The following is a 72,089-nucleotide window of genomic DNA, read 5'->3' as shown; positions in this document are numbered from 1 at the left end:
GAGGAGAGTGAGAAAGTTGGCTTAAAGCTCAACATTCTGGAAACTAAGATCATGGCATCTGGTCCCATTACCTCATGGGAAATAGATGGGCAAACAGTGGAAATAGTGTCAGACTTTATTTTTGGGGGCTGCAAAATCATTGCAGATGGTGACTGCAGCCATGAAATTAAAAGACGCTTACTCCTTGGAAGGAAAGTTATGACCAACCTAGATGGTGTATTCAAAAGCAGAGACATTACTTTGACAACAAAGGTCCATCTAGTTTCCAGTGGCCATGTATGGATATGAAAGTTGGACTGTGAAAATAGCTGAGTGCTGAAGAATTGATGCTTTTGAACTGTGGTGTTGGAGAAGACTCTGGAGAGTCCCTTGGACTGCAAGGAGATCCAACCAGTCCATTCTAAAGGATATTAGTCCTGGGTGTTCTTTGCAAGGACTGATGCTAAAGCTGAAACTCCAATACTTTGGCCACCTCATGTGAAGAGTTGTCTCATTGGAAAAGACTCTGATGCTGGGAGGGATTGGGGGCAGGAGGAGAAGGTAACGACAGAGGATGAGATGGCTGGATGGAATCACTGACTCGATGGACATGAGTTTAAGTGAACTGTGGGAGTTGGTGATAGACAGAGAGGCCTGGCATGCTGCAGTTCATGGGGTCCCAAAGAGTCAGACACGACTGAGTGACTGAACTGAACTGAACTGAACACAGCATCAAGAAGTAATTTCAACTTTCAAGTCTCATTATTTAAGAAGTACCTTTGTGAGACAATAGTTGCCAATAGACAGTGATTTCTCGGATGAACTGGGAAAAGTAAAATAAAAACATTCTGGAAAGGATTCACCATTATAGATGTCATTACGAACATTTATGATTCATGGGAAGAAGTCAAAATAGCAAGATTTACAAGAATCTGGAAAAACTTGTTTCCAGCTCTCATGGATTTCAGAGAAAGAAGTAATTGCAGATATGGTGAAAATAGCAAGAGAACTAGAATTAGAAGTGCAGATTGAAGATGTGACAATTGCTGCAACTTTATGATCAAACTTAAATAGATGAGGAGTTTTATAAATAACCAAAAAGGTGTATGGTTTGTTTTTTTTTTTTTAAGATGGAACTAAAATTCCTGGTGAAGATGCTGTGAAAATTGTTGACATGACAAGAAAAAATTTTAGACTATAACTTAAGCTTGGGTTTCTGTGGTGGCTCAGATGCAAAGAGTCCACCTGCAATGCAGTAGACCTAGGTTTAATCCCTGGGTCAGGAAGATCCCCTGGAGAAGGGCAAGGCAACCCACTCCAGTATTCTTGCCTGGAGAATCCCAAGGACAGAGGAGCCTGGCAGGCTACAGTCCATAGGGTCTCAAAGAGTTGGACATGACTGAGCGACTAACATTCGGAGAAGGCAATGGCAACCCACTCCAGTACTCTTGCCTGGAAAATCCCATGGGCGGAGGAGCCTGGTAGGCTGCAGTCCATGGGGTCGCTGAGAGTTGGACATGACTGAGAGACTTCACTTTCACTTTTCACTTTCATGAATTGGAAAAGGAAATGGCAACCCACTCCAGTGTTCTTGCCTATAGAATCCCAGGGACAGGGGGGCCTGGTGGGTTGCTGTCTATGGGGTCGCACAGAGTCGGACACGACTGAAGCAACTTAGCGGCAGCAGCAGCAGCAGAGCGACTAACATTAGTTGATAAAGTAGTAGCACTTTGAGAGGACTGACTCTAGTTTTGAAAGAAGCTCATTGGTGGGTGAATATCATTTATTTGATGTGGCAAATATCATTGTTGTCTTATTTTGAGAAATAACAATAAGCTATCTCAGCCTTCAGCAGCTACCACCCTAATCAGTTAGCAGCCTTCAGCAAGGAAGCAGGACTCTCCACTATTAAAGACTGATACTTGCTGATATTTTAGATGATGGTTAACATTTTTTTTAGCAATAATGTATTTTAATTGAGGTATGTATATAAATATATTTAACATAATAGTACTGCACACAATAGGCTAAGTATAGTATAAATATAACTTTTATATGCCCTGACAAACCAAAAACTTTGTGTGACTCACCTTATTCTAATATTTCCTTTATTGTGCTGGTCTGGAACTGAATTCCCAAAATCTCCAAGGTAGGCCTATACTACATTTATTTCCCCGTCAACTCCAAGTTGATTTCTACTCCCCTCACTTCACTAACGGGCTTCCCAGGTGGCGTTAGTGGTAAAGAGCCCACCTGCCAAAGCAGTACATGCAAGAGACATGGTTTCAATCCCTGAATCAGGAAGAGTCCCTGGAGGAGGAAATGGTAACTGACTCCAGTATTCTTGCCTGGAGAATCCCATGGACAGAGAAGCCTGGCGGCATCCAGTCCATGGGGTCGCCAAGAGTCAGACAAGACAGAAGTGATTTAGCACACGTGCACACTCCACTAAAGTTGCTTTTGCTAAGGTTTCTACTTACTGCTGTGTTGTTAAAGCCAATGGACAATTTCAAAACTCAGCTTTCTTGACTATTACTCAGTTTTAGGTATGGTGGATCTTTCTCTTGGAGAACTTTTTACCTTGGCTGATTTGGTCTAAATGTGTTTCCTACCAAATTCATATGTTGAAGCTCTAACTCCCAATGTGGTGTGTTTGGACACCTTTGGGAGTTAATTAGGGTAAGAAGAGATCATGAGGGTGGGGGCCCTTATGCTCAGATTAATGCCCTTATAAGAAGTGACACTGAAGAGCTTTCCTTCTCTCCATGAGCATGTATAAAGAAGAGGTCATGAGATTATACAGTGAGATAGTGGCCACCTACAAACCAAGAGTTTGCGTGAACTCCAGGAGTTGGTGATGGACAGGGAGGCCTGGCATGCTGTGATTAACGGGGTCACAAAGAGCTGGACACGACTGAGCGACTGAACTGAACTGAACTGAACAAGCCAAGGAACAAGGTCTTTGAAAGAAACCACTCCCTGATCTCAGACTTCTCAGTCTCCAGAACTGAGAACAAATTAGTGCCTGTTGTTTAGGTCACCCAGTAGGTAGTGTTTTGCTATGATAGTCCTAGTTGACTAATGTGATTGTCCTGAGAACAGATTCTCCTTCCCTTTTGATTGTGTTTGTTTGGCTATTTTGGGATATCCAGATTATATCCTCATTTAAATTTTTAAAGATTTTTTAAAAATATTTACTTTTATTTATTTATTTATTTGACTCTGTCAGATCTTAATTGTGGCATGCAGGATCTTTAATTGAAGCATGTAGGATCCAGTTCCCTGACCAGAGATGGAACACAAGCCCCCTGCATTGGGAGTACAGAGTGTTAGCCACTTGACCACAAGGAAAGTCCCCTATACTCATTTCAATTATTAGCTTTACGGTTTTATGCTTAAATTTCTTTTTTTTTTTCAGGCCGAGAGCTACCCCGTGTCCAAAGTCAGGGGCAGCAGCCGAGAGGAGCTACCCTGCGTCCGAGGCCAGGGGCGGCGGCCAGGAGGAGCAAACCCACGCCCAAGGAGTGGTGGCTGTGCGGGCACAGGAGGGCCTAGAGGAGCCATCCCACGTTGAAGGTCAGAAAAGGTGGTGGGAGGAGATACGCTTCATCCAAGGTAAGGAGCAGCAGCTGCGCTTTGCTGAAGCAGCCGTGAAGAGACACCCCACGCCCAAGGTAAGAGAAACCGAACTAAGATGGTAGGTGTTGCAAGAGGGCATCAGAGGGCAGACACACTGAAACCATAGTCACAGAAAACTAGTCATTCTAATCACACTAGGACCACAGCCTTGTCTAACTCAATGAAACAGCCATGCCCACAGGGCAACCCAAGACGGGCAGGTCATGGTGGAGAGGTCTGACAGAATATGGTCCACTGGAGAAGGGAATGGCAAACCACTTCAGTATTCTTGCCTTGAGAACCCCATGAACAGTATGAAAAGGCAAAATGATAGGATACTGAAAGAGGAACTCCCCAGGTCAGTAGGTGCCCAATATTTTACTGGAGATCAGTGGAGAAATAACTCCAAAAAGAATGAAAGGATGGAGCCAAAGCAAAAACAATACCCCACTGTGGATGTGACTGGTAATAGAAGCAAGGTCCAATGCTGTAAAGAGCAATATTGCATAGGAACCTGGAATGTCAGGTCCAGGAATCAAGGCAAATTGGAAGTGGTCAAACAAGAGATGGCAAGGGTGAACGTCGACATTCTAGGAATCAGCGAACTAAAATGGACTGGAATGGGTGAATTTAACTCAGATGACCATTATATCTACAACTGCAGGCAGGAATCCCTCAGAAGGAATGGAGTAGCCATCATGGTCAATAAAAGAGTCCGAAATGCAGTACTTGGATGCAATCTCAAAAACGACAGAATAATCTCTGTCCGTTTCCATGGCAAACCATTCAGTATCATAGTAATCCAAGTCCATGCCCCAACCAGTAATGCTGAAGAAGCTGAATTTGAACAGTTCTATGAACACCTCCAACCTTTTAGAACTAACACCCCAAAAAGATGTCCTTTTCATTATAGGGGACTGGAATGCCAAAGTAGGAAGTCAAGAAACACCTGGAGTAACAGGCAAATTTGGCCTTGGAGTATGGAATGAAGCAGGGCAAAGACTAATATGGTTTTGCCAAGAGAATGCACTGGTCATAGCAAACACCGTATTCCAACAACACAAGAGAAGACTCTACACATGGACATCACCAAATGGTCAAACCTGAAATTAGATTGATCATATTCTTTGCAGCAAAAGATGGAGAAGCTCTATACAGTCAACAAAAATAAGACCAGGAGCTGACTGTGGCTCAGATCATGAACTTCTTATTACCAAATTCAGACTCAAATTGAAGAAAGCAGGGAAAACTGCTAGATCATTCAAGTATGACTTAAATCAAATCCCTTATGATTATACAGTGGAGGTGAGAAATAGATTTAAGGGCCTAGATCTGATAGATAGAGTGCCTGATGAATGATGGACAGAGTTTTGTGACATTGTACAGGAGACAAAGATCAAGACCATCCCCATGGAAAGGAAATGCAAAAAAAGCAAAATGGCTCTCTGGGGAGGCCTTACAAATAGCTGTGAAAAGAAGAGAAGTGAAAAGCAAAGGGGAAAAGGAAAGATATAAGCATCTGAATGCAGAGTTCCAAAGAATAGCAAAGACAGATAAGAAAGCCTTCTTCAGTGATCAATGCAAAGAAATAGAGCACAAGAACAGAATGGGAAAGACTAGAGATCTCTTCAAGAAAATTAGAGACACCAAGGGAACATTTCATGCAAAGATGGGCTCAGTAAAGGACAGAAATGGTATGGACCTAACAGAAGCAGAAGATATTAAGAAGAGGTGGCAAGAATACACAGAAGAACTGTACACACAACAGCTTCATGACCAAGATAGTCATGATGGTGTGATCACTCATCTAGAGCCAGACATTCTGGAATGTAAAGTCAAGTGGGTCTTGGAAAGCGTCACTATGAAGAAAGCTAGTGGAAGTGACGGAATCCCAGTTGAGCTATTTCAAATCCTGAAAGATGATGCTATGAAAGTGTTGCTCTCAATATTCCAGCAAATCTGGAAAACTCAGCAGTGGCCACAGGACTGGAAAAGGTCAGTTTTCATTCCAATCCCAAAGAAAGGCAATGCCAAAGAATGCTCTAACTACCGCACAATTGCACTCATATCAGATGCTAGTAAAGTAATGCTCAAAATTCTCTAAACCAGGCTTCAGCAATACGTGAACCGTGAACTTCCTGATGTTCAAGTAGGTCTTAGAAAAGGCAGAGGAACCAGAGATCAATTTGCCAACATCCACTGGATCATGGAAAAAGCGACAGAGTTCCAGAAAAACATCTATTTCTGCTTTATTGACTATGCCAAAGCCTTTGCCTGTGTGGATCACGATAAACTGTGGAAAATTCTGAAAGAGATGGGAATACAAGACCACCTGACCTGCCTCTTAAGAAATCTGTATGCAGGCCAGGAAGCAACAGTTAGAATTGGACATGGAACAACACACTGCTTCCAAATAGGAAAAGGAGTATGCCAAGGCTGTATATTGTCACCCTGCTTATTTAACTTCTATGCAGAGTACATCATGAGAAACACTGGGCTGGAAGAAACACAAGCTGGAATCAAGATTGCCAGGAGAAATATCAATAACCTCAGATATGAAGATGACACCACACTTATGGCAGAAAGTGAAGAGGAGCTAAAAAGCCTCTTGATGAAAATAAAAGAGGAGAGTGAAAAAGTTGGCTTAAAGCTCAACATTCAGAAAACGAAGATCATAGCATCTGGTGCCATCACTTCATGGGAAATAGATGGGGAAACAGTGGAAACAGTGTTGACTTTATTATTTTGGGCTCCAAAATCACCGCAGATGGTGACTGCAGCCATGAAATTAAAAGTCGCTTACTCCTTGGAAGAAAGGTTATGAGCAACCTAGATAGTATATTCAAAAGCAGAGACATTACTTTGCTGATTAAGGTCCGTCTGGTCAAGGCTATGTTTTTTCCAGTAGTCATGTATGGAGTGAGAGTTGCACTGTGAAGAAGGCTGAGCGGTGAAGAATTGATGTTTTTGAACTGTGGTGTTGGAGAAGATTCTTGAGAGTCCCTTGGACTGCAAGGAGATCCAACCAGTCCATTCTGAAGGAGATCAACCCTGGGATTTCTTTAGAAGGACTGATGCTAAAGCTGAAACTCCAGTACTTTCGCCACCTCATGAGAAGAGTTGGCTCATTGGAAAAGACTTTGATGCTGGGAGGGATTGGGGGCAGGAGAAGAAGGGGACAACAGAGGATGAGATGGCTTGATGGCATCACTGACTCGATGGACTCGAGTCTTAGTGAACTCCGGCAGTTGGTGATGGACAAGGAGGCCTGGCATGCTGTGATTCATGGGGTCACAAAGAGTCGGACATGACTGAGCAACTGAACTGAACTGAACTGATTCTCTCTTTATAGAAGACTTCATCCTCTATCCTGATTATATATACCAACCACCTAAATTCATGTGGGCTGTGTATACAGAACTCCAGAAAGCACCAGGCACATTGACCGCTGAGGTCACACAAAGGGGTGGGTGACCCTGTTCATATGGTGGTAACTCTCAAATTTAAAAAAGCAAGTTGATTTTCTCTTCCAAGATTCTTATTTCCATCTGCTGTCTTGATACCTGTTATTTTGGTTTTCATGAAATGAAAGTGAAGTCGCTAAGTCATGTCCAACTCTTTGTGACCCTCTGGACTCTAGCCTACAAGGCTCCAGGCAAGAATACTGAAGTGGGTTGCTATTTCCTTTTCCAGGGGATCTTCTTGACCCAGGGATCAAACCTGGGTCTCCCACTTTGTAGGCAGACTATTAACCATCTGAGCCATCAGGGAAAACCTGGTTTACCATAGACATCTCAGATTAAATAGAAAACAAAACATGTGATCTTCCTTCCTCTCCAGACTGCCACATATCATTATATACTTCTTGACTTGCACAATTCCTCATGCTGGAAATCCATTATCTTCTTTAACATCTCCCTCTCCTATTACTTTCTATGTCTAATCAATCTCCTAAGTCTACACTTCACTCTCACCCCCATGCAAATCTCTGCAGCGTAACACAATAGAAATTAACTGCTTATGTAGCTGCCTACTGTGAATTGAATGGCTCCCAGAATAATGGCTCAAAGTCCAAGGATACCTCAATGCTGTAGACTTGCCATGTTCAGCATTTACTCTCCAAGGTAACCATGGAAGTGGTAAAAAAAAAAATTGAAGATTACCTGTGGCAGATTTTTATATCTGGAAATGTTGTGCATAGCAACATGTATTTTTCTGGCAAGAACTCAGTCACATGTCCCCACCTAATTTCAAAGAAGGCTGGAAAATATAATTTAGCCATGTGCCCCTGCAAAGAAGAAACATGGATATTCATGATCATGAGCATGAGCTTTCTCTTCCATGACAGGTCTTGTCTATCCTGTATTCAAAGTGAATTTTACATCCATTTCTCTTTTTCCATTGCCACCAACTTAACCTGAACCACTATCCTTTCCCATCTGAAATACTCCTTAATCAGGAAACAGGTACAACCCAATTGTTTATTGTCACAGGGGATCTTCAAGAACTTGGGAGTTAGGAAAATGATTTAGGGTAGAATAATGCACTCACTTTTCAACTGTGGTGCTGGAGAAGACTCTTGAGAGTCCCCTGGACTGCAAGGAGATCCAACTAGTCCATCCTAAAGGAGATCAGTCCTGAACATTCATTGGAAGGACTGATGCTAAAGCTGAAACTCCAATACTTTGGCCACATCATGTGAAGCATTGACTCATTGGAAAAGACCCTGATGCTGGGAGGGGTTGGGGGCAGGAGGAGAAGGGGACGATAGAGGATGAGATGGCTGGATGGTATCACCGACTCAATGGACATGAGTTTGGGTGAACTCCAGGAGTCGGTGATGGACAGGGAGGCCTGATGTGATGCAATTTATGGGGTGGCAAAGAGTCAGACACAACTGAGTGCCTGAGCATGCACACAAGCAATGCACTGACATCCCCATTAATTCACAGTATTTTCAAGCATCACAGGAAACTAGAGGAGATTGGAGATAGTGGAGTCAGAGCACTTAGCAGAGCAGAACCTTTTAGCTTCTATGGTCTCTTTGAATCCAGTAGCACTTGGTATCAGTTCAGTTCAGTTCAGTCGCTCATTCAAAAGCATCAATTCTTTGGCGCTCAGCTTTCTTCACAGTCCAACTCTCACATCCATACATGACTACTGGAAAAAACATAGCCTTGACTAGATGGACCTTTGTTGGCAAAGTAATGTCTCTGCTTTTGAATATGCTATCTAGGTTGGGCATAAATTTCCTTCCAAGGAGTAAGCATCTTTTAATTTCATGGCTTCAACCACATCTTCAGTGATTTTGGAGCCCCAAAAAATAAAGTCTGACCCTGTTTCCACTGTTTCCCCATCTATTTCCCATGAAGTGATGGGACCAGATGTCATGATCTTAGTTTTCAGAATGTTGAGCTTTAAACCAATTTTTTCACTCTCCTCTTTCACTTTCATCAAGAGACTTTTTAGTTTCTCCTCACTTTCTGCCATAAGGGTGGTATCATCTGCATATCTGATTTTACTGATATTTCTCCCAGTAATCTTAATTCCAGCTTGTGTTTCTTCCAGCCCAGCATTTCTCATGATGTACTCTGCATATAAGTTAAATAAACAGGGTGACAATATACAGCCTTGACACACTCCTTTTCCTATTTGGAACCAGTCTGTTGTTCCATGTCCAGCTCTATCTGTTGGTTCCTGACCTGCATATAGGTTTCTCAAGAGGCAGGTCAGGTGGTCTGGGATTTCCATCTCTTTCAGAATTTTCCACAGTTTATTGTGATCCACACAGTCAAAGGCTTTGGCATAGTCCATAAAGCAGAAATAGATGTTTTTCTGGAACTCTCTCACTTTTTCCATGATCCAGCGGATGTTGGCAATTTGATCTCTGGTTCCTCTACCTTTTCTAAAACCAGCTTGAACAATTGGAAGTTCACGGTTCATGTACTGCACTTGGTAACAAAGTCTCTCTTTTGTGGCTTTTGCTGTTATAGTAAGTCCCTTCATAAGAACCTGCAAGTTGAAACTTTCCAAGATTCAAACATGTTTTTTGCATGTCTAATCATGTGTCAGTGCATGTGTCTGGTGTACACTGTCACATGCGTGCCTCCTCTATAAGTAAATAAAAAAAAAACACTCTATAAGTGGTTGTGCTTTTGTGTACTTTACTGTACAATACTGTATAGAGGACAGTAGTACAGTATCTTCAAGTCCAGGATGTCCAAAGGAAGCAGAAAAGCACTGGTGATGTAGTTGGTATAGCTAAGAAGTGCCAGCTGTTGTACTATACTACTGTACTTAATGCACTGTAAGATTAAAAATGTTTTATATTTTGTATTTGCTTTTTATGTAATTATTTATGTGAAAAGCATCTTAAACCTACTACAGTACAGTACTATTATTATATAGCAGATTTTGTTATTTAGCTACTTAGGCTAGCTTTGATGGGCTTTGAAACAAATAGGTCTTACAAATGTGCTCTTGGGACACATCTCATTAGTTTGTAGGAGACTTACTGTATCAGCTTTATATAAACATTACTTACTTGTTGTCTTGTTTTCACCACCAAATAATAATCCCGTCAAGAGAAGAAAGAAGTATTTTATACCTCCATCCCTTCAGAAAGTTCTGATGTTGCTTTGTACATGCTAGATATGCAACTTAGTATATACTTAGTATTTACTAAAATAGGGTCAACTATCTTTTACTCCCAGCTTCAAAGTACTTTCCTTGAATCTGGAAAACTATAAAAGTTTGTACTTTCCTTAATTATTGGATTGATAATTTGAATTTGAAGGCAGAGTTCCAAAGAATAGCAAGGAAAGATAAGAAAGCCTTCCTCAGTGATCAGTGAAAAGAAACAGAGGAAAACAATAAAATGGGAAAAACTAGAGATCTCTTCAAGAAAATTAGAGATACCAAGGGAACATTTCATGCAAAGATGGGCTCAATAAAGGACAGAAATGGTATGGACCTATCAGAAGCAAAAGATATTAAGAAGAGGTGCAAGAATACACAGAAGAACAGTACAAGAAAGATCTTCACGACCCGGATAATCACGATGGTGTGATCACTCATCTAGAACCAGACATCCTGGAATGTGAAGTCAAGTGGGCCTTAGAAAGCATCACTATGAACAAAGCTAGTGGAGGGGATGGAATTCCAGTTGAGCTATTTCAAATCCTAAAAGATGATGCTGTGAAAATGTTGCAAACAATATGCCATCAAATATGGAAAACTCAGCAGTGGCCACAGGACTGGAAAAGGTCAGATTTCATTCCAGTCCCAAAGAAAGGCATTGCCAAAGAATGCTCAAACTACTGCACAATTGCACTCATCTCACACGCTAGTAATGCTCAAAATTCTCCAAGCCAGGCTTCAACAGTACGTGAAATGTGAACTTCAGATGTTCAAGCTGATTTTAGAAAAGGCAGAGGAACCAGAGATCAAATTGCCAACCTCCACTCTTATCATTGAAAAAGCAAGAGAGTTCCAAAAAAACATCTATTTCTGCTTTATTGACTATGCCAAAGCCTTTGACTGTGTGGATCACAATAAACTGTGGAAAATTCTGAAAGAGATGGCAATACCAGACCACCTGACCTGCCTCTTAAGAAATCTGTATGCAGGTCAGGAAGCAACAGTTAGAATTGGACATGGAACAACAGACTGGTTCCAAATAGGAAAAGGAGAACGTCAAGGCTGTATATTGTCACCCTGCTTATTTAACTTATATGCAGAGTACATCATGAGAAACCCTGGGCTGGATGAAGCACAAGCTGGAATCAAGATTCCCAGGAGAAATATCAATAACCTCAGATATGCAGATGACACCACCCTTATGGCAGAAAGCAAAGAAGAACTAAGGAACCTCTTGATGAAAGTGAAAGAGGAGAATGAAAAAGTTGGCTTAAAGCTCAACATTTGGAAAACAAAAATCATGACATCTGGTCCCATCACTTCATGGCAAATAGATGGGGAAACAGTGGAAACAGTGAGAAACTTTATTTTTGGGTATTCCCAAATCACTGCAGATGGTGACTGCATCCATGAAATTAAAAGATGCTTGCTCCTTGGAAGGAAAGTTATGACCAACCTAGAGAGCATATTCAAAAGCAGAGACATTACTTTGCTAACAAAGGTCTATCTAGTCAAGGCTATGATTTTTCCAGTATTCATGTATGGATGTGAGAGTTGGACTATAAAGAAAGCTGAGCAATGAAGAATTGATGCTTTTGAACTGTGGTGTTGGAGAAGACTCTTGAGAGTCCCTTGGACTGCAAGGAGATCCAACTAGTTCATCCTAAAGGAGGTCAGTCCTGAACATTCATTGGAAGGACAGATGCTGAAGCTGAAACTCCAATACTTTTGGCACCTGATGCGAAGAGCTGACTCTTTTGAAAAGACCCGGATGCTGGGAAGGAAAGATTGTAGGTGGGAGGAGAAGGGGACAATAGAGGATGAGATGGTTGGATGGCATCACTGACTCAATGGACATGAGTTTGAGTAAACTCCGGGAGTTGTTAATGGACAGTGAGGCCTGGCATGCTGCAGTCCATGAGGTCACAGAGTCAGAGACGACTGAGCGACTGAACTGAACTGAACCAAAAGGATATTCAGAACTATAAGTAGACGTAAACATTGAGTTGTTAAATGAAAAAGTTGAAATCTTATCTTGCTCGTGCTTGTGCTAAGTTATTTTAGTCATGTCTGATTCTTTGTGACCCAATGGACTGTAGCCTACCAGGCTCCTCTGGCCATGGGATTCTCCAGGCAAGAATACTGGAGCAGGGAGTCATTATCTTCTCCAGGGTATCTTCATGACCCAGGAATCAAAACTGAGTCTCCTATTTCTCCTGCATTAGCAGGCATAATCTCTACTACTTCATCACCTGGGAAGCCCTAAAGGTTTAAGAATCTGCCTGCAATGCGAGAGGCCCAGGTTCGATAACACATAGCTGGAATATAGAATATGAAATGAATCACTAACAATCACTGCAGCCTACCTGTACTTGTCAATTGTCCAAAACAAAGATGCTGCTCTTTCAGGATTTCCTCACATTTTCAGGATTCCCTCATATTTTCAGGCTCCGCAGTAAAGAATCCACCTGCAATGCAGGAGACACAGGAGTCACTGGTTCAATCCCTGATTTGGGAAGATTCCCTGGAGGAGGAATACTCCAGTGTTCTTGCCTGAAAAATCTCATGAACAGAGGAGCCTAGAGGGCTACGGTCTATAGGGTTGCAAAGAGTTGGATATGACTGAGCATACACACAGAAAACAATAACAACAACAGATAAGAATAACAAAAAATTAGCAGACTGACATTTCCACTGTTAAAGTTTGCAAAGCTTTGAAAAATTCGTTCCCTTTCATAGGATCTTCATAAACCTTCTATAACATGTCTTCATGATTCAGAGTGTGGGCAACAGCCTGTCTGATCCATTTTTCTAACAGAACCTCTGAAGTATGTTAGCACAGGAGGAAGGCAGAGAGAGAGAGGTTCTAAGGTACTGTGCTGTTGTTTATCCACCCCAGCATCTGTTTGGCCGTGGCTGCCTGGTCTTAAGTCTGGTCCTGCCATATTTAGTCATTGGCTCTGATTTCTTTATCCAACTCAGAGTGCTATGGCCAATGGCAGGTTGCAGGATATCATTTCCAGGGGACACTCTGAACACCTTTGGGGTGAGGCGGGGATAAGTCGGATCCCCTCCCACCCGGCTATGGTACTGCAGCGAGTTGTGATCTGCTGGCTCCCTCCAGGACCTGCTGATCTCTTGGTCAGGGTGCTGCCCTCAGTGTTTGAGGGAATGTAACTCCATCCTTACCAGTCTCAGTGGGTGACAATGAACTAAGCAGGTTTAATGAGAAAAATGCCATTTGCAGCAACATGGATGGATCTAGAGATTATCATACTAAGTGAAGCCAGACAAAAACTAATATTACATGATATCACTCACACGTGGAATCTGAAATATGACACAAATGAACATATCCATGAAACAGAAAAAGACTCTCAGACACAAACAACAGACTTATGGTTACCAAGGGGGAGAGAGGCTGGGAAGGATTGTGAGTTTGGGATTAGCAGATGAAGACTAGTCTACATAAGATGGATAAACAAGGTTCTACTGTATAGGGAACTGTATTCAATATCTTGTGATAAATAATAGAAAAGACTATGAAAAAGAAATATGTATAACTTTGCTGTACATCAGAAACTAACACAACATTGTAAATCAGCTATACTTCAATGAAGTAAATTTAAAAAAATTAACCTAGATTTTGATCTGAAAAAACTAAAGGTGAAAAATAACACCAAAGAAGTTCTGAACTGGGGTGACTTGATGAAATTTCAGATTTTATTCTGTAAAGGAGTAACTTGAGATAAAGACACTTAAGATTTAAACCCACATTTACAAAGGAAAGGGGTTATCTTTTTAACATAACAGTTAATGACCATTTAGTATGTGAATAGCCATTTCAGGATATGTAAAATCTAAGGTTTATGTAAGAATACAATATAGAGAATAGAGTCTGAAAATAGTTATGTAATAAAGTAATTTTTTATTATCTTTTTATAATTTTTGCTTTTTAAAATTAAAATTAAGGATAAATAATTAAAATCTTAAATAATGTGTAAGTACTGTTATGATAAAATAGTTCAAGATTTGTAGGAGTAGGAGAAGAGTTGATTCTTTAGTTAGGGAGGAAAACTTTTTGCTCTTCTGGAACTTGGACACATGCTGGTAAATAGACACCTATCTCATGTGTATTTGGCACAAATATATAACGAGACATTTTTTGTGTACTTAAGGAACAAGGATTTGATTAACCCCAAGGTTTATGTGGGCTTCCCTGGTGCCTCAGCAGTAAAGAACCTGCCTGGTTCGATTCCTGGATCAGAAAGATCCCCTGGAGAAGGAAATGGCAACTTATTTTAGTATCCTTGCCTGGGAAACCCCTTGGACAGAGGAACCTGGTGGGCTACAGTCCCATGGGTTGCAAGAGTCAGACACGACTTAGTGACTCAACAACAACAATAACAGCAATTTATATGGTAAACCTATTATGATTCCTTCTACAGTACTATAGTTTCCTATCATGAAAATTTAGAGCATTTTTTCATTTCCCAGAGTTCTTTTTCTTGGCACCTACTGAGATGCAGGAGTTTTAGTATTTTCAGTCTACGCTCAAGCTACTGATGCAAAAGGCAACGACAGTGTACTTGAATCATAGAAACCAGTTGTCCTTAGAGGGAGAAACCTCTTGTTCTCTTTCTCTCCCCGCTTTCCTGACTCTTTCCCATGACTGGGAAGGAAGGCTATATGCTCTACAGGACTAGTGAAAAGGGAACAGAACACTCACAGATTAATGGCCTACTGTGTCCCAGACTACATGCATAATTAACATTCCATATAACAGTTCATGTAACCGTATAACATTTCATTTGATCCACACAGTAATTATTCACAAGAGGGTATTATTTTCTCTATCTTGCGGATAAAGGAACTGAAGCTCAGAAAGACTAAAGAATGGATGGAGATCACACAACTGGACGTGAACAAGTCTGTCTATCTGCAAGGTCTGTACCCTTTCTTCTTTTTTTTTTTTTACCTGTCTTTTACCTTAAAAAAATTGTTTATTTTTGGCTGCATTGGGTCTTCACTGCTGAGCTTGGGCTTTCTCTAGTTGTGGTGAGCAGGGGGCTACTCTCTAGCTGCAATGTGTGGGCTTCTCATTGTGGTGGCTCTCTTGCTGTGGAGCATGGGGTCTAGAGCGCTCAGGCTTCAATAGTTGTGGCACACAGACTTAGTTACCTTGTAGCATATGCATGTGGCATCTTCCTGGACCAGGGATCAAACTTGTGTTTCCTGCAATGGTAGATGGATTCTTAACCACTGGACAACCAAGAAAGTCCTGTACTCTTTCTTCTACATGCATATCATGTTGCAGGCAAGAAGCTCTCCCATTAGAGATGAAAAAAGATAGTCACCCGCTTCAGAACAATACTGCTGACCGGTTAAGGGCTCTCTATACTATTTTCTGTTGAAGGAGACACATCAGCAACTCTGGGGGGAAATATAAATTGGTGGAGAGTTGCATGTTGGTGGTGGTGTTCAGTTTTCCTGTTGCACAGGCAAGAGCAATGTGCTGTCTTCCCTTTAAGTGGCATCAAGTGACAAACTCCTGGTGTGGGAGGTAGTTCAGGGGGATGAGGGCATCTACTGCAGAGAATAACAGCTGTGTAGTTACCTGCATGGACTTCCCACTTCTGATTACAGCTGAGGGGCATCCCTTGATCCCCATGAGAGCATCATCAGTCCAGCTGGTCAGTAACCTCATTTTCTACCCATAGACAAACTCCTATCCCACTTCTAATCTGTCATGACCACTGAGAGTTGAGTCCCGGAGCCAGAAAGCATGAACATGTTGTTATCTTTTTGACTTTTGGGAAAGTAGGCATAGTGTAAAGAAGGCATGTGCCCACTGATTTCAGTAGCTGCCGTCTCTAAGAAGCAGGGACTGTTTTATACTATTTTTTGGGATGGCCATTCAGATCTGTCCACAAGAGAAGACAGAGGAGAGGCTCAGGAAAAAATAAGGTTTGTTTTATTCACAGATCCTAAAGACAGGAGGCACACAGGGCCACATGGATAAACCCCAGTGTGGTCAAGAGGCAGAAAGCAGGCCTGAAGAGAAAGCTTGCTGCTGCTACTGCTAAGTCGCTTCAGTCGTGTCTGACTGTGTGAGACCCCAGAGATGGCAGCCCACCAGGCTCCGTCGTCCCTGGGATTCTCCAGGCAAAAACACTGGAGTGGGTTGCCATTTCCTTCTCCAATGCATGAATGTGAAAAGTGAAAGTGAAGTTGCTCAGCTGTGTCAGACTCTTTGCGACCCCATGGACTGCAGCCCACCAGGCTCCTCAGCCCATGGGATTTTCCAGGCAAGAATACTGGAGTGGGGAAAGCTTAGGCTACGACATTTATTGAGACTTCCTCAACAAGGCCAAAGCAGGGAAGGGAGAACAGTTTAGGACTGGTTAGTTTGATGTGTAAAATAGATAGCTAGTGGGAAGTTCTCTGTACAGCGCAAGGAACTCAGTTAGGTGCTCTGTGATGACCTAAGGGGTGGGATCAGGGAGGAGGTGGGAGGGAGCTTGAAGAGGGAGGGGACATATGTACACATATGCTGATTCACTTTGTTGTACAGCAGAAACGAACACAACATTGTGTTAGTTTATATACTAACAATTATATTCCAGTAAAAAAGCAACTGTATGCCAATAAAAAATAAAAGAATTTCAGTGGGCTTTGGGCTATAGGGGTGGTCTCCAGCTGCCTGGTACTTGGTCCTGGGGTGATTAAGGCAGAGGAATATTGCCTCCAAGGCCCCTAATAGTGTCCTAGAAAGCCAGCCTGGAGCAGCCATATTTCATGCGTGACTGAATTGTGTAAACTTGGGCAAGTTAATCATCTCCTTGGGCCTTAGTTTTCTCATTGGTCAATAGAGCTTGAGCTAGATGATAAAATTGTTTTCAGCTATAATTCACACATTTAAATAAAGCTTACGTTAGTGAAATTTCTGGGTTTCCTCAAAGGGAAGCAGGTTTAGGAGTACAAATTTTGACTTAGCTTCTAAGTGCAAATATTTTTCCAGGTTTGCTTCTCTACTCAAAAGATCCTTGAGGTTTACAGTGAGTTAACACCAGACCAGAGAGGTAAGCTGTAAATTGTTTAGTTGGCCAACACTAACTGTAGGTCAGTTATTTCAAGACTTGCTCAATTTTAGTGTTTGAAAAACATCAACACCTCCGTTATGTTGTTAGTATTGATTGAAAAAAGTACAGTAGACCCTCTTCCAGAGAGAAAAGGCTTGGGAGGTGGGAAACTCTCAGAGAGCCATCACACAGAGGGTGTTTTAATAAAGAGGGCAAAACAAGGCCTTTGAAAGGGAAGTGTTGATTGCAAAGCATGCATAGAGGAATTTGAAAAATAAAGCAGGCCCTATGTGGCTAAATGATTAGCAATGTTATTTGAGAACTAGAAACTTAAAGACTGGCATGAAGAACTTTATTCATGTTAATCTATTCATCAGTCAGCTGTATTTAGAAGTTGTCTCAAATACATTTTGGATGGACTGTGAGAAATTTACACAGAAAAAGTGCTACTGTGACTATGCCAATAAATTGTGTATTTCACCATGTGCTAATGATTTTTTTTTCTAAAAAAGAATATGTTGTGACCTCAATAAACTTTTATATGTCAAAATAATGAAACAGAACTTTATTTTCTGGTGCCAACTTTCTATAAAATCACTCTTTAAAAAATATTAATCGCACTGCAGCATGTAGAATTTTACACACAGTTTCAGAATGGGTCTGGCACTGCACATCCTTATAAAGTGAAAGGACTTGGAATAGATTCAAGATTCAAATGCTAAAGTTTGTATCTGCACCTTTGACTTCTTGTTTTTTTTTTTTTAAATGCATATAGCATATGCTTACATTGTATCATATAACATAATCACATTTTTGATAACATCAGTAAGTTGATGTTGCTCCTTCATTGCATTTTCCACAGTGGACATTTTTATAGGTCTGTCATGTGGAGGACAGCAAATCAGTATATATTTCCTTTTGTCCAGCCAAAGTTTTTGTAGCCCTAAAAATGACAAAAGTTAATAGCATTGTGTTTTTTAAAATCTAAATGTCAACTTTTAGACTGGTTAATTTGTCTTCAATATAGTGTCCTGGTTAAGAAGAGCTAAGGCTGCTTCATTTCAAGACCCAGCTCTGTCTATTTCTAGCTGTGTGACCTTGAATGCATTATTTAACCTTCTTGTGTAGAGGTTTTCTTCATGTCTACAACAAGGGTCATAATAACATTTATTTCATAGGATCTTATGAGCTAGTATTTGTAAAGTGTGTTAGACAGTGCTTGGCAGAAAGGAAATGTTGCAAGTTCTTGTTGTTTCTTATTGTACTTAGATACATGTGGAAATCTGGAGAGATAATCTATATTCTGTAAGGTAAAAAAAAAACCCAAAGAACAGCTTGGCAGAAAAAGGAGAATAATACAATTACATTGGTTATACAAATCACTTCATTATTTGTAAACAATTTAAAATCTTTATGGTCTGGCATTTTCTAAACAATATTTTGATCAAGAATATTCTATTATAAGGCAATAGGAGAGTGAACATTAGTGGGAATGGTGTAGAAAGGACTTCCAAAGAATTGTTCCATTACACAAGCAAGGAAAACATTGCCAAAAATCACCAAAAATAAAATTTTCAAAACTCTAAAAATTAACCAAAGATTTGCAGTAAGCCATGGAGATTTTTTAAAAATCTGAATCTGGATTAAAAGCAGCAGGTTTTATAATGTGTGAACTTGCCCTTCTCCCATCACCCTCTCCTCAACTCTAGGATAGCCTTGGAAACTAGCAGTCTCACAACATGATTGCAATGAAAAACAGTAGCCTAGTAGGGACTGGAGGGGACAGAGCAGCTTTGGAGCTCCTCAGAAGCATCAGCTTCAGAGAACTGTCACTATTTGAGCTGTCTGATGATTCCTGAAAACTCCCACTCAAAGTGTTTGCCCTTACTCCATGTGAACAGTCTTTTTCCTGGGAGAATCTGTCAAAACAACCAGTGACAACTGTTAACGTTGCCATTACCTGAGAGAGTGGCATTAATGATAATTAGAGGAAAAAAAGAATCTGATCGAAAAACTTATAAGGAAAAGTTGGAGTATAAGATGTCCCCAGGGGTCTAACAGTCCTGGGCATCTAAAAAACCATGTGCATGTGTGTGTGAATGTGTGTGTGTGTCTGTGTGTGTCTGTGTGTCTGTGAGTCTCTCAGTCATGTCCAACTCTTTGCAACTCCATGGACTGTAGCCCACCAGGCTCCTCTGTCCATGGAACTATCCAGGCAAGAATACCGGAGTGGGTTGCATATGTAGGGCTATGGAAATGCCCAGAGAAATGCCTGAGAAAGTCCTAAGCCCTCACTTTTGGCTAACTTGAGATGCCACACAAACAGGAATGCAATGTCAGGTCAGAATTACAACCTGCCTTCCTGAGTGTTGAATGTGTGCCCCAAAATACACACAGAGCCCCTTGACAAAGGCCAGAAGACTTACTGATGCCAGGTATTTAAGGAACTATATTCAATCATTAGCTGACTGGGACCACTGAACTAACTGTGCAGAGACTTCAGTGGCCACATGTGAAAAAGAATACAAACTTACACAGTTTGCTCAGGAAATTCACTAGATAAACAAACAGCAAAAACAACAACCTACATCAGCAACAATAAATCCTGGAAAGGCGGGGGATCTGGTTTCCTGAGCTGCCGCATTTTATTATTTAAAATGTCCAGTTTTTAATGAAAACATATAAATGCAAGAAAACAAGAAAGAATGACAAATCATGGAAAGAAGCAACCTACAGAGGCTGTTCCTGAGAAAGCCCAGAAATTGGCTTAGCAGACATAGATTTTAAATAAAATATCTTACGTGTATTTAAGAACTGAAGTAATCATGTCCAAAGAGTAAAAGGAGAGAGTAGTGTCTCACAAAATAGAGAATACTAATAATAGAAAGAAATAACAGCAAATCAAATAGAAATTTGGGGTTTAAAAGAACAGTAACTCAAGTGAAAATTCAAATGAGAGACTTAAAAGCAGATTTGAACTGGAAGAAGAATCAATAAATTTAAAGGCAAGTCGATTGCGATTATTAAGTTCAAAACCTATCAGAGTTAATAAGTTAGATCAATAAGCTTGCAAGATAGAGATCAATATACAAAAAGGTATTGCATTTCAATATACTAACAATATACCAATCTGAAAATGAAATGTAAATGTCTGATTCACAATAGCATGAAAAATAATAAACTATTTAGGAATAAATACTTTAGAGAAGTATAAGATTTATATACTGGAAACTATGAATTGTTGTCAATGAAATTGAAGAATATAAGTAAATAGAAAGATGTTTAATAGTCATGAATCAGAAGATTTAATATTGTTAAGATGACAATACTCACCAAATTGATCTACAGATTCAGCATTTTGTGTCAAAATCCAGGCTGACTTGATGCAGAAATTCACTAGCTCATCCTAAAATTCAAATAGAAACATAAGGGACACAGAGTAGTCAAAGCACTCTTGAAACAAAGCATAAAGTTGGAAGATATATACTGCTAGAGATAAAAAGCTGTGGTAATCAAGACAGTTTAGTACTAGAAAGGGTAGACATGCAGCTCAATGGAACAGACTTAAGTGTCTAAAAATAAACACATTTTTGGCAAACTGATTTTCAGTAAGGGTGACAAGACAAGTCAATGGGGAATTAATAGACTTCTTAACAAGTGGTGCTAAGACAAATGGTACTTTTCCATTCGTAAAAGAAAAAAGTTGGATTTCTACCTCACACCATACACAAAAAAATTAATCTAAATTGGACAATTTAAACCTAAAATAGACCTAATATGTAAGAGCTAAAACTATAAAACTCTTAGAAGAGAATATAGGAGTGAAAAATTGTTGATATTGTATTAGGCCATAATTTATTAAACAGCAAATATACAAGCAATAAAGAAAAAATAGATATATTAAAGCTTATCAAAATTAAAAAATACCTTTGTACTGCTAATAATAGCATTAGGACAGTGAAAAGACAACCCAGGAATAAAAGAAAATATTTGCAAATAATTTATTTGATAAAGAACTTGCATTCAGAATATATAAAGAACTCTTGCAACTCAACAATAAAAAGACATATTGTCCAGGTAAAAAATATAGGAAAGAATTTGAGTACACATTTCTCAAAACAAACAAAAAAAGACCCATGCAAGTAACCAATGAGCACCTAAAAAGATGTTTAACATCTTTAGTCATTCAGTTCAGTTCAGTTGCTCAGTCATGTCCGACTCTGCGACCCCATGAATCGCAGCGCGCCAGGCCTCCCTGTCCATCACCAACTCCTGGAGTTCACTCAGACTCACGTCCATCGAGTCTGTGATGCCATCCAGCCATCTCATCTTCTGTCGTCCCCTTCTCCTCCTTCCCCCAATCCCTCCCAGCATCAGAGTCTTTTCGAATGAGTCAACTCTTCTCATGAGGTGGCCAAAGTACTGGAGTTTCAATAGGGTAATGCAAATCAGAATTGCAATGTGATATCACTTCACACAAATTTTGATGGCTCTAATCAAATAGATCAAGTACTGGAGAGGGTGTAGAAAAATTGGAACTCTCAAATATTGCTGGTGGATTGTAAAATGGTACAGCATCTTTGGAAAGAAGATTTGCATTTTCCAAAAAGTAAAAGAGTTTCATATGACTCAACAGTTTCATTCCTAGATATACATACCCAAGAGAAAAGATAACACACATCTTCACAAAATCATGTACATGAATTTCAGAACAGCACTTTCCCAAATAGCCAAGACTTGGAACCAAACTAAATATCACTCAGTTAATTAATGAGTGTGGTGAATCCCATACAATAGAATATATTAAGCTATAAGAAAGAAGTGATAAACACTACAACATGGATGAACTTAAGAAACATTATATTGATAAACAGTGAAATAAGTCAGACACAAAAGGCCGCACATTGTATGATTCCATTTGTATGACACGTCAGGAATAACAAATCCTCAGAGACACAAAGATAATTGGTACCTGCCTGGTACTGGAGATGTGATTGCAGGCATGTGACTGCTAATAGGTTCTGGGTTTCTTTTTAGGGTGATGAAAATATTCTAAAATTAGATAGAAATGATGATTGCACAGTTCTGTGAGTGTGCTAAAGAACACCGACATATACCTTAAGAGGGTTAAGTGAGAGATTTATAAAATAGTAAAGTACTCCAATGGCTCAGTGGGTAAAGAATCTGTCTGCAATGCAGGAGACACAGTGTTTGATCCCTGCACCAGAAAGATCCTCTGGAGAAGGAAATGATAACCCACTACAGTATTCTCGCCTGGGAAATTCCATGGACAGAGCAGCCTAGCGGGATACAGTCCAAAGGGTCCTGAAGGTCGGACACAATTGAGCCACTAAGTACTTGACACTGTCTGACAAATACGAGGTACTGAGCAAACGTTAGTGGTAATCATTAACTGAAATAGATTATTCTTTTTTTAAGATTTTTTTTTGATGAGGACCATTTTTATTTATTTTTTTATTGGAGTATAATTGCTTTACAATGTTGTGTTAGTTTCTGCTGTTCAACAAAATGAATTGGCTACATGTATACATATATCCTTGTTGAGCCTCCCTCTCACCTCTAGGTCTTCACAGAGCACTGAGCTGAGCACTGATGCTGACCATTTTTAAAGTGTTTATTGACTTTGTTACAATATTGTTTCTGTTTGGGTTTTTTGGCCATGAGGTACCTGGAATTTTAGCTCCCCAACCAAGGATGGAACCTGCACCCCCTGTATTAGGAAGGCGAAGTCTTAACGACTAGATTGCCAGAGAAGTCCCTGAATAGAATGTTCTGTTATTATGTCACTAAGAATAGAAACACAAATGAAAAAATTACTAAATTTTCTGTGGGGGAAATAATTCACAGAGTATTTTACTGAGACATGAAACGGGTTTCTGAAAGAGTGAACAATCCCTGTGCCACGTGGGAAGAGGACGAAATCCTGTTGTGCCATACAGGGTAGCCGTGCAAAACACTGGCACTTCCCTGCATTACTCAGGTGATAAAAAGCCATCACTTAAACAAATAAATCTCTAATACTCCCCGGTGACTGCTATGCAGAGCCGCACTTGTGAGAAGCAGCCTGGTTACAAAGTGATGCCTTTTTTTCTGACAATTCTATGGTGACTTACAGTCAGGGGTTCATGATGATGATCCGACCATGATTTATTTCTCTTTCAAGGGCATCCATAATAGCCTGGCCCTTCAATGAACTCTGTTTTCAGCTGTCCTGGGGGGTGATGGCATGTTTCTTTGAGGTACAGCCACAGGGTGGACATTTCATAGGGTAGACAGACAATATTTTAAATGAGAGAAGCTCACACTTGACCTCTGAATTTGGTGCAAACTTCTCTCATGACTTTCAAGAGATACAGAAATTTAATACAATTTATTTGTATTTTAAAAAGCTTCCCTTTGTATTCAGTATGATAGACAATGGGGAAACTCCTATGGGATAAGGTTGCATGCACATCTGTGGCTCTGAGAGTACATAGGCGCGTACTCAGACAGCTAGCCCTCCTGAAACAGGGCAAAATCTGATTCACCAGGCTAAGGGGACAGGTTTTGTCGGTGAACAAAAGAGGCAGAGGAAGATAACACTGGCAGAAGATGAGTACAAATGAAGGCACACAGAAAGAGTTTCTTGAATGGCTAGGGAGGAAAGACTCTGGATGGGAAAACAGAAGTATTTAGGTTCCTGGCCGTTATCTACATGTGCGTACTCAGTCACATATGACTCTTGGCGACCCCATGGACTGTAGCCCTCCAGGCTCCTCTGTCCATGGATTCTCCAGACAAGAATACTGGAGTGGGTTGCCATTTCCTTCTCCAGGGGATCTTCCCAACCCAGGGATCAAACCTGCATCTCTTATCTCTACTGTACAGGCAGGTGGATTCTTTACCAACTGTGCTACCTGAGAAGCCTCAAGGCTTCCCCCATCATCTTCATGAAATTGTTTTTCATACATGGACAAAGTCACAGGCAGGGAGAAATCACTTTTCCACATTCAACACAACTCCCTTGAACATCTAGGCTTATGATGCCATTTCCAAGAAGGTCAAGGAAATCATAGATGGAATCACTTTCCTGTAGCATCAACCACTTCAGAAAGAAAATGCCAAAGCCTTTCCTGTGGCAGAGAAACTAGGATTTCATCACATTGTCTATTTGTGGGTGTTTCTCTACCGCTATGGTTATTAATATGTCTGTTTTCTCTAAGGCTTAAAATTAGAACACCAGTCCCACGTTTGTTTACAGTTCAGCATGTGCAAGGCCTGAACCACACAGCCCGGCCACCAGGAAGCATGTGTGCAGGGCACCGCCATGCTCCACGCTGAAAGCATCACATGGGGTGTGTTTAGACAGCAGAGTCCAGAAAAAGGAGCACACCGTAAACGTTGCCAGTCATTCAGAAACTGAGATATCTGGAAGTGATAAAAACTGAGATTGATAAAAGCTTCACTTGTTAAATGTAGGCCACACATACTCCAAATAAAATATACCACTTAGGAAATGATTTGTGTTGATAAAACTTGATGGAGCTGTTTTTCCAAATGTCTTCTCCCTGCTGGGAATTTCACACTTTGGCAGGCTCTCCTCGGGCCTCTGCAAGTTGCCCGTCTCCTTCCTTGACCTGACCTGGTGTTGTTTATACGGCTGTTTACACATTTCTTAACAACTTTTGCAAAGGGCCTTTAATGACTTTCACTCCTGGCAGTGCTTAGCTTTGGGCAAAACTCCAAAGGCTGCCAGTGTTGCTCTGTTTCTTTGTGCAGTGCCCTCCCCTAGCTACCCTCTGCACCCTACCCCTACTCCGTCCCCCCCAGAGACAAGCCTGGAAAACATGATGCAGGTCTGATAGCTGTAGATGAGGGTTAAGATCTGAGCTGTGGTTGCTAGTAATGAAGTATGGTATTGTCCATTTAAATAATTCAATTAGGAAACTTCATCATGTTTCAAAGGGGCACCATTAAAGAATCAAACATCAGTGTTTGAGTCCATTTGAAGAAACAGCATGAAAGGTCCCAACTCCAATATTCAGTGGTTGTAGAATAGAGGAGAAGTCCACCGTCTTTCCTGGGCCTTGACTCCCTTATCTTCTAGGTGAAGGGATTGAATTGGATTGCTATCAGTTTGCATTTGGCTAGAGATTATGAAAGAGAAAAATTTTCTCCTGCAGAAGTCTTGCAGAATATTACGAGAAGAGGATTTGGCTTTTAGGCTAGAGTAATATTTTGGAGTGTGATGAGGGTAACTGACAGTCTAATTATATAGTGCAGGCCATGAAAATGCATATAAGATAAATTATCTAGAGTAATTTTTTTTAACTGGTTGTTGCCAACTCTTCCTTTTGACTTTGTAGTGACCATTGTAAAGTCATGGAGAAGCCAGGAATCCATCATGAAATGAAAGAGGGCAGACCATGAGCAGCTGGGTAAGCAGAGCAAGAATATTCTGGAAGAAGACGAGCTCCATGTGTGGTGGGCAGGGTTCTAGGTACTTACAACAGAGCAGTGTCCTGACTTCTACCACATTCTCACCAGCTGAACATGGCACTGCTGAACTCAGTGGCCTTCATATCAGCAACATTTTTACACCAAGAACATTATCCTCATAGAAATACCAAATAAAAATATCAAACTGAGCCTACTTGACCTTAAAGCAGTTTCAAAGATTTCTTATTTTGAAGAGAGAGTAAGACATGTTGGAATCACGTGATATTTCAAAACATGGCCATCTGTCAATGTGGCAAATGCACTCACATGTTTGAAAGATTTCAAACTATTCTAAATTCAGAGAAAGCATGCTAAAATGAATGAATGTTAATGTGGAGATCTCGCCTGTTACATACCAATTACTAAAGGAATATTCCTCTCTAACTTGATCACTCCAAAATCTTCATGATCTCATGATACATCACTCTGGTGCAAGTTTCTTAAGATGATGATGTGAGGGTTGCCAGATTCCCAGGAGGTATTTATTATACATTATACATTGTACTAGGCCTGAGAATACCAAAAGGAAGACTATACACCTAGGTTATGTCTCTGTCTCAAAGAGCTTAAACTCTAAAGATATAAAATGCCAGATAATTTTGAAATGCTGCAGAAACTCTCACTGAAGTTAACAAATGCATCCATGAGGTTTATTTCCTTGAGAAATCTCTTTTTTTATAAGAATTGGGGAACACATGCACTCTGAATGTTGTCCCTCATCATATATACTTGGGCTATTGGTTAACCTAGATAAAGAAAGCAGCTTACTTTGAACGATTTTCTGTCTGGTGTTTTCTACAGCATTATCCATATGGATGACCCTTGCAGTAGTGGAATCTCTCAGTTCACTGAACTCTTATCTTCTGGTGATCATGCCTCTTTCCTACCTTACTCTCTGGGTCATTACTGAACTTGTCATTATAAAAAACTGCAACCCTTTTATAACTTCTCCTCAATAGAATTTATCACTCTTATGGATTTGTGACTGCTGGGTATATTCCAGGTTTTTCTTCTCTTTTCCAAATGAGACCTTTATTTCAAGTCAAGTGTCTTAGTCTCACCGTTGTGCATTGGAGGTATGTTTATGGCTGGGTGGAATGAGGATGGCAGATATCTTTGTTTACAGGTGGATGGTCCACAAGGAACCAAACCAGATCTAATAGAGAGGCGTGTACAGTGTTCTTCTCTAGGAGTGGGAGAGAAAAATATAATGGATGTATGGGACTTTCCTGGTAGTATAGTGGCTCAGACTCTATGCTCCTGCTCCAGAGGGCCCAGGTTTGATCCCTAGGCAGGGAGCTAGATCCCACATGCCACAACTAAGTGTTTGCATGCTGTAATGAAAGATCCTGTGTGTCACAATGAAGATCAGAGTCCCCATGTGCCTAAACTAACACCTGGAACTGTCAAATAAATCATATATATATACATACACACACACATATAAGATGGATGCATATTTTTGAATCTTCTTGCTTTTTTCTTTTTAAATTATGAAGTTATGATAACACATTATAGGAAATTTGGAAAATACAGAACAAAGTTACATATAGTTACATTATTTATTACAATTATTTTTTTAAGTAGAAGTAAACTCTACTGATGGAGAAAGCAATGGCACCCCACTCCAGTACTCTTACCTGGAAAATCCCATGGGTGGAGGAGCCTGGTAGGCTGCAGTCCATGGGGTCGCAAAGAGTCAAACATGACTGAGCGACTTCACTTTCACTTTTCACTTTCATGTGTTGGAGAAGGAAATGGCAGCCCACTTCAGTGTTCTTGCCTGGAGAATCCCAGGGACGGGGGAGCCTGATGGGCTGCCGTCTCTGGGGTCGCACAGAGTCGGACACGACTGAAGTGACTTAGCAGCAGCAAACTCTACTGATACCATAAATTAGAAAGAGATGAGTGATTAGGAGAAAAATAAACTAGGACAGGAGGATTAGTTACATGGGAGAAGGAATTTGGGGGTAGCCTGGAATCAGGTGGAAAACATGAGAGGAAATCCTGACACAGAAGAATAATTCACAAGATCCAATAGATGAAGAATGGGATTTTCAGCAGAGAATTGACAGAAGGAAGAAATAATAGAAGACACTTCCCATAGTTAGTGGGAGAAAATTAACCAGTTTTTCTACTTTACAAAGGATGAGAATCAAGTTGGTATCAGATTCTTCATAACTGGCAGTGAATAATCTAAGCAATGCCTCTGAAGTTTTGAGGAAAACCTATTTTCAATCTGGAAAATATCAGCCCAGCTAAACTATTAGTTAATTGTGAAACCAGAACAAAGAATTGCAGAACTTAGAAAGCTTACCTCCCCCAATGTTAGTAAACAGAAGAGAGGAAGGCATGAGCTCCAGTAAACAGTGTATATTATCGAGAAGACAGGGAAGGGAGTGCGAGGATGACTGACCATTTCATAGAACTAGAAGGTAGTTAGCCGCAGTACGAATTAGTCTCAGAAAGAACTAGAAAACATTTATCTAGCAAGAGGACAGGACAATAGAATCTTTGGGGGTGGGTGGGAATAAGGTAAAGTCCAACTTTAGAGGACATGCTTGAGACATAGAGAAAATTGTAAGGATATGATAATGGTATATACTGCAAGTGATGAGAGGAAAAGCACACTAGAAACTCTAGAGAAAACAATAGTAAGCGATTAGAAAATATACTCATAGCATGTTACTTGATATGACAATTATTGATCTGCAGAATCATAAAAGATGATGACATCGATTCTTTTTTTACATTTAGAATCAACTTACATGCAAATACAGAGGACTTAACTATGAGTATAGAGATGAGTAGAAAGGTTATTTTTCCTTGAGAATACAACAGTAAAAATATGTATGTCAGGAGTTGAGCACTTGAGAAATGAAGGCTGAAGAGCTAGGGGCAAGTGTAGGGATCCTAACACCCTCTTCATACAAATAAGATGCCCAGAGACTCCATGGATGATACACATTTAGATGCTGAAAACAGCATTTAAAAGACGGAGAGAGAACATGTCGGATCCATTTTGAGTATACAGTTAATAGGATTTAACAGATACATGAATAGATATAAAGACTGTGAATTAGATGAATTCACTAATGATGAATTAGAATAAAATATGGCCTCAAAAGTTTTGTCTCTGGATGAAGGAGACTGATGGCACCATTAAGTTTGATAGATTCTTTGAGAACAGATGCCATCTATTACTGCACTTGTAGATGAAAGAATCACAGAAATTGTGTGTGTGTGTGTGTGTGTGTGTGTGTGTGTGTATGAGAGAGAGAGAGAGAGAGAGAGAGAGAGAGAGAGAGAGAGAGAGAGAGAGACAGGAGAGACAATGACTGATTAACCAAGGTTGTGGTTAATGTCTTCTCATGAAGGGAAGGGACAGGCTTAAGGACATACTGAGATTATCACCTTGAAAAAAAGGAAGAAAATAGAAGATTCATGACTCACTAAGATTACAATAAATTTAGAGGAGGTAAAGATTAATCAGATAAGAGCAATAAGATTAATCAGATTCTCAACTTTGGCTGTACATAGAATCACCTGAAGAGATTTAAAAATGACCGGATGGCCTGGCCACACTCTAAGCCAAAGAAGCTCAGTATCTTCAGACATGGAACCCATACATTGGCATTCCTAATGCTTTGAAAGTGATCACAAGAGCAGCCAAGGTTGAGAAGTACTGGATTAGGTGATCTAGATTGTGCTGGTAGGAGGTGAGGCCACCCGGGAAGAGTCAAATGGAAAAGACCTGAAAAGATGGAGAACATTTATAGCAGGAAAAGCAAATAAATCTTAGCAGAGAAGAATAAAAGACTGGGTCAGCAGCAGTGAGGACTCCCTATTGCACTGCACCCCTATTTTTCTACTACGCCCTCTCAAAGGAAGATTCTTGATTTGGGGGTGAACATAGTATTAGAAAATGTGATTTTTTTTTCTTTCCCTACCAGCAAAGGGTAAATAGAAAAGAGGTGAGGTTTAAGCAGGCTGGTAAAGAGGATGTTATGAGTATCAAGAGGATGTGTAAACCTAGGGGCTTGCTAGTGAATTGTAGAAAGATTAAAAGTGAGGTCCGAGTTGGTAGGGATAAAAAAGTCAGGATAAAGGGACTGAAAGTCATGTGACAAGTGCAATAGATAAATTCAAAGTAAAGAAATATCTTGGAGGACAATAGATTTTGGTTGGAGGGATGTCATCAGAGTTTGTGCTGTTAGCAACTTAGATCAACTCTACGTCTCAAGCATCGCTATACTGCTGAGTGGCTGAAATAAAATGAAAAGAAAGGTTATTGAAGTCAAGGAGATAAAGGGGTTTTGAGAATCTTCAACAAGATGTCAGAACCAGGAAGAATGATGTAAAGGTATAGAGTGGAGAACGGTGCTGGACATAAACCAGGGCACCTGCAGAAGATGCCAATAGGAATGGGGAAGGGATTGTATGCAGATGCGTGAGGGTCCAGGGAACACATGTTTCCTTCAGGATTACAATCCACTGAGAAGTTTGCTTAACAGTTAGTGGAGTCATCTTTAGAAATTTTGGAAAACTGTATATGTGCTGTGCTTAGTAACTCAGCTGTGTCTGACTTTGTGACCCCAAGGACTGTAGCCCACCAGGTTTGTCTGTCCATGGAAATTCTCCAGGCAAGAATACTGAAGAGGGTTGCCATGCCCTCCTCCAGGGCATCTTCCCAACCCAGGGAACGAACACAGGTCTTCTGCATTGCAGGTGGATTCTTTACTGTCTGAGCCACCGGGAAAGCTCAAAGTGTAATATAGAAGTCAAATAAAAATTTACCATCGCACATGAATTCCTTCTCTGTAATGTAAATATAGATAAAGAGTATGTTCTGTAAATGAAGACATTTAGGGATATATCTTAGACGCTGGTTCTTGTAGGCTTCCCAGGTGGCTCAGTGGTAAAGAATCCAACTGCAGGAGACAAGGGTTTGATCCCTGGCTTGGGAAGATTCCCTGGAGGAGGAAATAGCAACCTACTCCAGTATGCTGGCCTGGGAAATCCCCTGGACAGAGGAGCCTGGTGGGCTACAGTCCTTGGGGTCGCCAAGCATCATACACAACTGAGCAATGAAACAAGAGCAACAAGAAAAAATAAATAGGATTAAATATTACACACAGTGGGTATTATCATTTAAGAATGAGCTAGTGCCCACAATAATAATGCTTTGAGAAGAAGGAGCAGTGGGGAGGAGAAAGGAGAAGGAGGTGGAGAAAAAGAAGAGGTAGGAGAAGGGGAGGAGAGCTATAGGATAATACTAGAGTATGACCCCATATGTTTTAAGAACCACATATGTGGTAATAGCACAATCAAGGATTGGGCAAATATCACCCAGTTCATGATACTTGCTGCTTCTGGAGGGAACTGGTGATGATGCCAGAGAAGGACACAAACAGAATTTAAACGGTAGGTTTATTTTTTTCTATTTTAAAAAGTAAATTGTTTGAGGGAAATATGATCATATGATAATATTAATACTGGTGGATCAGCAAATGAGTGTTTGAAAATATTTTTTCTCGTATTTTTGGTCAAGAACATGAATACAATGGAAGTGTTTGTAGAAGTATTTGCATTCAAAGAAAATTTCTTCTATGGCAACATCTGTGTTCACAGATGCTAACTCTTTATATCCTTCCCTACATTCTTGAGAAGGACACTGTCCTATTTATTCCCACTTTACAGGTGACAAAACTGAGACTTCAGAGATATCTTTATCTCTTTTTAAGATAAAAAGAAATGGAGAAGAGCTGGGGCACAATGCAGAATGTCTGTAAAGAACCTAACCCAACATTCCTTTTAAGAAAAAATGCCCTTTATTTTACCCTTCCATAAATAATTTATATACACAATTTCAACTGAGTCATGCTCACTTGTCTAAGATTTGTACTTTCTGAGTTTGGTTCAATGAATGATGGAAAGTAGCCTTAGGCTGTGCTATAGGTTAGTATTTTGAGTCTGAGATTAAAAAAAAAAACAAAAACCTGAGATCATTTTCTTCATCTCTCTTCTCAGAACTTTTACCTTTTCAAGGAAAAAAAAAATCCTAATTTCTACCTAATGCATTGTTTAAAAGGTCCCCTTTCTTCCAGTACATTCACTGTCACTCAAACACAAGAGCTTTATATTCTATTTCAATAGTTAACTTTTCTAGAAAACTATGAGTGCTTTATCAGTCCGCAAGAAGTCAGGATGGTAGGATTTAGGAACATCCCACTTGTCTAGGGAGATAGTCTGGTGAAGCTTTTATCTTTAGGTTGAAGCTACTCCCTCTCTATGACAACTAATTGTGGACCTGTATTTCATACCCATCATCAGCAAAAGGAGTAAACTGTTAAGTGGCACCAAATTAAAGAATGAATGTCTCAGTGACTGCTATGCTGCATTTACAGAACCAGTAGCCATTTGTAAGATCAAAATCAGCTCACTAGCTCCTTAATTCCAAGCGCATGAAATCATATAAGAGCTATGTAATGCACTGTGGCCAGAGAAGAAGAAAATTTTAGTTATACAGCTAAAAGGATGCTCAGTGCAGGAGATTTTTGCAGATTCATTTCACTGAAAGCAATTCATTTCACTGGTGCAACTGAAAGAATTTGGATTGGAGTAAAGAAATAAGCCTGACTTATTCTAATTCTGTCTTTTGGATAAAGCACTAAAAGCCTATTTTCCTTTCCCCATCTTTAAAATAACAATAGTGGAGTTTAAATCAAATGAGATCATGAATGTGGAAATATGTCAAGAAGGAGAAAGTACCAGTCTAAGTTTAACTTAGAATAACATGAAAATTATTATTATTGCTTTATTTTTATAAAGACTTTATTGTTTTAGAATAGTTTTAGATCTTCAGGTTTTCTGTACTGAAGAAGTGCAGAAATTTTCCATATACTTCATGCCTCCAAACAAGCACTAAGAGGCATATATGTTTACTTTTCAGTAATTTCCGATCAGTGTATACACCTATGTAACCACCACCTCAGTCAAGACACAGAACATTTCCATCATTCAACAAAGTTCCCCTAGAGTCCCTTGGACTGCAAGGAGATCCAACCAGTCCATTCTAAAGGAGATCAGTCCTGGGTGTTCATTGGAAGGACTGATGCTAAAGCTGAAACTTCAATACTTTGGCCACCTCATGCAAAGAGTTGATTCATTGGAAAAGACTCTGATGCTGGAGGGATTGGGGGCAGGAGAAGGGGATGACAGAGGATGAGATAGCTGGATGGCATCACCGACTCGATGGACATAAGTTTTGGTGGACTCCGGGAGTTGGTGATGGACAAGGAGGCCTGGCATGTCACGATTCATGGGATTGCAAAGAGTTGGTCACGATTAAGCGACTGAACTGAACTGAACTGATGTGTCTTTGTAGTCTTTCTCTTTTTGTAACAAAAACAAAACAAAACAAAACTGATCTGATTTCAATCTGGAATTCATGTAAGATGTACACAAATACAACTATACTTCTGTATTTTTTCAATCAATATAATGTTTTTGACCTTCATATATGTTGTATTATATATACGCACACGTGTAGTTGAATTTCAAAGATATATATCCCACAAAATGTCTATCCATTCACTGACAGAAGGGCATTTGTAGTTATTTTCAATTTTCAACTATTTTGTATAAAACTGCTATGAAAAGTCCCAGTACAAGTAATTTTGGAAGTTATATGTGTTCATTTATGATAATTATTATCAGTGATCTCATCTGAATGTGCAAGCCATACTTTAATATGTATTGCCTTATTTAACCCCCATAGCAGCTCTAAGAGGCAGGCTCTGTGGTTTTGTACATTTTACAGATGAGCACAATATGCAGATACATACAGATAACTATCTATCTATCTGATTTATACCTGTGGCAGTGATACAGAGATAGTGTCCTTGCCCTTAAGCAGTCCACAGTTGAGTCCCAGAACCAGTCAGGGGTGCAGACAGAGTGCAGCCTGATAAGTGCTTTGCCCAGGACTGACTTCGATCTGTGCTGTCATGCAAAACCCTGCACTTAGAAGAGCTCCAAGTTTGGTTTAATGGTCTGCTGTTGCTTTTCTGCCTGGAGAAGGGCACGGCAACCAACTCCAGTATTCTTGCCTGGAGGATCCCACAGACAGAGGAGGGTGGCAGGCTACAGGCCATAGCATTGCAAAGAGTCATAAAGGACGAAGCGACCTAGCGTGTGTGCGTCACTTTTCTGAAATTCTTGATGATTTCTGAACAAGGCCATTCTTCTTTTTCTTCTTTCCGTGGGCCCCATAAATTCTGTAGCGAGTCCTAGTTTTGACAGAAATACAAGTGGTGTGTTATGGGGGTGAGGCAGGGAGACAGTTAAGACCCTTAAAAGGGATCTTAGAAGAAGTTCTCCTTGAGCTTAACTTTGAAACGTAGGAAGGAGTTAGCCTCCTCCCTCTCCTACTCCCCTCTCTTCTCTTCCCCTCCTCTCTCCTTCTCTTCTCTTTCTCATTCGTCCTGGGGCAGAATGATATGGGCTTTGGTGTCAGAGAACCATGGTCTGGATTCTTCTTCAGACAGCTGGATACTCTTGGTTAAGCTACCAGCCTCCCCAAGTCTCAGTCTCTTTACTCAAATCGTGTGGCTAAAACGTTCTTGGAGGATTTGGCATGTTATATAGGCACAGAGCTATGCCCTTCACCCCAGCTGGCTTCCTGAAGACACCTTTCCCCTTGCTAGAATGTCAGCACCTTGAGGCAGGAGCTTGTGTCTGTCTTCCTCACGTTCGAATCCCCTGCTGTCAGGGTTCTAACCTCTATAGAGTGCCATTTAAGGATCCATTTGATTTGATCCGAACTTACTTTTCTGTTGTATCTCTTGCACACTCTTTTGTATCCTCTGTTTTAGTCAAATTAAATGGCTTGTTCTTCCCTCACACTTCATCTGCTTTGCTTTTAGCTCTGTCAGTCCTCTGGACTCTGATTCCTCCCAATTCAAGCTGTGGTCATCTTTTCAAGCTCAGCTCACAGACTGCTGCCTCCATTAAGACCATTCCAATCCTCCCAAGCACACTCTTCTGACATCATTACAAATAACCCCCTTTCATGGCATTATATGTTGTTGTGCCGACATTATTGGGTTTCATGTATTATAAGATGACTTTTGAGGGATGTCTAATTAAAGTTTATATATCCTTGGTTCATTCTCTTGGACCACAGAGCTCATCCAATAAACCCTGGAATACACTTCTGAGTGCATAAATGAACCCTAATACCCCTACTCTGGGGCAAGGGAATTACCTTAAAAGGAAAAATCCTGACAAGAAACTATATATAACTTGAGGGGGTGATCCAAAGTTGCAGTTCTGAAGTTGAAACTGGATTCCCCCAAGTGCCAGTGGCAAAGACAAACTGTGTGGAGAACAAATGCACCTTGTTTGTAAACAGAGTTTGCAAAGATAAACCCATATGCTTTTTGCAGCTGGAGCTCATAAGCAATTTCCCCAGGGTTCAGCCTTCAGTGTCAAGGAGTGCTCTCTGCAGATGAAGCCTTGCTGTGTTAATTCTTAACACACCTCTAGACTGGGTTATAATGTGGAAGCTCCACATGCTTCTAGGAGTTGGTTTGCCTGGAAAAGGTATCACTACAAGGATTCTTCTATGTCTGCATCCTGCTTCTTGCCTCTAACTGAGGGTTACTGTACATACTTCTGAATATAACTATATAAGTGGTCTGTAGATTTCTCATCATGCCTTAGTCCCAAGTAAGTGGTGAGGCCCAAGCACCAGGTGATACTGCCCCCTGTACTTCCATGTTACACACTCTTGGTTAAATTAAACAGAATGGATTCTGTGACTCACAGCAATCACATCATAGTTAAAGAGTAGCAGCATCTGATCAATTGCAAACTTTAGCAGGCCTTCTGTTCACCCTCTAGGAATTAAGATAAGCTGGGTACAAAAAAGCTGCTTAGATGGAAAGTGGATTTCGCTCTCATTTTTTAATGATATATCCACTTCTATGATGTATTCTTCCAGAAGAAGTACCCACTTGAATGCTGGTTCCAGAAATAATTTCTGTAAAACCCAAGGTGACTAGTCATCCTGGTTTGCCTGGGATAGAAATATTTCCCAGGATGTGGGATATTCAGTGCTATAATTAGGAAAATCCCAGGAAAACCAGGACGACTTGGTCACCCTAATAATAGCTCTTGGCCTGAAAAAGTTATATAACAGAATCTCTTGCTCAGACACTAAAATTGTCCCAAAATATTTGTCTAAATACTGTATATCAACTCCATATAGATCTTTTAAGGCATATATAAATGTGTCTATGTCTCATCTTCATATCTTTTATCTCTATATGGCTATTAGATTGAATCACGTAAAACTGACAGAACTCAACTATTTTTTGACCAAAAAATTCTCACAAAACCCAATCTTTTCACAGAGTTCAACCTATTCTTATTTATTGGAGAAAGAAATGGCAACCCACTCCAGTGGGTTCTCCATTCTTACCTGGAGAATCCCATGGACAGAGGAGCCTTGTGGGCTGCAGTCCATTGGGTTGCAAAGGGTCAGACACGACTGAGCAACTAAACAACAATTCTTATTTATATCTATCGTCTTAGGCTCTATGTTGAGCATCTTCCATGTATTAATATATGTAATTATCTAACAACCTTTGGAGATTGTGTGACTAGATCATCTGATAACAAAGAAGCTAAGAGGTTAAGTTAAGCAAGATATATAACAAGTAACAACAAACTAGACGCTACATTTTCCCACCTAAGACCAAGTATCTTCAATTCTTTTTTTTTTTTTTTCTTTTTTTTTTGCCAAGCCACCCAGCTTGCAAGATTTTAGTTCCTTGACCAGGGATTGAACCCATGCACTCTGGAGTGGAAGCTCAGAGTCCTAATTACTGGACTTCTTTTTGGGAAAGTCCCATTTTCACTAACTTGAAAGGAGGGGATTTACTGTACTTATTTTGTAGAGTAAAGCAATGACATAAACAGAGTTTGCACAAGTGTTCAACTTTTTTAAAGATTATTGTCTCATCTCATGCTGCCCGTCCTGAGGCCAGTTTTCTTTCAAAAATGTACTGGCTTTAGGAATGATGTTGGTCTTCATGCATTTAGTTAAATATAGTTGTTTCTCAGCATTGTCTTGCAAAAATTACAAATACAGAAAATTTGTAAGAATTTTATAGTGAACATGTTTATTTCCATGCCTAGATTCTATCATTTTAACATTTTGACATATTTGCTTGATTGTATATCTATTCATCTGAGCATCTGTTTAACCATCAAATCATTTCACTTTTTGATGCATTTCAAAGTGAGTTATAGACATCAGTAACTTTCACCCCTAAACATTTCAGCATGTATATCCTTAGTGAGTTCAATATTGGTTTATAGTCTTTCCTTTTTAAAAAATTGAGACATAATTGACATATATTAGTTTTAGATGTTTTCAGGCTGCTTTTTAAAGGTAAAATTCGTGTGTGTGTGTGTGTGCATGCTCAGTCACTCAGTGTCCAACTCCTTGTGACCCCATGGACTGTATCCCACCAGGCTCCTCTGTTCATAGGCTTCTCCAGGCAAGAATACTGGAGTGGGTAGCCATTTTCTTCTCCAGGGTATCTTCCCAACCCAGGAATCGAACCTGGGTCTCCTGCATTGCAGGTGGATTCTTTACAGTGAAGCCCAAAATTCACATACAACCCCTAAATATTAAATATACCATTTGATGACTTCTAAGAGACATGTATGTCTGCATATAATAGCCCAAGCCTTTATAAAGATGGAAAATACTTTTATTATCCAGAAGATGTCTTCAAGCAACTTTCTAGTTGAACTTGATCCCCACTTCCACCTTCATGGGTAACTAATGTTCTGATTTTTTTCACATAGATTAATTTTTTCTCCTCTGCTGCTGCTGCTGTTGCTAAGCTGCTTCAGTCGTGTCCGACTCTGTGCGAGCCCATAGAGAGCAGCTGACCAGGCTCCCCCGTCCCTGGGGTTCTCCAGGCAAGAATGCTGGAGTGGGTTGCCATTTCCTTCTCCAATGCATGAAAGTGAAAAGTGAAGTCGCTCAGTCATGTCTGACTCTTAGTTTCAGCTCTAGAACTCCATATAAATGGAATTAAACAATAAGAGCTAGTGTGTGTAATACTTCTTTCACCCAATATAATTATTTTGAGATTTTTATCCAAGTTTTTACACAGGTCAATAGTTTATTGCTTTCATTGCTTTCATATCCCCATTCAATGACATGATCTAGTTATCCATTTTCTTGTTGATAGGAGAATAGATTATTGATTGGTTGCTTCATTTTTTTACTGTTATGAATAAAACCCACACTGAACATTCTTTTCTAAGCTTCTGTGAAGACATATCGGTTTATTTTTCTTGGGTAAAAACCTAGAATTGGAACTATTCAATTACAGAAAGGTGTATGCTTAATTCTATAAGAAATTGGCAGACCTTTTGCCAAAGAGTTTGTGTCCCATGAGTAATGTATTAGAATTCTGGCTGCTTCATCTCCTCATAACTCTTGATATTATTGTTTTTAGTCATTCTGGTTGCTGTATGTCAGTATCTCATTGTGGTTTTGATTTGCATTTCCCTGGTGATTAATGATTTAGTCACTTTTTCCATGTGCTTATTGGCCATTCATATATTTTCTTTGCTAAATGACTGTTCAAATTGTTTGCTCATCTTTTTTTTTAATAAAGTGAGCATGAATTCTCAATGGCAGCCATATCACTCCCAAGTGGGCAAAAATTGGCTCTTGAGAGGAGGGGTGAAAACGTCTTAAGTATTACAATAGTTTGTAGCCATACAAAAGGCCACAATACATAAAATATATACAGTATATTTGTAGTATTAAATTTTAATGGAGGGTGGGAGATTAGGGGGGAAAATGTTTAAAAAGTCTCCTAGGGGGATCTGTAATGAAAAAAAGGTTGAAAAACTCTGTGACTGAGTTGTGCAAATTTTTTTAACATATATTCTGTACACAAGTCATTTTTCAAATGTATTTTAACTATATTTTCTCCCAATCTATGGCTTGTTTATTCATTTTCATTATTGTATCTTTTGACAAGCAAAATTTTACAATTTTATAAGGGTTATATTTTTAGTTTTAAAAAAAAATTTTCGTATCTTGCCAATGAAATCTTTGCCCACTTTCAGCTTTTGATTAAATCAATATTTGTGAATTTTGAAAATTTTCTTCTGTTGTTAATTTCCAATTTCATTTCATGTGGTAGTAGAAAATATTTTGCATGATCAATCCTGTACATTTATTGAGACTTGTTTTATAGCCTGACATAAGATGGTTTGCCCTGGAAAATATTTCATATGTACTTGAATAAATTGTGTATTCTTTTTTTGCTGTGTGGATACCTGTTAGTTCTAGTTGGTTTATAATGTTAAGTCTTCTATTTCCTTGTTGATCTTCTGTCTATTTGTTCCATCTATTATTAAAATAGCTGATTTAAAGTCTTTGTCTAGTTAATCCAACATCTGAGTTCTCTCAAGAACAGTTTTATGGACTGCATTTTTTCCTGGATATGAGTCTATATTAGTCAGAATTCTCCAGTAAAATAAAACCAATAGGGGATCTATCTATCTACCTATCTATCTAAATGTATCTTCTGTATATGAAATTGCCACATTCTTTAATTTATCCCAAGTTCATTTTCCCCATGTTATCACATGTGCTAAGCTATGTTCCCTTCTGTTTCCACTCTTTCACTTGTTTTTCACTTTGGTCTCTGCTCTTAAGGATATGACCCAGACTTCTTGGTCTTCTCAATGCCTCCACCTAATTGGAGAATTTCAGATTAATGGTGTAACTGATCATTTCCTTTTTCTGATCTTTGCTGACCCCTTTGACTATTCTGAATTACAACTATACTTTCAATTCTGCTTTATGTTTAATACCACCCGCACCCTCTCCATTCATTTCTGACTTTCTGATGCATTTATAAAGTGAAGTGTAAAGTGAAGTTGCTCAGTCGTGTCTGACTCTTTGCAACCCCATGGACACCAGGCTCCTCCGTCCATGCAATTTTCTAGGCAAGAGTACTGGAGTGGGTTGCCATTTCCTTTTCCAGGGAACTTCCCAACCCAGGGATCGAACCCAGGTCTCCCACATTGTAGACAGACGCTTTGCCATCTGAGCCACCAGGGAAGTCTGATGCATTTAGCTCCTTCTAATTTACTGGATTTACTAAGCACGGGCAGCTGCGACCAGCGCACTAAGTGGGGCTGAGAAGAGCTACCCCACGTCCGAGGTCAGGGCAAAAGCCGGGAGGACCCCATGCCTGAAGGGTGGTGGCCAAGAGAAGTAACCCCACATCCAAGGTCAAGGGCAGCGGCCGGGAGGAGCTACCCTGTGTCCAAGGCCAGGGGCGGTAGCCAAGAGGAGCCACCCCAAACCTGAGGCCAGGAGCGGCGGCAGGGAGGAGCAAGCGCACTTCCAAGGAGCGGTGGCTGCACGGGTGCGGGAGGGCCTAGAGGAGCTATCCCATGTTGAAGGTCAGGAATGGCAGCGGTGAGGAGATACCTTTGTCCAAGGTAAGGAGCAGCAGCTGCACTTTGCTGGAGTGGCCGTGAGAGATACCCTATGCCCAAGGTAAGAGAAACCCAAGTAAGATGGTAGGTGTTGCAAGAGGGCATCAGAAGGCAGACAAACTGAAACCATACTCACAGAAAACTAGGCAATCTAATCACGCTAGGACCACAGCCTTCTCTAACTCAATGAAACTAAGCCATGCCCACAGGGCAACCCAAGACGGGTGGGTCATGGTGGAAAGGTCTGACACAATGTGGTCCACTGGAGAAGGAAATGGCAAACCACCTCAGTATTCTTGCCTTGAGAAACCCATGAACAGTATGAAAAGTCAAAATGATAGGATACTGGAAGAGGAGCTCCCCAGGTCAGTAGGTGCCCAATATGCTACTGGAGATCAGTGGAGAAATAACTCCAGAATGAAGGGATGGAGCCAAAGCAAAAACAATACCCAGCTGTGGATGTGATTTGTGATAGAAGCAAGGTCCGATGCTGTAAAAAGCAATATTGCATAGGAACCTGGAACGTCAGGTCCATGAATCAAGGCAAATTGGAAGTGGTCAAACAGGAGATGGCAAGAGTGAACATCGACATTCTAGGAATCAGTGAACTAAAATGGACTGGAATGGGTGAATTTAACTCAGATGACCATTATATGTACAACTGCGGGCAGGAATCCCTCAGAAGAAATGGAGTAACCATCATGGTCAACAAGAGTCTGAAATGCAGTACTTGGATGCAATCTCAAAAATGACAGAATGATCTCTGTTCATTTCCAAGGAAAACCATTCAATATCAGTTATTCAAGTCTATGCCCCAACCAGTAATGCTGAAGAAGCTGAAGTTGAACGGTTCTATGAAGACCTACAAGACTTTTTAGAACTAACAAACATCCAAAAAAGATGTCCTTTTCATTATAAGGGCTGGAATGCAAAAGTAGGAAGTCAAGAAACACCTAGAGTAACAGGAAAATTTGGCCTTGGAATGCGGAATGAAGCAAGGCAAAGGCTAATAGAGTTTTGACAAAAAAATGCACTGGTCATAGCAAACACCCTCTTCCAACAACACAAGAGAAGACTCTACACATGGACATCACCAGATGGTCAACACTGAAATCAGATTGATTATATTCTTTGCAGCCAAAGATGGAGAAGCTCTATACAGTCAACAAAAATAAGACCAGGAGCTGACTGTGGCTCAGATCATGAACTCCTTATTACCAAATTCAGACTCAAATTGAAGAAAGTAGGGAAAACCGCTTGACCACTTAAGTATGACGTAAATCAAATCCCTTATGATTATACAGTGGAAGTGAGATATATATTTAAGGGCCTAGATCTGATAGATAGAGTGCCTGATGAACTATGGAATGAGGTTCGTGACATTGCACAGGAGACAGGGATCAAGACCATCCCCATGGAAAAGAAATGCAAAAAAGCAAAATGGCTGTCTGGGGAGGCCTTACAAATAGCTGTGAAAAGAAGAGAGGCGAAAAGCAAAGGAGAAAAGGAAAGATATAAGCATCTGAATGCAGAGTTCCAACGAATAGCAAGAAGAGATAAGAAAGATTTCTTCAGTGATCAATGTAAAGAAATAGAGAAAAACAACAGAATGGGAAAGACTAGAGATCTCTTCAAGAAAATTAGACATACCAAGGGAACTTTTCATGCAAAGATGGGCTCAATAAAGGACAGAAATGGTCTGGACCTAACAGAAGCAGAAGATATTACGAAGAGGTGGCAAGAATACACAGAAAACTGTACAAAAAAGATCTTCACTACCCAGATAATCACAATGTTGTGATCACTCATCTAGAGCCAGACATCCTGGAATGTGAAGTCAAGTGAGCCTTAGAAAGCATCACTACAAACAAAGCTAGTGGAGGTGATGGAACTCCAGTGGAGCTATTTCAAATCCTGAAAGATGATGCTGTGAAAGTGGTGCACTCAATATGCCAGCAAATTTGGAAAACTCAGCAGTGGCCACAGGACTGGAAAAGGTGTTTTCATTCCAATCCCAAAGAAAGGCAATGCCAAAGAATGCTCAAACTACCGCACAATTGCACTCATCTCACATGCTAGTAAAGTAATGCTCAAAATTCTCCAAACCAGGCTCAGCAGTACGTGAACCGTGAATTTCCTGATGTTCAAGCTGGTTTTAGAAAGGCAGAGGAACCAGAGATCAAATTGCTAACATCTGCTGGATCATGCAAAAAGCAAGAGAGTTCCAGAAAAACATCTATTTCTGCTTTATGGACTATGCCAAAGCCTTTGACTGTGTGGATCACAATAAACTGTGGAAAATTCTGAAAGAGATGGCAATACAAGACCACCTGACCTGCCTCTTGAGAAATCTGTATGCAGGTCAGGAAGCAACAGTTAGAACTGGACATAGAACAACAGACTGGTTCCAAATAGGAAAAAGAGCACGTCAAGGCTGTATATTGTCACCCTGCTTATTTAACTTCTATGCAGAGTACATAATGAGAAACGCTGGACTGGAAGAAACACAAGCTGGAATCAAGATTGCCGGGAGAAATATCAGTAACCTCAGGTATGCAGATGACACCACCCTTATGGCAGAAAGTGAAGAGGAACTAAAAAGCCTCTTGATGAAAGTGAAAGAGGAAAGTGAAAAAGTTGGCTTAAAGCTCAACATTCAGAAAACAAAGATCATGGCATCTGGTTCCATCACTTCATGGGAAATAGATGGGGAAACAGAGGAAACAGTGTCAGACTTTGTTTTTTTGGGCTCCAAAATCACTGCAGATGGTAATTGCAGCCATGAAATTAAAAGATGCTTACTCCTTGGAAGAAAAGTTATGACCAACCTAGATGGCATATTCAAAAGCAGAGACATTGCTTTGCTGACTAAGGTCCGTCTAGTCAAGGCTATAATTTTTCCAGTGGTCATGTATGGATGTGAGAGTTGGACTGTGAAGAAGGCTGAACACCAAAGAATTGATGCTTTTGAACTGTGGTGTTGGAGAAGACTCTTGAGAGTCCCTTGGACTGTAAGGAGATTCCACCATTCCATTTTGAAGGAGATCAGCCCTGGGATTTCTTTGGAAGGAATGATGCTCAAGCTGAAGCTCCAGTACTTTGGCCACCTCCTGCGAAGAGTTGACTCACTGGAAAAGACTCTGATGTTGGGAGGGATTGGGGGCAGGAGGAGAAGGGGACGACTGAGGATGAGATGGCTGGATAGCATCACGGACTCGATGGACGTGAGTCTGAGTGAGCTCCGGGAGTTGGTGATGGACCGGGAGGCCTGGGGTGCTGCGATTCATGGAGTCGCAAAGAGTCAGACACGACTGAGCGACTGAACTGAACTGAATTTAGTGGAAGAAGCTGTTAATAATTTTTCTCAGAAAAGCAGTCTGATACTTTATCAATTACATGCTCTTTCCGTATGATATTATATTATTTCCCTTTTCTGTTTGTTTCTTACATAATTGTAAAAGGAGACACAAAATGCTTGGGTTTCCCTTGGGAACTACTAGGCATATTCATATTGTTGCTGCTGAAAGACTTTTAATCTTTAGACTTCTCACTTCACTGAACTTACATAAAAACTGCATGCTTTATGTCTATATACACAAACTGAAACCCAGAAGCACATAGAGGAACAATTCATTTCAAGAACTTGCTACTTTAAATTGCTAGCAAAAAATTCAAACCAGTAAGATCTTTTTTCCCCTACACTCTTCTCTGAATTTGGAGATGTGTCATGTAACACATATCTGAGATAGTGTGGGAGCAGCCTGGGAATGGTAACTGTGCATTCTTAAAACAACAAAAATGTCATGTAGCACTTTGGTTTAGATAAGTGAACATTTGGGCTGAGGACAAGATGTAGGCAGAGGATACTAAAGCTCCAACTAATTAGGGAGTTATCACTTGAAAAGTTACATAGCTCTGGGTCACTGAAGTAACAGCTATCAAAGGAAATTTCTGGAAGCCATCTTGCTTTCATTTCACAATCTTCTGATGACAGAATAAGCAGTATGATATGGTAGCACGTTCCTTGAAATATCACTGCCTTTTCCATGTCTGTGACAGAATACAAAGATCATGAAGAAACAGAAAAGCATTCCAATAGTTTGAAATGCTGTGGCTTTTAGATGGGTTCTATTATATATTAGAATTAACTAGACTCAGCTCAAATTACATAAAATTAAGCTCCTTAAAAATGATAAAAGGAAACAGTGCTTATTGTTCATTGAAACTAAAAAATAATAATAATTCAAAAGATTTTTGACATTTGTTTGTCTCTGACACTATAAAGACTTTTCCTAATGATCTTGGAAAATCAGACGTTAGAGCAATAAAGTATGTGATAACTTTTTTGCTTTTTACAAATTTATGAATATAATATGTAGGCATAAAGGGGCCATAAAACTCCTTTGTCTCTTTTTGTTTAAATTACATCATTGTCATCTCCAATGTATAATCAATTGATACATGTTTTGGGGTCACACACATGTACACATGCAGAACACATTTTTAGATGATGTTTACAATCTGAAATATGGTTGTAAAATATGAGCATTTTGACAACTAAATTTAGTATAGAAATTAAGATGAAGAAGTTATTTGGGGATTCGGCGGTCGAGAAGAGTTCATGAAGGACGTAATCCTTGAAAGATGAACATATTTAGAGGTGAGCAGGTGGCAGCAGCACAAACCTAAGTTATAGGTTGCAACCCACATTGAACAGGAACTGTATAGGAGACCCGTTTTGCTGTTAAAGGGGTTCACGTAGAGAGTGCTGGGAGGAAGCATCTTCTGAGGCCATGCTGTAGATACAACTCAGACCTAGTCTATATTTTATGTCAGAAACTGCAAGCAGCAGCAGCGACAGTGCTTCAGCATCCCTGTTGCTTGTCCTTGTCTGGCATGCTGCTCCTTCATGGCAGGACTTCCATGCCTTCTTTAAATATCATTTATTTATTTATTTTGCTGCACCGGGTCTTAGTTGTGGCACACAAAATCTTAGGTGTAGCCTGTGGGATCTAGTTTCCTGACCAAGGATTGAACCCAGCCCTCCCTGCATTGGCAGTGTGGAGTCTTAGCCACTGAACTACCAGGGAATTTTTCCCATGGCTTCTTAACTTGTCCTCTATCTCTCTACTCCTTCTTCCATAGCTTCCTCTTGCTGGCCTCGTTCAACATCCTATCTCACCTCTCACAACCTATTTGATTATTTAAGTGCATATGATTGAATCCTTTTATATTGCTGGAGCACTTTTAAAATTTAACTTTCTTTCTTCTGGAAAAGATAAAAAAAAAATGAAGTAGTGTCCCAAATCATACAACATAGTAAGATATAAAAATATTAAGATATTAGTACCAAAAAATATTTTAAATGCATAAATAAATAAAGGCAAAGGCAAAATAAAGTTTGAATTACTAATGGTGGATTCTAAATTTGGATCTTAGCAAGCAAAGTACAGGGCAATGACACAGCATTTACAGGATTTATACAGCCTAGGACTCATTAATTTGTAGGTGTCTGTTTTGATGTAGCCCAAAGTCTTCAAGACTAGAAATAAAAAGCATACTAGCCTAAATTCTAGTCTTAGTTCTTTCAGTAACGGTTGTTGACAATCACGCAATCCCATGAAGTCTTAGTATCCTCATATGTTTTTAAAAAAAGTTTAGTTTGAACAGTCAGTAAAGCTCTTCCCAACTTGAACATTCACTTTATATACTCTTGCATATAAATTTAAAAATTACAAACATGTCCCTGAGAAAACCCAACTAGAAAGGAATGAAAAGTGAAATAGAAACTCTTCTAATGCAGGAGACATAAGAGAAACAGGTTTAATTCCTGTGTCGGGAAGATTCCCTGGAGAAGGAAACAGCAACACACTCCAGTATTCTTGCCTGGGAAATCCCATGGACAGAGGAGCCTGGCAGGCTACAGTCTATAGGCTCTCAAAAGAGTAGGACATGACTTAGTGACTAAACAACAACAACAACAAATGGGTCTTTACCCAATTGGTCATATTTAGGAAAGTAACCAGACTGGGTCCTATTTAGCTTTGAATAAAAGAATGTGTATTCTGGTCCAACAGGATTGAGAATGGGCTCACAATAGTACAGGAGGCAGTGATAAAGACCATCCCCAAGGGGAAAAAAAATGCAAAAAGGCAAAATGGTTGTCTAAGGAGGCCTTACAAATAGCTGAGAAAAGAAAAGACACAGAAGACAAAGGAGAAAAGGAAAGATATACCCATTTGAATGCAGAGTTCCAAAGAATAGCTAGGAGAGATAAGAAAGCCTTTCTCAGTGATCAATGCAAAGAAATAGAGGAAAACAATAGAATGGGAAAGACTAGAGATCTCTTCAAGAAAACTAGAGATACCAAGGGAACATTTCATTTAAAGATGGGCACAATAAAGGACAGAAATGGCATAGACCTAACAGAAGCAGAAGATATTAAGAAGAGGAGGCAAGAATACACAGAAGACCTATATAAGAAATATCTTCATAACCCAGATAACCACGATGGTGTGATCACTCACCTAGAGCCAGACATCCTGGAATGTGAAGTCAAATGGGCCTTAGGAAGCCTCACTATGAAAAAAGCTAGTGGAGGTGATGGAATTTCAGTTGAGCTATTTCAAATCCTAAAAGATGATGCTGTGAAAGTGCTGCATTCAAAATGCCAGCAAATTTGGAAAACTCAGCAGTGGCCACAAGACTGGAAAAGGTCAGATTTCATTTAAATCCCAAAGAAAGACTAGCCAAAGACTGTTCAAACTACTGCACAATTGCGCTCATCTCACACGCTAGCAAAGTAACGCTCAAAATTCTCCACGCCAGGCTTCAATAGTGCATGAACGATGAACTTACAGAAGTTCAAGATGGACTTAGAAAAGACAGAGGAACCAGAGATCAAATTGCTAACATCTGTTGGACTATTGAAAAAGCAAGAGAGTTCCAGAAAAAAGTCTCAGTTCAGTTCAGTTCAGTCGCTCAGTCGTGTCCGACTCTGCGATCCCATGAATTGCAGCACACCAGGCCTCTCTGTCCATCACCCACTCCCAGATTTCACCCAAACCCATGTCCATTGAGTCGGTGATGCCATCCAGCCATCTCATCCTCTGTCATCCCCTTCTCCTCCTGCCCCCAATCCCTCCCAGCATCGGGGTCTTTTCCAATGAGTCAACTCTTCGCACGAGGTGGCCAATGTATTGGAGTTTCAGCTTTAGCATCAGTCCTTCCAATGAACACCCAGGACTGATCTCCTTTAGGATGGACTTGTAGGATCTCCTTGCAGTCCAAGGGACTCTCAAGAATCTTCTCCAACACCACAGTTCAAAAGCATCAATTCTTCGGTGCTCAGCTTTCTTCACAGTCCAACTCTCACATCCATACATGACCACTGGAAAAGCCATAGCCTTGACTAGATGGACCTTGGTTGGCAAAGTAATGTCTCTGCTTTTCAATATGCCATCTAAGTTGGTCATAATTTTCCTTCCAAGGAGTAAGCGTCTTTTAATTTCATGGCTTCAGGCGCCATCTACAGTGATTTTGGAGCCTCCCAAAATAAAGTCTGACACTGTTTCCACTGTTTCCCCATCTATTTCCCATGAAGTGATGGGACCAGATGCCATGATCTTCTTTTCTGAATGTTGAGCTTTAAGCTAACTTTTTCACTCTCCTCTTTCACTTTCATCAAGAGGCTTTTTAATTTCTCTTCACTTTCTGCCATAAAGGTGGTGTCATTTGCATATCTGAAGTTATTAATATTTCTCCTGGCAATCTTAATTCCAGCTTGTGCTTCTTCCAGCCCAGCGTTTCTCATGATGTACTCTGCATATAAATTAAATAGGCAGGGTGACAATATACAGCCTTGATGTACTCCTTTTCCTATTTGGAACCAGTCTGCTGTTCCATCTGCTTTATTGACTATGCCAAAGCCTTTGACTGTATGGATCACAATAAACTCTGGAAAATTCTTCAAGAGATGGGAATAACAACCAGGTGACTTGCCTCCTGAGAAATTTGATGCAATCAAGAAGCAGCAGTTAGAACTTGACATGGAACAACAGACTGGTTCCAAACTGAGAAAGGAGTACGTCAAGGCTGCATATTGTCACCCAGCTTATTTAACCTATGTGCAGAGCACATTATGAGAAATGACATGCTGGATGAAGCACAAGCTGGAATCAAGATTGCCAGGAAAAATATCAATAACCTCAGATATGCAGATGACACCAGAAAGCAAAGAAAAACTAAAGAGCCTATTGATGAAAATGAAAAAGGAGAGTAAAGAGTTGGCTTAAAACTCGACATTCAGAAAACTAAGATCATGGCATCCGGTCCCATCACTTCATGGCAAATAGATGGGGAAACAATGGAAACAGTGACAGACTATTTTTTTGAATTCCTGAATCACTGTAGATGGTGACTGCAGCCATGAAATTAAAAGATGCTTGCTCCTTGGAAGGAAAGCTATGACCAACCTAGATAGCATATTAAAAAGCAGAGATATTACTTTGCCAGCAAAGGTCTGTCTAGTCAAGGCTATGGCTTTTCCAGTAGTCATGTATGGATGTGAGAGTTGAACTATAAAGAAAGCTGAACACCAAAGAACTGATGCTTTTTAACTATTGTGTTGGAGAAGACTCTTGAGAGTCCCTTGGACTGCAAGGAGATCCAACCAGTCCATCATTATGTAAATCACTCCTGAGTATTCATTTGAAGGTCTGGTGCTGAAGCTGAAACTCCAATACTTTGGCCACCTCATGTGAAGAGTTGACTCATTGGAAAATACCCTGGTGCTGGGAAAGATTGAAGGCAGGAGGAGAAGGGGATGACTGAGGATGAGGGGATGGCATCACCAACTCTATGGACATGAGTTGAGTAAGCTCCAGGAGTCATTGATAGACAGGAAAGCCTGGCATGCTGCAGTCCATGGGGTCACAAAGAGTCGAACACGACTGAGGCCGAACTGAACTGAACTGATTCTGATCCAACAGGATTGAGAATGGGTCACATGGCAATGTCCAGGGAGAGACGGAAGATGACTGCTCTATTTTCGACCGCTGTAAGTCAGTTTCAGACCCTCTCTCCACCACCACATCCTTATTCTTGCCACACCAGCCTTAAGGAAATATACCAGTTACGCTTTATATCTTAAAATGCAGGTACAAGCAATCATCTCACTTTTATTCATATTCTAAGATAAAAATTTCCATCATCAAATGTAGGAATGAAATGGTAGTTTAAATATTTGTAGTTCTTACACCTTTGGGTTTTCAGTATTCCACTTATCATTGGGTTAAAAGTGCAATCAGTGAGTGTAGCTTTTCCTGGCATACTGTCTAGCAACATCTCCAGGACACACCAGCGGGTAAGTGATATTCTTCAGCACACACATTTTTCATAGTAGCAATTTTGCTTTCAGCTGATGAAGCAAGACCTTACATTCTTGCTGTTTGGGCAGGACTAAAAGATACCGTCCTATAAATGAAAACAGTACAGCATGTGATGGTATGGTAGTTCCACAAATAAAGCATTATTATTTGATAATGTGTTTCACTGCAGACTTCCCTGGTGCCTCAGATGGTAAAGTGTCTGCCTGTAATGCAGGAGACGCAGGTTCAATTCCTGGGTTGGGAAGATCCGCTGGAGAAGGAAATGGCAACCCACTCCAGAACCCTTGCCTGGAAAATCCCATGGACAGAGGAGCCTGTTAGGCTACAGTCCATAGGGTCACAAAGAGTCGGACAAGACTGAGCAACTTCACTTTCACTTTTCTAAACTAAGTTTTCTATGAAGATCAGCTACACTCTTATTCAGAAGATCATTCTGAAAAACATTTTCAAAGGAGTACATATTCAAGGCATCTTACCAGGGGAGAGGCAGAACCCATAGGGCTGGGAAGCCCACCTCTGATTCCTGGGTCCAGAATGGAGAAGCAGGGTTTAGGCTAACCCATAGCATCACATACCTTACTCTTCTCCAAACTGTCTTATAATATTCTTCAAGTCCAAAGAAGACATTCAGAGGTGTTTTTTTTTAAATCACTTTCAAACTTTAATTACTAAATAGATAACACGGAGATGTCCCATATATAAATATTTCTATTTTCATGTTAATATAGATTTTTGAAAATCTAAAAATCAAGTAACAAACAAAAAAATTAATATCTTTTATATCCAAGAATCTTTTAAAAATTAATTAATTTATTTTAATTGGAGGGTGATTACAATACTGTGATGGTTTTTGCCATATATCAACTTGGATTAGAAACAGAAAGCAAATACTGTATATTAACATATATGTATGGAATTTAGAAAGAGGGTAATGATGATCCTACCCTCAGGGGAGCAAAGGAGACACAGATGTGAAGAACAGACTTTTGGACTCAGTGGGAAAAGGGGAGGGTGTGATGATTTGAGAGAATAGCATTCAGAGGTTTTTAAAACATCCTCAATTCAACACATTCCTTTTTTCAACTTCCAGAAGGTATAAAACAGTTCCCTTACATATGCAAAGTCCTTTTCTAGACTCACGGAAGGACAGAGAAAAGCCGTAAAATATGACCTTCCCCTGAGGTGACTGGGAAATAGGAACTAGTTTTTCTGAGCTCTTAGTACCTGCCGGGCACTGTGCATTTTCTTGTTTGATTCACAAGACAGTTCTGACAGGTTGGTACTGTTATTATCCCATGCTACAGATGAAAACCTTGAAGTTTAGACTGTTTAAAACCCTCAGTAAACAAAACAGCTAGGATTCAAATTCTAGCCAGCTGGCTCCAGAACGCATCTCTTCCATGATGCATCATCAATGGGATTGGAAACTGATCTAAAAGGTTGCAGTGTGAGGAACCAAAGAACTGGTGATAAACGCTGCCCAAAGCCCGTTGAATGCAGACTTTTTTTTTTTTTTTTGCTTACTTGGGAATTCACAGATACACAATAGTCTCATAGTATTAGGGAAATACATAGAAAGAGTCCTGCACAAAAGTCTTTTGAGTGCTGCAGAGATTGATAAATATGCCCCCTCCTTTCATTCACACTAAATATAGTATTTCTGCTGCTTAACATGGACCACAAGAACAGTAGGTCTTAAAGAGAAAATAGTTTAAATTTCTCTTTCTGGATTAATTTCAAACTGTGTCTTTATCCAGGGCTGACCATATTTATAATATCTTGTAGTCACCATGGCCATTTCTAGACAATATTACTTCACGCTATCTGCCTGCAATGCAGAAGATGTGGGTTTGATTCCTGGATCAGGAAGATCCACTGGAGAAGGACATAGAATCCACTCAAGTATTCTTGCCTGGGAAATCCAATGGACAGAGGAGCCTGGTGGGCTACAGTCCATAGGGTTGCACAGAGTCAGACACGACTGACCAACTAAAACACAACACACTTACTCGTTATGTTCAAGGTCCAAGAAAGGTGTTCAGTTTTCCTTTCCATTTCTAATAGCTCTGCTAGCAAAGCAGATGTTATATTTTTCTCCTTTTTTAGATATATACATTTGGATTTCCAAAGAACTCATGTTGGGAAATACTTGTGTTCTTACTCATTGAAGTATGCCATTTTTTAAAGGCAAAATATTGTATCTGAAGAGTTTCAGGTACAAAATTCAATGGTCTTTATAGCTGCTGATCAATCAGGAGAGGAAGGCACTGTTAGGGTACTAAAGGAATTGATCTCCCTAGAGATTTTCCAAGCTAATTTTGCCTCTGGGGCTCACAAAGCACAGTTCTGTCATAGATGTCTCATCTGTGAGCTGTTAATGCTATGAGCCGTTAAAACCACAGGACCACCATTGCCCACTCTTGGAGTGGCAGAATTTTTCCAACTGCAGTATGGTAATACTTGGTAGAGATTTATCTAAGGAGCTAATTTTTTTTTTTTTTTAATGCAGATTCTTGTGACTCTACCTGAAGTCCTAGGTGAGGCTCTGGAATTTTCATTTTAAGTAATCTTCTCAGGGCCTGAGTGCTAAGTCACTTCAGTCATGTCTGACTCTTTGTGACTCTCTGGACTGTAGCCCTCCAGGCTCCTCTGTCCATGGGATTCTCTAGGCAAGAATACTGGAGTGGGTTGCCATGCCCTCTTGCAGGGGATCTTCCCTACCCAGGGATCCAACCTGTGGCTCCTGCATTGCAGGAGGATTCTTTACCGCTGAACCACAGGGGTAGCCCAAACAAGCTTCTCAAGTGACCTTGCTTTGAGGGTTTCTGATCTCAAAGTAGTTCTGCGGGCCTCAAGAGAATTGCAAGCCAGCGTGCCTTCAATGCATACATTCTGAGAAATTCCAAAAGGTTTCATCAGCGTTTTCTACAGTAATTTCTGCAGAATGACAATCCCAAGAGATGATTTGTAATGAACAATTTCCACAGTTAAATAAGTTTGGGAAAATTCCTTTCAAGAGCCTTCCTCCTAGAGGTTCCTAGCACACGTATTAAAGGTTCTGAGACGTATTGCAGGAAATAAACCTGTGCAACTAAACCCAAGTGTTTCCCAGGTAGGTTACACAATAGGACTTTTTTGGAGGGGATAACATTTGCCATGGAACTAATAGTATTCTTTAAGCTTCCTTTGGAGGAATGCCAATTATAGGCTCATGGTAGAATTTCCAGAGGAGATAAACTAGGTTTGGAGATCCAGGGACTTAGCTTTAATTCTTGATTCTTAGGAATCATTATGGAAAGGTGAGAAACCCTGTAGCTTATTAATTACACTTCACATCTGTGTGGTTTTTATAGTTCCACAGGCCCCTTTTCACACCTTTTCTCATTAAAGAAAAATCCTCACTTGATTTCTGTGAGCCAAGCAGATTAGGCATTACTATCCCCATATTACAAGTGAATAAATACATTTATAGAGGGTAAAGAGTTTGCTTTCTGAGGTCATGAAACTCTGCCTCTTGTGCTTTCTTCATAATATCCAAGCTTTGGAATGACCTGGCAGCCAAGGTTCCCAAAACATATCAGCCTATAAAATTTTGCTGAATTCACTAAGAAGGTATTATCTTTTTAATGGAACTGGTAATGATACTGATCGGGTATTGGTAGAAAGACTTGGGAATTATTTTTCCAATGGGGTGATAAATTGACTTGAACTCAGGTCTCCTGGTTCATCTCTCCTGTATCTGGTGAAGTCCAAAGGTCCAGGTTATTATATATAGTCATGTCTGGGGGAGAGGGATTTGTAATGGGGAATTTACTTTCCTCAGTGTAGTTTTATTTGGTCTTTATAAGACATGAATTAAATTGCTCCTACACTACGTCCTGATCACATAAGTTAATGTATTCCTTGATGTAACTGTATTTCTTTTAGCAAACAAAACCTAGGATTTTGGGGACTTCCCAGGCCATCCAGTGGATAAGACTACCTTCCAATGCAGTGGGTTCAGATTCTATCCCTTGTCAGGAGGCTGAGATCCCATATGCCTTGAGACCAAAAAATAAAAACATAAAACAGAAACAATACTGTAACAAATTCAATAAAGACTTAAAAAAAAAAAAAAACCCCTAAGGCTTTTAAGGGTTATTATCTTAGTAACTTCAGTCTTCTTTTATTTTTGTGACTTTTTTTTTTTCATTTTCTGCAGCTTGACTTCTCTAGGGCTTATTCTAATTTTTTTCAGTCCCTAGACACAGGTTTTGATTCACAAACATGACTGTCACAGAAATATTTAGACCAATAGCAAAATTATAAGATGATGTTTAAACACATCTGTAATGAATGATTCCAAACAGTGAGCATAGATCTGTGTGTATCTGGGGAAGTTTTCTGTATGTCCAACTTTCTTGATAATGTGGATAAATGACAGATTCCTAGATTTAATATATCTTCCCCTTCCCTCTCTCATCTATCATTCACAATTCAGCCTTAAATTTTGTGACAAATTTAAGATATGAATGTAGCTTAGTACAAATTTCCAAGGATTATTGAACATGTGTAATTGAACAAATTTCCCCTAAGTTTTAGTTTCTATATTTTTTTAATGTCCAAAAATTCACTAGGTTATTCCCAGCAACTTCTTTTCTTGTGGATTAAACTGGCTTTATTTTCTTAGGCTTTTTAGTTAAAAAATATTTCTAGAAGCAGTCTATTCTCCACCCCAACCCTATAATCTGTTTTGTTCTAACTGATCCAGAAAAAATAGAAATGCATCATGTTTGAAGTCTTCACCGTTTGAGGGTAAACTGTGTCTCACTTTGAGTCATATTATATGTTCATTATATCTACAAAAACAATTTGGATAATAAAAGTGCCAAAAGTTAACTCCAGCTATAAACATACAATGGCATATTTACATCATGCATCAAACTTTTCTAGATTTCTTTGCTTAATGCTTCTCATCTTGCACTAAAATTCTTAACCCATTTGTTCCATGATTTATGGGATAGATTAATTATTTTTGATGAATAAAAATTGGAAACTTTAATTGGATGCTATTTGAGGTTTGGTTGCATTAAATGAATCTACTGGTGATCAAAAATGTATTTTTAAAGGGAGTTTAGGCTAATATATCAACAAATGAGGAGCCATAAACATGATTAATATACACATTAGACTTTCCTTATCACATTCTGCTGGCAGTTTTTATCCGGTCACAGCTGAAATTCCATTGAGATCTTTCTCCTTTTGTATAAAATACAGATTATGTGGAGACAGCAGTCTGAGCAACTGGAGTTTCATCATGTCTGCCCATTAATTATTAATGCTGTTTCAGTACTTCTTATCTATCACTGAAAGAGATGGAGGGCTGTATTTTTATAGTCAGTTTCCAGTAAGAAAACAGGCTGGGTGGTGCCTCTGTACTTGGCAATAGAGAAAGGATCAAAAGTATTTCCATTTTTATGGAACCTTGAAAAAGCAATGTTCTAAATCATTCACTTAAATATTGCCCTAAAAGGTGGTATGATTTTTGAAGCATAAATAAATACTGAGAAGAGCATATGTCTAATTTGGACATCTTTTTTTTTTTTTTTTCAAAATACTGTGATTTCCAAGGTATTGAATCCAAGCCATGTGGAAAATTGGGAGATTATGCATTGCTCAGATTATGTCAATATGTCAATGTGGGTCAATTTAGCTCTAAGGACTTGATGGTCCTATAGAGGTACAGTGTTGTGATTAGAGTTCAGGCTGAAATGTAAGGACACTAGCTAAGCCACCCAACAGAGTATCGAGTCTCAATTCCCTCATTTGTATGAGGATACCTTTTTCGCCTGGCAGTGAAAAGGTTTAAATAAAACATAGCATTTCAATGCACAGAAAGTTTCAAGCAAGGCTAGTAAACTCTGAAACTTCATTGCTATTGTCTGTTTTGTTTACTAAGATCAATGAGATATACAACCCTAATGTTCAATAGAAAATGCAACAAAAATGTAGATTCAAGAGTACTTCAACCACTGGACTTAATTGAAGCTGGGGGCTGAGAGGGAGTGAGGGGGAAAACACAATAAAATTTCTGGACTATGATTTTCATCAATTCTGATGAATAATAGAAAAGTATAATAGGAGATCTGATTTACTAGGTAGAATTGGATTTGAGATATTGAGACACATTTCTATAATTACTTGATGACTTTAAACAGATTACCCATATTCCTGCCCATGTACAATTTCTCCTTTATTAAATGTATCGGGTAATCCTTGTTATTAGTGAATGTGTGAAAAGTCTCAGTGAACATGAGAACATGCACATACCACACACACAGCCTTGTATTTACATATACCACAATAGCTCCAGGCTCCTTTGTCCATGAAATCTTCCAGGCAAGAATACTGGAGTGAGTTGCCATTTCCTCCTCCAGGGTATCTTCTTGATCCAGGGATCGAACCCGTATCTCCTGCATTGGCAGGCAGATTCTTCATCACTGAGCCACCTGGGAAGCCCTTGGGTTTGGGGTAGTGACCCTACCTCAACCATGTGGACAGGATAAAATCCTAGCAGTGTGCAAAGTAACCACATGGAAGGGACCTGAGCCATTGCATGATCCTGCGAAGAAGAGGCACCTACCCATCTCTTGCACAAATTATAAGGCAGAAAAAAATGAACTTCTAAAGCATTTGATGCTTCTATTTGGAGTTTCTTATTTATTTTTTTTGCAGCACCTTACCACAACCCTAACAAAACTGGCTGTTTTTCCTAGGTGTTAAGTCTCTTAATGTAGATGACTAACTGATGGATATATGTTACTTGAAACAGTGGATGTGCTTAGTGATGCAGATGACTCTGGTCAGTCATTGTGACTTGCAGCAGAATGCAGTTTCTAGTTCAAAAATAAAAAGTATATACTTTGGTACACACAGAAAATGTTATGACATTTATTCATTCTTTATCTTTCTATGTTTGGGGAACAAATAGATGAAGGAAGAGAGACCAAGGGCCATACAAATAGTAATTTCTTGCTGATGTTGTGACCTGGATTTTGTGGTAAGAATGCATTTTAGAGACTGGGATAGAAAGTAATACTGACTGTCAGATCTGACATACATAGCAGCTGCTGATACCAGAAAGAATAAAGTCTCCTTGTACAAATCCTTAATTCCTTTCCTTAATGTATTACTACTTTCCTGAGGACACAATTATTATTTTGACTCACAGTGGTGTTTTACCAGCCAATAGAAACACAATAATATTGGTGCATATACTAGGATTAACACAACTCCAAGCTATGATAAGAATTAAATGCCTTTGAGCTGTCTGCATTGAACCTAATATGTGACATGTCATAAAATAATATTTTATGAAATGTTAATATATAGTAATAAAATAGGATGAAGTACAAGCTGGAATCAATTGCTGGGAGAAATATTAATAACCTCAGATACACAGATGACACCACCCTTATGGCAGAAAGCAAAGAAGAACTAAAGAGCCTCTTGATGAAAGTCTAAGAGGAGAGCGAAAAAGTTGGCTTAAAGCTCAGTTCAGTCGCTCAGTCATGTTCGACTCTTTGCAACCTCATGAATCGCAGCACACCAAGCCTCCCTGTCCATCACCAACTCCTGGAGTTCACTCAGACTCATGTTCATTGAGTCCGTGATGCCATCCAGGCATCTCATCCTCTGTCATCCCCTTCTCCTCCTGCCCCCAATCCCTCCCAACATCAGAGTCTTTTCCAATGAGTCAACTCTTTGCATGAGGTGGCCAAAGTACTGGAGCTTCAGCTTTAACATCATTCCTTCCAAAGAAATCCCAGGGTTGATCTCCTTCAGAATGGACTGGTTGGATCTCCTTGCAGTCCAAGGGACTCTCAAGAGTCTTCTCCAACACCACAGTTCAAAAGCATCAATTCTTTGGTGCTCAACATTTTTCACAGTCAAACTCTCACATCCATACATGACCACAGGAAAAACCATAGCCTTGACTAGACGGACCTTAGTCAGCAAAGTAATGTCTCTGCTTTAGAATATGCTATCTAGGTTGGGCATAACTTTTCTTCCAAGGAGAAAGAGTTTTTTAACTTCACGGCTGCAGTCACCATCTGCAGTGATTTTGGAGCCCCCCAGAATAAAGTCTGATACTATTTCCACTGTTTCCCCATCTATTTCCCGTGAAGTGATGGGATCAGATGCCATGATCTTTGTTTTCTGAATGTTGAGCTTTAAGCCAACTTTTTCACTCTCCTCTTTTACTTTCATCAAGAGGCTTTTTAGTTTCTCTTCACTTTCTGCCATAAGGGTGGTGTCATCTGCATACCTGAGGTTACTGATATTTCTCCCAGCAATCTTGATTCCAGCTTGTGTTTCTTCCAGTCCAGCATTTCTCATGATGTACTCTGCATAGAAGTTAAATAAGCAGGGTGACAATATACAGCCTTGACGTACTCCTTTTCCTATTTGGAACCAGTCTGTTGTTCCATGTCCAGTTCTAACTGTTGCTTCCTGACCTGCATACAGATTTCTCAAGAGGCAGGTTAGGTGGTCTTGTATTGCCATCTCTTTCAGAATTTTCCACAGTTTATTGTGATACACACAGTCAAAGGCTTTGGCATAGTCCATAAAGCAGAAATAGATGTTTTTCTGGAACTCTCTTGCTTTTTCCATGATCCAGCAGATGTTAGCAATTTGATCTCTAGCTCCTCCGCCTTTTCCAAAACCTACTTGAACATCAGGAAGTTCACAGTTCACGTAATGCTGAAGCCTGGCTTGGAGAATTGTGAGCATTACTTTACTAGCATGTGAGATGAGTGCAATTGTGTGGTAGTTTGAGCATTCTTTGGCATTGCCTTTCTTTGGAATTGGAATGAAAACTGACCTTTTCCAGTCCTGTGGCCATTGCTGAGTTTTCCAAATTTGCTGGCATATTGAGTGCAGCACTTTCACAGCATCATCTTTTAGGATGTGAAACAGCTCAACTGGAATTCCATCACCTCCACTAGCTTTGTTCATGGTGATGCTTTCTAAGGCCCACTTGGCTTCACATTCCAAGACGTCTGGCTCGAGATTAGTGATCACATCATCATGATTATCTTGGTCGTGAAGATCTTTTTTGTACAGTTCTTCTGTGTATTCTTGCCACCTCTTCTTAATATCTTCTGCTTCTGTTCGGTCCAGACCATTTCTGTCCTTTATCAAGCCCATCGTTGCATTAAATGTTCCTTGGTGTCTCTAATTTTCTTGAAGAGATCTCTAGTCTTTCCCATTCTGTTGTTTTCCTCTATTTCTTTGCATTGATCTCTGAAGAAGGCTTTCTTATCTCTTCTTGCTATTCTTTGGAACTCTGCATTCAGATGCTCATATCTTTTCTTCTCTCCTTTGCTTTTCGCCTCTCTTCTTTTCACAGCTATTTGTAAGGCCTTCCGAGACAGCCATTTTGCTTTTTTGCATTTCTTTTCCATGGGGATGGTCTTGATCCCTGTCTCCTGTACAATGTCACAAACCTCATTCCATAGTTCATCAGGCACTCTATCTATCAGATCTAGGCCCTTAAATCTATTTCTCACTTCCACTGTATAATCATAAGGGATTTGATTTAGGTCATACCTGAATGGTCTAGTGGTTTTCCCTACTTTCTTCAATTTGAGTCTGAATTTGGCAATAAGGAGTTCATGATCTGAGCCACAGTCAGCTCCTGGTCTTGTTTTTGTTGACTGTATAGAGCTTCTCCATCTTTGGCTGCAAAGAATATAATCAATCTGATTTCAGTGTTGACCATCTGGTGATGTCCATGTGTAGAGTCTTCTCTTGTGTTGTTGGAAGAGGGTGTTTGCTATGACCAGTGCATTTTCTTGGCAAACTCTATTAGTCTTTGCCCTGCTTCATTCCACATTCCAAGGCCAAATTTTCCTGTTACTCTAGGTGTTTCTTGACTTCCTGCTTTTGCATTCCAGCCCCTATAATGAAAAGGACATCTTTTTTGGGTGTTAGTTCTAAAAGATCTTGTAGGTCTTCATAAAACTGTTCAACTTCAGCTTCTTCAGCATTATTGGTTGGGGCATAGACTTGGATTACTGTGATATTGAATGGTTTGCCTTGGAGATGAACAGAGATCATTCTGTCGTTTTTGAGATTGCATCCAAGTACTGCATTTTGGACTCTTTTGTTGACCATGATGGCTACTCCATTTCTTCTGAGGCACTCTTGCCCGCAGTAGTAGATATAATGGTCATCTGAGGTAAATTCACCCATTCCAGTCCATTTTAGTTCGCTGATTCCTAGAATGTCGACATTCACCCTTGTCATCTCTTGTTTGACCACTTCCAATTTGCCTTGGTTCATGGACCTGACATTCCAGGTTCCTATGCAATATTGCTCTTTACAGCACTGGATCTTGCTTCTATCACCAGTCATATCCACAGCTGGGTATTGTTTTTGCTTTGGCTCCATCCCTTCATCCTTTCTGGAGTTATTTCTCCACTGATCTCCAGTAGCATATTGGGCACCTAATGACCCGGGGAGTTCCTCTTGGTATCCTATCATTTTGCCTTTTCATACTGTTCATGGGGTTCTCAAGGCAAGAATACTGAAGTGGCTTGCCATTCCCTTCTCCAGGATTAACACAACTCCAAGCTATGATAAGAACTAAATGCCTTTGAGCTGTCTGCATTGAACCTAATATGTGACATGTCATAAAATAATATTTTATGAAATGTTAATATATAATAATAAAATAGGTATAAGCACAAGCTGGAATCAATTGCTGGGAGAAATATTAATAACCTCAGATACACAGATGACACCACCCTTATGGCAGAAAGCAAAGAAGAACTAAAGAGCCTCTTGATGAAAGTCTAAGAGGAGAGTGAATAAGTGGCTTAAAGCTCAACATTCAGAAAACGAAGATCATGGCATCTGGTCACATCACTTCATGGGAAACAGATGGGGAAACAGTTGCTGACTATTTTTGGGGCTCCAAAATCACTGCAGATGGTGACTGCAGCCATGAAATTAAAAGATGCTTACTCCTTGGCAGGAAAGCTATGACCAACCTAGACAGCATATTAAAAAGCAGAGACACTACTTTGCCAAATAAGGTCCATCTAGTCAAAGCAATGGTTTTTCCAGTAATCACATACAGATGTGAGAGTTGGACAATAAAGAAAGCTGAGCACAGAATAATCGATGCTTTTGAAATGTGGTGTTGGAGAATACTCTTGAGACTCCCTTGGACTACAAGGAGTCCAACCAGTCAATCCTAAAGGAAATCATTCCTGAATATTCATTGGGAGTACTAATGCTGAAGCTGAAACTCCAATACTTTGGCCACCTGATGGGAAGAACTGATTCATTGGAAAGGACCCTGATGCTGGGAAAGATTGAAGGCAGGAGGAGAAGGGGACGACAGAGGATGAGATAGTTGGATGGCGTCACCAATGCGACGGACATGAGTTTGAGTAGGCTCTTGGAGTTCTGATGGACAGGGAAGCCTGGCATGTTGCAGTCCATGGGGTCACAAAGGGTTGGACATGAATGAGCAACTGTACTGATGATAATATATTATGATAAAAACAATCATGACAAAATTGATACTAAGGGAATGATAAAGGGATCCTTCACCTCAAAAGCATGGGTCTAATTCACTCCCTACATCTCAAAAGTTTAACATCTTTCTAGTCATTTTTCTAGGATTAGTTTGAGGCCAATGTAGTGGTTCATCCAAATTCCCTTTATAACGTGTATATGTAACTCCTTTCCCAGTCAAGGGGTCCATGTGACACTAATTAACCTATACATGGATTTAACAGGAAAAAGAAAGTCTGAATAACTGAGCTAATCAAACCAGCTATGTTTGGCGGTTCTGTCTGTAAAGACTCTGCCTGCAGTGCAGGAGATTGCCTGCAATGCAGGAGTCCTGTGTTTGATCCCTGGGTTGGGAAGATCCCATAGAGAAGCAAGTGGCAACCCACTCCAGTATTCTTGCCCAGGAAATCCCATGGACAGGGGAGCCTGAGGCGCTACAGTCCATGAGGTCACGAGAGTCAGACACAACTTAGAGACTAAATCACCACCATGTTAAAAGTACATATGCGGAACTCAAAATGCCATAGTTGATTTCCTACTACCATAATTACATCATAAGTAGTTAAGAAAAGGAATATCATACATACCTAGATCATTGGGAAGGCATTAATGGTTAACTGCCAGTTCAAATCTTTGTGAAAAATATTCCCAAAGTATGCAATACTCTTCCTATCAGACACTGATGAGCAAATAATGGGCATTTAAGTATTCTCTGGTGTATCTGTGGCCCAAGACTTAGTGAGGGGCAAAAGTTGTGTTTTAACCACCAAGTAATCTTCCTGCTCTGATTAAACATATACTTTAGCAACAATTTCTAGAAGACGCTAAAGTTTTCATGCAAAAAACAATTGAACTGAGTTCCTGCCTATATGGTTTCTCTTTATAGCATCTGAATTAGTTTGACAGGTGAAGCTATAGTTGACCTCTAAAATGTGGCAGTGAGAAATCTGGCTTAGTGACAAGAAGACCCAAATGAGGAAATGAGGGAAAATAGCAATCCAGAGAATAATGGCTGAAAGAAGAACATTAATACTAAATAATGAAGAAGAATGTAAACAGATAAGCGATTCAGAGAGCCCTAGATATTTAAAAGGCTGAAAGAGGGATGGTAAAGATAAAAAATGATAAGACCTGTCATGAAGAACAAAGTCAGTGTGTGTGCATTATTCAGTTTAAGGAATTAGAGTCACAAGGTCAAGTGTGGGTAACATTAAATATGAATAATGAGGAATAAAATCAGTAAAAAGCAAGTTAGTTTCATAAATCAATTCCAGAGCAACTTGGCTGGGGGATGGAGAAAAGGAGAACAGAGGATAATCCACTGTAGCCTGTTGAAATGTCAGGATCTATTACCAATTACCAAATATCAATATGGTCATGCAACATGTCAGTGTTTGGGGTCATAAAACGGTGCATTCCATTGACCAGTGGGACCTACAGGATTTGCACTTTGAAGTGTGTTTAAACAAAACAAAACAGAACAAAACAGAAAACACTGGCATTTCTAAGCGGAGGGAATTGTATGTGCAATGGCAGATGGAGACAAGAACACATGGGCTCCCATCACCATGTGTTATCCCAGGACAGTCTCTGAGGTGACCTGGGAGGGAACCCCTTTTTCTGCCACTTTGCAGTGTAGACAATGCCAAGGAAGAAGCTGCTATAAAGGATAAGCAAGAGGGGAAGATCTGGAATGAAGATTTGGGCAACAGTCATACTTCAAGGTTAAGGGCCAGAGCTCCTGCTCTTCATGCTCTCCCACTGGGAGTTGTACAGGCAGGAGGAACGGGGATGGGCCCCTTGAGGAAGAAGGGGGACACTGGAGTCAGCCACTAACAACAGATTAAAGCCAAATGTAAATAGTGTGCCGGACACATGTGGGCTGCAGAGAGAGGGGTGATGAATAAGCACGCATCCAGACAAGGACTTCAAAAAGAAGGCGGCTGAGCGATGATGAAAATGATTCAGTGCCTTCACCAATGACTTGGGAGGAGCAGAGAATGTGAGGAAAATAAAGAAGAAGTGTCTGCATTTATCAAAGCACTTGACAAAGGAGAGGAGGCTGCACAATTAGAGGGAACAAATCATCAGGACAGGAGAGGGAAAGAGGCTGTGGGCAATGTGGAAAGAAGAAATCCAATGATGGGAGAGCAGTGTTATAAAATGATAGATTAATCCACTCTCACTGAAATGTACTGAATACAAACTAATAATACAGCTTTAATCCAAGGGAGTTCTGAGTCCCATTTGGCTAGCACTGGTCTCTACCTGCTTTGGGATCATCTCTATTCATAGGCTCTTTCTCCCTTTAGAGAAGGCTGATATCCAGCAGGTACCCATGGGCAGGGCCTGACCAGGTGTTAACTGTGCCCATACCATACCTAATTGGACAGTGTTTATATACTATGCATTTCTACAAGGTTTGATTATCATCCGTGCCTTCAATTATTCTATGATAATACAGATCTTTCTTGACTTACAATGGAGTTGTCATTGTTTAGTAGCTAAGTTGTGTCTGACTCTTTGTGACCCCATGGACTGTAGCCCACCAGCCTACTCTGTCCATTGGATTTCCCAGGCAAAAATAAAAACTGGAGTAAGTTGCCATTTCCTCCTCCAGGAGATCTTCTTGACACAGGAATTGAACTCATATCTCCTGCATTGGCAGGTGGATTCTTTACCAGTGAGCCACCAAGGAAGCCCAAATATCTTTTCAACTCATTGTGAGTTGAAAACATATTTCAAAAATGCATTTAATAACCTAACCTAGTGAACATCATAGCTTAACCTAGCCTTCCTTAAATGTACTCAGAACCCTGACATTAGCCTAGAGTTGGACAAAATCACTTAACACAAAGTCTACTTTATGTGTTGACTATATACTTTATTGAATACTGTACTGATAGTGGAAAGCACAAAAAAAAGAATGGTTGTATGGGTACAGAATGGCTTTAAATGTATTGGCTGTTTAACCTCTTGAGGGCAGGGATGACTGGAAGTTACAAAGCCCTGCTGCTGTGTCATGAAAGAAGATTGTAACATATTTAGCTAGCCTGGGAAAAGCTCAAAATTCAAAGTATAGTGGCTACTGAGTGCATATCTCTTTTGGACCATTGAAAACTTCAGAAATCATTAAGTTGAATCATCCTAAACCCAAGACTGTCTATATTCTGAACCCATTTGAACTAAGCCTTTCTTAAAATTATAGTTGATGTACAATGTTACATGAGTTACAGGTGTATCATAACTGTAAATTCACATTTTTTGAAGGTTATGCTCCATTTATAGTTATAGCTTATTTTATGCATAATAGTTTGTACTTCTACTCCTATATTGTCCCTCCACTTCCCTCTCCCCATTGGTAACCACTAGTTTGTTCTCTGTATCTGTGAGTCTGCTTTTTCCTTTACTCACTAGCTTGTTGGATTTTTTAGATTTCACATATAAGTGATATCATACAGTATATGTCTTTCTCTTCCTGATTTATTTCACTTAGCATAATACCCTCCAAGTCCATCCATGTAGTTTCAAGTGGCAAAATTTTATCCTTTTTTTATGGTTGAGTAGTATTTGATTGTATCTATGTATCACATCTTTATTCTTTATTCATTCCATCTGTTGATGGACACTTCAGTTGCTTCCATGATACAAAAATGTAAATTATGCTGCTATGAATATTAGGCTGCATGTATCTTTTCAAATTAGTGGGGTTTTTTTCCCCATATATATATCCAGGAATGGTATTGCTGGGCCATATGGTAAATCTATTTTTAGTTTTTTTTGAGGAAAATCCATGCTGTTTTCCACAGTGGCTGCACCAATTTACGTGCCCATAAACTGTTTATGAAGTTTACCTTTCCTGCATATCCTTGCCAACATTTATTATTTATCTTCTTTTTGATGATAGCCATTCTAACAGGTATGAGGTGATATCTCACCTGATAAGATATGCAAGTGATTTTGACTCGCATTTCCCTGATAATTAGCAAAACTGAGTATCTTTTCATGTGTCTACTGGCCATGTGTATTTTTTCTTTGGAAAAATATCTATTTGTGTCCTCTGTGCATTTTTTAACTGGCTTGCTTGATTTTTTGATGTTGAGTTTGTACAAGCAGTTTGTATATTTTGGAAATTAAGCTCTTGTCAGTCAAATCATTTGCAAATATTTTCTCATACTCTGTAGGTTGTATTTTTGTTTTGTTTATGGTTTTCTTTGCTGTGCAAAAACTTCTAAGTTTGTGAACAGTCTAAGTGCTCATCAAGAGTAAAATGAATTCTTATTGGTCTGTTTCTACAGAGGAATACTATACTATGCAGTAATGAGAATGAATGAAATTCAAAATATGCAACAACACAGGGTACCTCTCATAAATATAACACTAAGTAAAAGAAACAAGACACATTAGGGTACATAATTTATGAATCCACTTATATAAAATTCAAAAATCATGTAAACTAATCAATGTTATTAGTTAAATCAAGATGGTGGTTTCTCTTGAAGGAATAGTGGGGGTAGTTACACAGTGTGTTCACTTTGTATATATTATACTTCCAATGAGCATTTCCCTGCATGTATATGATTTTTCAATAAATTCAATTTAATACAATATTGGGGGAAAAAAAACTTTCAAGTTTAATTTGGTTATATTTGTTTACTTTTGTTTTGATTTCCATTATCCTAGGAGATGGATTCAAAAAGATCTTGCTGCAATTTATGTTAGAATGTTCTACCTATGTTTTTCTCGAGGAATATTACAGTATCTAGTTTTAGCTTTAGGTCTTTAGTCCATTTTGAGCTTTTTATAATATGGTGTTAGCGACGAATGAGTAAGTGAGATCGCTCAGTCGTGTCCGACTCTTTGAGACCCCATGGCCTGTAGTCTGTCAGGCTCCTCTGTCCATGGGATTTCCCCAGGCAAGAGTATTGGAGTGGGTTCCCATTTCCTTCTCCAGAGGATCTTCCCAACCCAGGGACTGAACCTGGGTCTTCTGCATTGTAGGTAGACGCTTTACCATCTGAGCTACCAGGGAAGTCATGTTTTTCTTGAGGAATATTACAGTATCTAGTTTTAGCTTTAGGTTTTTAATCCATTTTGAGTTTTTTATAATATGGTGTTAGAGAATGCTCTAATTCTTTTACACGTAACTGTTCTGTTTCCCCAGCACAACTTATTGAAGAGACTGTCTTTTCTCCATTGTATATTCTTGCCTACTTTGTTGTAGGTTAATTAGCCATAAGTATGTGAGTTTATTTTTGGATTCTCTGTTCTATTCCATTCAGCTATGTGTCTGTTTTTGTGCCAGTACCATACTGTTTTGATTACTATAGCTTTGTAGGTATAGTCTTAAGTCAGGGAGTGCGAATTCTTCATCTATTTTGGCTACTCAGTCCTCTGGCTATTTAAGGTGTTTAGTGTTTCCATACAAATTTTAAAATTATTTGTTCTAGTTCTGGGGGAAATGCCATTGGTATTTTGATAGGGATTGCACTGAATCTGTAGATCATTTTGGGTAGCATGGTCATTTTAACACTGTTAATTTTTCCAAATGGCCCATGTAATCTTGAAAAAGAAAAATGGAGGCAGAGGAATCAGGCTCCCTGACTTCAGACTGTACTACAAAGCTACAATAATCCAGACAGTGTGGAAAGTGTAGTACTGGTACAAAAACCAGAAATACAGATCAATGGAGCCAGAGACAAACTCATACACATGTGGAGGCAAGACTATACAGTGGAGAAAAGACAGTCTCTTCAATAAATGGTGCTTGGAAAGCTGGATGACTGCATGTAGAAGAACGAAATTAGAACACTCCCTGACACCAAACACAAAAATAAACTCAAAATGGATTAAAGGCCTAAATATAAGGCCAGACACAATAAAAATCTTAAAGGAAAACATAGGCAGAACACTCTTTGACATAAATCACAGCAAGATCTTTTTTGACTACCCTCCTAGAGTAATGAACATAAAAATAAAAGTAAGCAAATGAGACCTAATTAAAAGCTTTTGTGCAGTAAAGAAAACCATAAACAAGATGAAAATACAATTCCCAGAACAGAAAAAAGTATTTGCAAATGAAGCAACTGACAAGGGATTAATCTCCTAAAATATGCAAACATCTCATTCACTTCAATATTAAAAAACAAACACACACAAACAACCCAATCAATAAGTGGACAGAAGACCTAAATAGGCATTTCTCCAAAGAGGACATACAGATGGCCAATAAGCCCATGAAAAGTTGCTCAACACCACTAATTATTAGAGAAATGCAAACAAAAACTACAATGAGGTATCTCCTCACACCAGTCAGAATGGCCATCATCAAAAAATCTACAAGCAGTAGATGCTAGAGAGGGCGCAGAGAAAAGGGAACTCTGTTACACTGTTGGCATAAATGTAAACTGATACAACTACTATGAAGAACAGTATGGGGGGGGGGGCTTAAAAAACTAAAAATAAACTCACCATATGACCCAGCACTCCTGGCAATATACTCAGAGAAAACCATAATTCAAAAATATACATGTACCCCAATGTTCATTACCACACTATTTACAATAACCAGGACATGGGAGCAACCTAAATGTCCATCAACAGAGGAATGAATAAAGAAGATGTGGTACATATGTATAATGGAATGTTACTCACCCTAAAAAGGAACAAAACTGTGCTTTTTGCAGACATGTGGATGGACCTAGAGACTGTCATACCCATGTGAAGTAAGCCAGAAAGAGAAAAACAAATATCATATTTTAAAGCATATATGTGGAATCTAGAAAAATGGAATTAGATAAACTTATGACAAACCTAGATAGCATATTAAAAAGCAAAGACATTACTTTGCCAACAAAGGTCCGTCTAGTCAAGGCTATGGTTTTTCCTGTGGTCATGTATGGATGTGAGATTTGGACTGTGAAGAAAGCTGAGTGCTGAAGAATTGATGCTTTTGAACTGTGGTGTCGGAGAAGACTCTTGAGAGTCCCTTGGACTGTGAGGAGATCCAACCAATCCATCCTAAAGGAGATCAGTCCTGGGTGTTCATTGGAAGAACTGATGTTGAAGCTGAAACTCCAATACTTTGGCCACCTCATGCAAAGATTTGACTCATTGGAAAAGACCCTGATGCTGGAAGGGATTGAGGGCAGGAGGAGAAGGGGATGACAGAGGATGAGATGGCTGGATGACACCACTGACTCAATAGACATGAGTTTGGGTAAACTCTGGGAATTGGTGATAGACAGGGAGGCCTGGTGTGCTGTGATTCATGGGGTCGCAAAAAGTCGGACACGACTGAGCAACTGAACTGAACTGAACTGAACTGAAACTTGTTTATATATATATATATATATTATATATAATATATATATATAAATATCGGCTGCCATGCCCTCCTCCAGCAGGGATCAAACCCAGGCTCCCCACATTGCAGACAGATTCTTTACCATCCAAGACACCAGGAATGTATACTACAATGTATAAAATAGACAACAAATGAGAACTTGCTGTATAGCACAGGGTTCTCAATGCTCTGTGGTGATCTAAATGGGAAGGAAATCCAAAAAAGAGGGGAGCTATATATACATATCATTGACTCACTTTGCTGGACAGCAGAAACTAACATAACATTGTAAGGCAATTATAATTCAATATAAAATAAAATAGACTTTCCAGAGAGACTTCCTTGGCAGTCCAGTGGATAAGCTTCTGAGCTTCCACTGCAGGGGCTACGGGTTCGATCCATGGTCAGGGAACTAAGGTCCTGCATGCTATGCAGTGCAGCCAAAAAGAGAGAGAATATAAAATAATACAGACTTCCTGTGAAGAATGTCTTACCCTGAGTTTTTTTTTTTTTTTTAATAGAAAGCTGTAAATTTTATCAGGTAATAGTGAAAAAAATTGAGGGCTGATGAAACCCTCTTTACCCCTCAGATCTCACTCCATGTCAATATGTTTGCATGGCATTGGCCCTTCACCTTGTCCTGTCCTGACCTTCCACTAGATGAAAGACTAGAGCACTTCACTCCATTGCTTAGTTCCAAATTCTCAGGCACTTATTTTTCATGATATTCAAGTATCAGATGGATATTTTAAAAAATTCTTTCTCCTTACTAAATATTAATGCAACAAAAAAAATAATTGTCTTAATTTTTTTTTTAGTTTTGAGAAGATAATTTTCTTGGTTTTCTTAATTGTGAAGTGCAAAATCGCTATTATGTCATAACTCTGTGTTTCCTATAGACATCAGGTATAATGGAGATTCAGCAGAAGAAGCTGGGTTTTGGAGTCAGGTTGTCCAAGATTTGAATGCTAGCACATATACTTTTGAGAAAGTCACTTCTCTGAGGCTCATTTTCCTCACCTGTAAAATGAGTATAATGATACCACATTCCAGGATGCTTTTGGAGATCAAATATTCCTGGCAAATAGAGGGTACACAGTCAATATTTATTTCCCCTTCCCACCCAAGAGGAATTTTTGTGGGGAAACTTCTCAGTAAAAAACCACTAATTCCTTTTAAATTAAATAGGTCTTCATTGATGAATCTATTAAGTTACAATAAGAAAAGTAAATCCATACTTTGCCAGACTTTCGCAGATCGGCAAAGGGCTTTTCATCCAAGGCTGTCCCATTTTGGGGTAGTGAAGCACCAGAGTTGTTAACAAGTATGAATGCAGCTGTGCCCCACCAAACACTTTGGCACCACACTATTCTGCCTTGACTCATATACAAATATGACTTGGATTTGGGAATCCGATTGAATGCTAGAAACAAATGTGATTCATTCCAGCATCACCCTTGAGACACTTCGCAGCCAGATGAGTTCATTCCACGGCTAAACCAAGTGACCCTGCAATTCACTGAAGTTGCTGCAGCAGCTACTGGAAGCATCCATTACCAAGAGGTCGGTATTCCAAGATGGGATTACAGACAATTGGGCCAGCAGACTGTCTGCACTGGAGTGCAGAATTATTCCTTTCTTTACCACCTTTACTGATGCTATTTATTCTGCCTCTAAAATACACCCACATCATGACTCTACAGGGACAACTTTTCAGAATTCTGCACAAGATTCGTTTCCTTCATGAAAAGAGCTGACCATCTTTAAAAATCACTCTTCCAGCCTACAGGTCTTTCTGCAGGTATTGCATAGGTTTGGGAGTTTATACTCCATTTATTTGTGTCATTTACTGTTTTTATTAGTCTTGTCTCCTTAAATATTGTATATTGAATATTTCATGAGGTCAGCAGTTATTTCTTTGCTGACTTTGTCAGTTTCCTTGATGTTCAACAAAATAGCTACAGCAAGATTAATTCACTGACTGATCCTCGCAGAATTAATTGCCAATTACTTCCCTCCATTTAAAATAAGGTTTTCTTCACTTTTCATTATTTCCTTCCTTCTTTCATCCATTTTTTTTTAATTCCATAAATAATAATCTAATGCCAGTTAAGTGCTAAACATTGGTCTAAGCCATTAGGAAGCACAACTAATCACTATATCTTCTTCCCTCAAGAATACTGGAGCGGGTTGCCATGTCCTCCTCCAGAGGATCTTCCCAGTCCAGGGACTGACCCCACATCTCCTGTGTCTCCTGCATCGCAGTTGGACCTGCTGAGTCATTGGGGAGGCTTGACTGAGTTAAAAAGCTCACCGAGAACCCTGGGGAAGGTGACACTAGGGAAGCATCCTCGTTTACACATCTGAATTCTTCATGCAGACAATATTAGGGGGATTATATTCCAGGAAACAGTAGAATATAGTCATCCCTCAGTATCCATGTGGGATTGGTTCCAACATTCTGCAGGTACCAAAATCCATGGAGGCTCAAGTCCCTTACAAGTCAGTTATACAGCTTCACACAGGGATACACATTCCTTTTGCAGACGTGGAACCTTCAGATGTGGAGGGTCAACTGCGTATATGTGGTAGCATTGTGTGCTGCACCATGAGACATGGACAGCAAGAAATCAGTGGTGGGAAGTGAGGTTAGTGAAGCAGGCAGGGCGGCAGAACTATGAAGAATCCTGGAAGCCACTGGCTTTCAAAACTAGATGTTTGGACGATGGTTCTTCAATTTTTGTTCTAGATTTAAGAAAATTTATTTCCTAAGTTAATCATGACCTTGAGCAATTTAGTAAAGTGCAACTTTGTAGAAAAAAATTTGTTTTCTCCTTAAAAAAAAAAAAAAACTAGATGTATTGAGGGTTAGCCTCTGGTGTAGCTCTTAAATGTTGAGGTGCCACATGTGGAGTTCAGATCCTTGGCTCTCAAGAAGAAGCTGAGAGTTGTGAGTTCTCTCCCAATTTTAGGTCCCCATACCAGTACAGTTTAGGGTGATATTGTGTTGCATTCTCTCTTACCTCTGTGATGTGGGGTTTTGTTGTTTGTTTGTTTGCTCAATGCATAGAATTCACTCAGCTAGCTCTCATTTTATACTCCTCAGAGGAACTTTTTCTGTCCGTGGTTATAGATGTGGTGTGTCCCCGGAGGAGATGGGTTCAGGATCCTCCTATCATTATATTGAATCCAAATCCTAATATTATTTTTTATAAGGTTGAATTTTCATCCACCATGTTAGCTTGGCTTTTCTGTATGTCTCAATCTTTTCTCCTCCATTCCTCTTTTTTTTGCTTTCTTTTGTATTATGTACATATTTTCAAGTGTGACATTTTACTTGCTTTACTGATTTTTCTGTTTTATTTCTTGAATTATTTTCTCAGTTCTCTCTCTAAAGCTTGTGATATATAACTC

Source organism: Budorcas taxicolor, chromosome 9 (assembly GCF_023091745.1).
Source record: "Budorcas taxicolor isolate Tak-1 chromosome 9, Takin1.1, whole genome shotgun sequence".
Classification (NCBI taxonomy): Eukaryota; Metazoa; Chordata; class Mammalia; order Artiodactyla; family Bovidae; genus Budorcas; species Budorcas taxicolor.
This window is presented reverse-complemented; position numbering follows the sequence as displayed.